General features: G+C 37.8%; 4 protein-coding genes across 6 annotated transcripts in view; all 4 read right to left on the bottom strand.

The window, feature by feature from the left end:
• Nucleotides 1-26,961: 26,961 nt before the first annotated feature.
• Nucleotides 26,962-37,521, bottom strand: cpz (carboxypeptidase Z). Of its 2 annotated transcripts, none has more exons than XM_079616444.1 (11): nt 37,337-37,521; nt 36,689-36,718; nt 35,747-36,121; nt 35,062-35,277; nt 34,568-34,803; nt 33,645-33,806; nt 33,371-33,532; nt 33,148-33,283; nt 32,754-32,893; nt 28,220-28,319; nt 26,962-28,095 (listed from the first exon to the last, which is right to left on the bottom strand). In XM_079616444.1, exons 1-11 carry the CDS (start codon nt 37,473-37,475, stop codon nt 27,749-27,751), a joined length of 2,043 nt encoding a protein of 680 aa, XP_079472570.1. In that variant the 5' UTR covers nt 37,476-37,521; the 3' UTR covers nt 26,962-27,748. The 2 variants fall into 2 exon arrangements, with proteins under 2 accessions (XP_079472570.1, XP_079472571.1); XM_079616445.1 differs by having other exon boundaries at nt 34,607-34,803.
• A 90-nt stretch (nt 37,522-37,611) lies between these two features.
• On the bottom strand, nt 37,612-41,204 carry gpr78a (G protein-coupled receptor 78a). The gene is made up of 4 exons (XM_079616486.1): nt 40,192-41,204; nt 39,992-40,105; nt 38,172-39,541; nt 37,612-38,126 (listed from the first exon to the last, which is right to left on the bottom strand). The coding sequence occupies exons 1-3, from the start codon at nt 40,860-40,862 to the stop codon at nt 39,283-39,285; spliced, it is 1,044 nt and encodes a 347-aa protein (XP_079472612.1). The 5' UTR covers nt 40,863-41,204; the 3' UTR covers nt 37,612-38,126; nt 38,172-39,282.
• A 17,218-nt stretch (nt 41,205-58,422) lies between these two features.
• Nucleotides 58,423-68,522, bottom strand: htra3a (HtrA serine peptidase 3a). 2 transcript variants are annotated; one of them, XM_079615123.1, is made up of 10 exons: nt 67,781-68,522; nt 64,355-64,454; nt 63,761-63,983; nt 61,446-61,640; nt 61,309-61,341; nt 61,098-61,212; nt 60,782-60,841; nt 59,816-59,873; nt 59,554-59,649; nt 58,423-59,253 (listed from the first exon to the last, which is right to left on the bottom strand). In XM_079615123.1, the coding sequence occupies exons 1-10, from the start codon at nt 68,193-68,195 to the stop codon at nt 59,085-59,087; spliced, it is 1,464 nt and encodes a 487-aa protein (XP_079471249.1). In that variant the 5' UTR covers nt 68,196-68,522; the 3' UTR covers nt 58,423-59,084. The 2 variants fall into 2 exon arrangements, with proteins under 2 accessions (XP_079471249.1, XP_079471250.1); XM_079615124.1 differs by lacking the exon at nt 60,782-60,841.
• A 1,986-nt stretch (nt 68,523-70,508) lies between these two features.
• The window catches only part of rab33bb (RAB33B, member RAS oncogene family b), a 2,664-nt gene continuing 1,083 nt past the window's right edge, over nt 70,509-72,089 (bottom strand). Inside the window, exon 2 of the mRNA XM_079614975.1 lies at nt 70,509-71,461. Coding sequence (XP_079471101.1) covers nt 70,991-71,461 — 471 coding nt within the window. The 3' untranslated portion in view covers nt 70,509-70,990. The remainder of the gene's footprint in view (nt 71,462-72,089) is intronic.

Below are 72,089 nucleotides of genomic sequence, written 5' to 3'. Positions count from 1 at the left end.
GATACTGTCTCAGTTAAGTTTGCTGGGACAATATTGTTGGGGGAAATAAAATATTAAACAACCACTAAGTAAAGTTTTACATTTTTAAAAATTATTTCATTCTCTTATGGTTCTCTCGGCAATGTTAATTAATTTAGTTAACAATAGAAAAATAAAAATTTCTAAAAATTTCATTTTTGTGTAATGGCACAGCTATATACATTTCCTCAGCTTTACTCGCACTCCACTTTCCCTTTAAATGATTAATTTAGTCACAGCAATATGAAACCAATGACACAAAGACTACAGCAAGAGAGAGTACATTAAAGCTAATGTATTACTGTCGAAGTGTGTCAGGATAGTCAGGTTTAGCTCAATGTAAAATGTGAAATTACACACATTGAGGAATAAAGATTAGTAAATATCTTAATGAAAATCTAAAAATCTAAAGTGAAAAAAAGTTTCTATGAGGGTTAAGTTTAGGGGATAGAAAATATATTTAGTTTAATATAAACATAATGTTAATGGAAAGTCCCCACTGTGATAGAAAACAAATGTGTTGCAAACACGTTGTGGAAAAAGTGAGAGAGGAAAAAAAAAGGTAAGGATGGAAAAAATATATATTACACATTGATGCAAGCAAGTCGATATACAGATGGTACTCAACCAGAATGAGACTTTTACCGCCGCCGTTCCCGCGGCGGTAAAATTGCGGGGGTGTATTTGCTGCCTTTGACCGCTAAGAGGCGCTACAATCGCAGACTTTGAAAAGTGTCAGTTTATTCTCTCTATTGCGTAATCTTCCGCCGCGCCGCGGCTCATTGAGAGTGATTGAAATGTGGTAAAACAGATCAATTCAAGTTAAACATGTAGTTAAATTAATTCATATAATCACAAGACTGAAATTAAATGTAGGCCTAATACATTTAATAAATAATGAAAACATTTCAACATTGCAATAGAAAAATATTAGGCTACATCAATGAGGCTTTGCAAGAGCAATATCTAATCAGCGGACCGACGATAGCCTAGTGGACAACGCAACAGCACGAGCTTCACGGAGCTTCTCGCGATGCGATATCGAATCTCAGTTTTGGCTGACAGCGTTAAATGTTTTACCATTCTTGATGCTTAGATAGGTAACTGTTTATTTGAAGTCAAGCGTTTTGTTTAATTATCAATGGCACATTACAACATACATTTGCTACTTTCCAGTAGAGCCGCTGCACAGACGACAACACTGATGAAGGAAGATTATCAGCCGATCGCGTCAGAAAATGAAAATGACGAAGCTAACTTTAATCTGCTAAATTATTGTTTTGTGAATCATCCATGACATTGAGATGACTGACAATTGATACCCGCCATAGCAAAGGAAGACATTTTTAAAAACAGATCCTGGACATTTCAAGGTTTAAATAAAGTGTCGGGGGCAGTTTATTTATTTAAAACAGGGTTGCATCGAGTTAGAGTTTATTAAGTAAGAAACATAATCTTATTCTTGCGACATTTTAAATCTGTATTGCCAAAGAAATTGCAGCTAAATAAACAATTAAAATAGTAGGCTAGTCTACAAAACGAAAATAGTTCAAAGCAACATAAATTAAGATTTTCTGCTTCTCTCTCGCGCTGGATCTCTTTTATTTTAGTTTATTTAGTCTCCCTGCACTGCGCGCGCCGGGTCTCTCTCGACATTAAACAAGATTTCAGGGTAAAACCCCATTATACAGCTGATAATACTGATGTCGCTGTGTGTCATCCATACAAATCACGAAAAAAAAACTGTAACAAATGATTGAGTCTTGCTTCAAACAGAATGCCTGGTTGAATTCACCGTACAATAAAACGAGGTGGATCGAGAATAAAAGAGCTCTGCATCTGCTGCTCACTTGCATTCGTTTAGTTGGCAAGAACGCGTTTCGTCGATAGTTCATGTTTAGATAATGCCAGATTGTTGACAAACACACTACTCAAACGTGTTAAAATTCTACAAAACCAGTTGAAACAAATGGATTGAACACTTCAACTGACAGTGTGTGTGAAACGAAACCTCTTTAAATACAATACATACTACAATATTTATAATTTAAGGGCCTACATTTGGACACATCGAGAGATTTATCTTTAAAAGTATTTTGCCTTTGCCTGGTCATCAGGCTCACTCTGCATATGAAAGACAGAACATTAACACCTCCTGAACCCCCAACCCCCCACAGGCGATCTGAGTTTGAGACCGACTTAAAACAAAGAGAAGTCGGAATTCACACTTAATTCTAGACGTAGCATTAGGCTAGTAAAGTGTTGATAATGAAATAATTAAATTATTTAGGCTACATGTAGGCTAATATTTCTGTCATAAAAGTTTATTAATAAACATTTAATTATTTCAATAATTGAAGAAATAAAACACTACCTCGGTTTGGGCCAGCTTTTTCCAAGCAAACCTAAATACAAACGCATGTTCATTTGTTCAAACGCATGTTCATTTGTTGTCATGAATACAATGGTCAACTCAATGTTAAATTCCACGGGGATCTTTGGATCCTTACAACCAGGGTGCGCGATTTGTGAATTAGCTATTATTATTATTTTATATATAAATCTCGAACCACAGTGCTTTGTGCTGCTGCTAAACTAAATAACATGTATATAATATTTATGAACTTAAATGAAACAATATCGCAACATTTCGACAAATAAATTATCTAATCTATTTTTACAATTTAATTCAGGGCGATTTAGCCTAGACTACATTTAATTATAGCGATATTTTCATCCTTGTCCGTTCATCATTGGGAAGCGCTCACAGCTTTTGCGTAGATCCTCTGCACCTCTCATTTTCATACGGATTACCTAATCAGATAACATTTATTAAATATTTAGACATTTAAAGGCTTAGACATGGCCAATTTCTAATCGTGACTGAGCGGAGGAAAGTGGCTTTCGGTTCATTTTTGTGACGCGCAGTTCCCGGAGACTAGAGACGACGATATATAAACTTTTGAATACAAGTTTGAATATGAATACAAGTTTACAGTTTTGAACGATGTAGGCTACTCTACTCTGATCTGTATGACTAAAAAAACTACAGAGTAGCCTATTAGGGCCTAAGTTATTTTAGATGTCTGTTATGAGAAAAATAAATCCAAATGAACGCGCAGCCGCATCTGCCGAACACTAATTCAACACAGTGGTGTAGTCTAGTTTTTTGTAGTGAGTATACCCAACCCAACCCGTCTCATCACCCCATAAGCACCACCACACTCACTAATGCATACAGTATGCAACGACATGTAATTGAGAGCATTATGAGACTAAGTGTTATCAACATGTCAATTTATTATAAGCAACACAAGACTTTAACAGCCAATGACATTTACAGCTGAGGAGACTGGACTGATTTTCTACATTTAGCCTTAGATGTTATATGAATATGGTCCCTGAAGCACAGGTTTTATCAGCTGACAATAAAAAAAAATAAAAATAAAACATTATAGGCACAAATACAAATGTACTTTTAGAAATGGTGCTTTTGAAAGAAAATTGTGTTATTGTTTTGGCAATTTTACTGTTTAAATTAAAACATGTATGGAAACTTGTGTGATATTCCTTTTTAAAATAAGTTTTAATAGATTTCATCATTATTATTATTTTACAGTACATTTTACTGTGCAATTTCTTTCATAATTTCTTTGAGTTTATACCGAACTTTTATTTTGACAGGTTGTCGTAAAGACATTACAGTTTCTGTGTGTGTATGATACGAATGAATGACGATAGTTTTATCAAATGAAATGGTGAAATTCTCATGAAGTGACTCTCATAGCAGCTTTGTGATGAAGTTCATGTGTCATGTGTAGCCTACATCATGTCCTCATAGCTACAGTGAAGCGCTGACACAAGCACGCGCTTGCTTCAGTGTGTGTGTGTAGTAGAGCACACATTGAGCGCTCATTCCCAGAGACGCGTTGAACAACTGCAGTCTCTTTGAGTTTTTAATATTCACGCGATTTGATCTGTGTCCATTGCAAACACAGACGCGGTGAATTTATGAATGAAAGTGTGAAAGTTCTGTCACAAAACGAAGTTGTTACGTATCCTCACGCTTTTTTTAGTGGGTATACGGAAATACTTGGCATTTTCTAGTGGGTATACGGCGTATACCTGCGTATCACGTAGACTACACCACTGATTCAACATGCCAGAATAAAACCCGACTTTAGAACAATGGATAGCGCCATTTGGGCGTGGTGTGCCAAAATACTTAATTATAAACTTCAATATTTCATTCAAAATAATTTAAAAATGCTTTGTGACATTTTGAAAGCCGTGCATGCATAAGGCACTGGAACCATGAACTGAAACTGGTTCTGATTTTATTGTTTGTCGTTTAAACGTGCCTGTTGCATATCTTTATTTTATATATTATAAATGGTCTATTGGTGAAGTAATTTATAGCATTGATTACTGTGGAGGGAGGGGGGGGTTAAAATAATTCAGCAGAAGCAGGGATGTTTAGACCAGAAGGAAATCCCCGTTCCCCCTGGCAAATCGCACCTTGCTTAAAACGTTTATTTTTAACGAGTTTTACAAACTCTAGCCTATATAGGAACCAAAAAAAAAGGCTATCCTGTATAAAAAAATGTTTTGTTTGTTTGATTGTCTGCATTAATAATAGGCCATGACATGCATTAATAGGCTAATATAAAATGTACAATAATCTTTGTTTGTACGGTATTCGAACCCGTGTCGTCTAAATGACCGATACGTAAGTTCTACCACTCGGCCATGAATTTACTCATTTGGAAATGCCCGGTTTATCCAATCTGTTCCAGAGAAGCGCTCATCATCCGTCTCATTCCTCAATAGAGTAGTAAACAAATAATCAGCTTCTTTGCACCTAATTTATTTTTGTTCGTTATTTTTGTTATTATTATTATTTTATCACGCTGCTCCCAACGGGCAATAGGCTTATGTCGCCCACCGACGTCTAGGCTACAATATGAAATAAAGGCTATATTGTTCTCGTCTCTATTTTTAAATTATGATTCTATTTTTCTGTCCTAAACAATGTTCTGTAGTAGCCTATTTCATCTGTTAATTGACATTAACCCCGCTTACATTTCAAAATACGGCAATAGCTGCTGTTTTGCACAATGTCCCTCTGCGCCACCTGGCGGTCATTTCGCGAATGACTTTGAAATGCGACTGGATTATTTTTACCGCGGTAGTTTTGCCGCGGTGCCTGTCGCGGCGGTAATAGGCATTCTGGTTGAGTACCATCTGTAATGAGAAGACAAAGCAATGGAAAGCATGAAGGTGATACAGCTGGAATGAGCAGAATATGAGCTGATGTGGTCAAACTCAGCAGATGCATTGTAATAAGAGTCAACAGCTTCATGTGTTTATTATGTGTAAATACAGTAATTACATTTTTTCTTTAAGACACTTTAAACATGGAGCTGTCTGTAAAAACCAGCAAATTAAAACAGAATATTCTCCAAATTTTCTGAAGAGACTGGATTGCTTTATAGCCTATATGACGAACAGATTGAATTTATCCACATATAAACATTGGTCAGAGAACTGTAAACATAAGCTCAACGTGCTTGCTTAGCAGCAAGAAAAAATCTTATTGGTTCTTTCAGAAGCTCAAACGTGCTGCGTAACATAAGAATAAATCTCATTGGTTCTTGCGGAAGCTCAAACGTGCTGCGTAACACACAAGAATGAACCTGATTGGTTCTTACAGAAGCTCAAACGTGCTGCATAACACACAAGAATGAATCTCATTGGTTCTTGCGGAAGCTCAAACGTGCTGCGTAACACGAGAATGAACCTCATTGGTTCAACATGGTTGAACTTCCTTTTACCATAACTGATGTGTGAGTTGATGAATGTCTATATAATAAAAGCCTAAATTAAATATGTGTATTATATAAAGTGATCATGTCTCTTCTTCAGTAATGTCTGGCTAAACCGCCCAATACACCATTTTACGACCTCTATGAACTTTTAAAAGCGTCAAATTGGTAGTTGCATGGACTTTCAAGTGAGGGTCAGAAATCTCTCAGATTTCTTTAAAATATCTTAATTTGTGTTTCAAACAAAAGTCTTACAGGTTTGGAGTAAAATACTTATTTTTTGGGGGTAAACTAACCCTTTAATACCAGTAACAGTATTTTTCTACATTAGTCAAATAGCCATTTTAAAAACAGCATGAAGTTATGCGTCTCTCCACCTCATTGTCTGTCTAGCTCTCTCGCCCCACAGAGACACATACAGCATTTCTAGCAGACACTTGGTGTGAGTTACGCCATGAATAAACTCACTAAATAAAAAATCATCCCAATCTGATCCACTTTCACTCACTAAACCTTTTCATCCAATCTGGGTTGCCATGGGGACGACCAATTGCATATCATATGCATGCCTGAGCTTGGGCAAGCTCGGAGCGCAACACAGAAATGTGTTCTACTTAAAGTGCTAATTTTACATATTTAATGCCAGACACAGCCATTTCCATATGAGAGGGACATGTAGAAATAGAGAAAGGGAGAATAAAAAAAAAAGATCATGTTTGAGCGGCAAAGTACTCGTTTCTTTATTCTATTGCCGCTCTTTGTGTCTTTTCTGGACACTTATGGCATTCTATTTTTAGCACGTCCAATTCCTAGAAAATGACAAAACTACATTTCTTTTGACTTGCATTATTTACGAAGCTATGAGAATTAAGGAGGGAAAAAAGCAATTCAGCCAAAATGGATCCTATCACATCCACTACTAAACCCCAAATGGCAACCTGAAATAAACAGACGAACAGAGAAATAACACATTTTAGTGAACTATACCTGCCACCCTTGCTTTCATGGTTGATTAGGGCGATTAGTGGATTTAACAATGTTATTTTAGGGGAGCTAAAGTGAGATTAGGGCTAAATGGGATGTGTGTAGTGAGGTAGAAGACGGAGGGGCCGGTCCCAGTTCTCACTGCAAGGAGTTTGGGTGGTACAGAGTGAGTTAATGTGTGCTATTATCTCTCTTCCAGCTGGGGCCTGGCTCTCGGTTTTCCTCTCTCTGCATCTGTGCCATGTTCATGCCATGTTCATACACACATTTGTTTAACAGTGACGTTGGAGAATTTCCATTGACTTCTACGTTTTTATACTGAGAAAATTATATTTTCTATTCTATCCTGAGTCAAAAAAAAGTTAAAACACACACACACACACACACACACACACACGCAATCTGCTGGGTTATTTAGGTCTTTCAGAACAGGTTATGTATGTGTCAATAGCTGAAAACATAAATGTGTGTTCAACCTAATGTAAAAAAGAAAAAAAACAGCATGTGTTTCTACAGTCTCCCTCTGCCATTATGGCTGTGTCCAGATGCACAGATGGCGCACTGCCTTATACCCCAGTGTGGTCATGCAGCCATGCGGCCATTTACTTGTTCCTAAAAGGATGCCAACTTCAGGCTCAGAGCCATACGGTTACACTAAATTGGGGGTCCCGTTACTGAAGCCTTCTGGGTTGTAGCAATTACCTTGTATATGTGGAGTGGAGTCTGATCGGCTGATTGTTGCGCTCTTTGGTTGGTATTTGTTGTTTGTATACATGGAAACTAAAATTCACATCTCTTTCCTGGAAGTATGTGCACCCAGGCTAATACAAAGCTGCTGACGGTAACAAAAGTAACAGGACATTTAAAGTACCAATCCTGAGTTAAGCATTCCCAAAACGTTCCCAGTGTTAACTCTCATAAGAGCATTGCATTTGTACTCTTTCTTAATCAAACCCCACCTAAATGGTTTGAATGGTTTAATGTGTATTTTTCACTCTCCTCACCTCTGCAAAGCTTTGCACTTGTTTAAATCTTTCCTTATTTTCTCCATTTCAAAGCTGAGCATGGTGACTTTACACCACATGAATTTCAACTTCAGTGTAATTAGCTCACTATGTGCTAGCTGAAGATCATCTGGAGATTTTCTGCTAGCTTACGGGTCACATGCAGGGGATTGGAGGGGTTAGAGTCTGAAAAGTTCTGCGAGTGATTTGGTACTTTTATTCTGTGTTTGTGTTAAAGGCAGTGAAGAGATGGTATGTATGTAACGCTCTGTGTCTGAAGTAAAATTACAGAACTGCATAAGCATTGTTAATACAAAAATCCTTATTTCACAGCACTTCCACTTGTGTAGCTTTTATTTTTGAAAGCCTCTAGGGGTGAGTGAATTTCCTTCCAATCTGATACCAATAATAAATAAGACAAGTATTGCTAATGTCAACGCTGATGCATCTATTAAGTAAAAAGTTGTTGTGATTACTAATTACATAATGTAACTAATTAATATGAAAAACAGAATTAACATTAAACAGTCCTAAACAAATGTATTTTTCAGCATTTTCAGTTGAGATAATGATAAATAGTTCCTATCTACTTTGAAGGTCATGATACATACATTTTTGTGCTAAATAAATTGAAAGAAAAACATTTAGGATTCATATTTTATGTGAGGATCAATATTCTCGATACAACATTAGTATGACATATTGATATTTCGATTTGCCCATATCTGAGACAAGCTAAATATTTATTTGTGACCCTGGACCACGTCTTATTTGTACATTTATATTTTTTTATGTATACATCATCTGAAAGCTGAATAAATAGGCTTTCCATTGATGTATGGTTTGTTAGGATAGGACAATATTTGGCCGAGAAACAACTATTTGAAAATCTGGAATCTGAGGGTGCAAAAAAAATCTAAATATTGAGAAAATCGCCTTTAAAGTTGTCCATTTATGTTGGCGATTGTGCTGCATCCACTCACAAAAATATATGTTTTATATAGTTACCGTAGGAAATTTACAAAATATCTTCATGGAACATGATCTTTACTTAATATCCTAATGATTTTTGGCATAAAAGAAAAATCTATAATTTTGACCCATACAATGTATTGTTGGCTATTGTCACAAATATACCTGTGCGATTTATGGCTGGTTTTGTGATCCAGGGTCACATTTCTATCAGCCAGTGTAAACATTATGAACCTCATAAAATGTGTAAAACTGCAAAAACATTTACCTTAAATTATAAAGATTAGAGATGCACAAATGTATTGGCCGCCGATATTTATCGGTCAAAATCTGTACAAAATACAGCAGGACTCGACAATGAGGAAAATCGTGAAAGACGGTCGTAACAACGGACCGAACTGCATCTTTACTAAAGTTTTAAGCCTTGCAATTTTAAATATTCAAGTGCAAGAAGACAAGAAAGAGAATTCCGTTCTACTCACTGTGTGAGAAGTTTTGCGTACTCACACATTCAACGCGCCGCCCAGAAAACGCATGTTTTAAACCGCTCGCAAATACTGAATTGAGTTCCTTATTCACTTTTTCTAAATCACACAAAATTATATAAAAACATAGTTGGTTATGTCTTAAATGAACGTAAACAGTTGAGAAATAAAATGCGTATCAGTATATTGGATCCGTGCAGCTCTTAAAGTGACAGCAGCCTAATATTCGAGCTGTGCTGCTGTCTGTGTTTTAATGTTAATCAAACAACAAAGGACAGCCTACAGTTGTTCGTTAGAATCAATATCAGTATTTGCCAAAAAATAGCTGGTGCATCCCTAATATTGTAGATGTTTTGAGATATATTTGAACAGAAATAACGACAGATCTTCGATTACATATTGCGACATATATATACATCCAAGTGTAACGGATTATTGAAAATAAAAATATATATAGAGTGGGGACTTGGTTCCAAACACCGGTTGTTGAATTTTGAAAAGTGAGCGCTGCACTTAAAAAATAGCTTGCAGTCAATTGATTGTGGAGGGAGTGAGACTGTGTAAAAAATCAAAATGGACAATTCTTGTTTTATGGAATATTACAGGTTTTATTATTAATGATTTATCCGTGCTCGTCTTTTTTTTTTTATTCATGTGCCCTTGTAAACTTTAATCAAATCACTCAAAATGACATCTCTTCTCGTGTTTACGGGCCTGATAGCGGGACAACCTTCATCACAACGATAGCCAACCACAATGATCCAACGATCCAATCAAATCCTGATGGACAAAATCAAGTCCTGTCCTACATGGTTTCTTGTTCGAGAAGCCGTTTCCCTCAGACATTATGTCAGTGGAGAAAAATCTGTCGCAACTTTCGTTTCATGGCGACTTTAAGAGGACTAAACAATTCCAGCATATGTCACCAGAGTGAAGTTAGTCATTTTCACTGGAAGTTTGAGTTATGACATGTTAACCCTCTGGTGTTCTTCTGACACTTTTGACTAAGATAACAAGTGTGACTCCCAATTGAGGAGCACCAGAGGGTTAAAATTACAAGGTCAGATTTAAATAATAAAAAAATGAACATGCATGGATGCATTGCTCATAATAAGATCTATAACAGGCATTTGCAAATTGGGTAGGTTTTGCCAACTTTAACATCCAACCGAGCAGCTTGAGGAAATACTTTACACTTTTCACCCAGAGAGAAGAGCAATCAGGCAGACAGATGTGTGACAGCTGAGTGTCTTGGAGCTCAGAGAGGCACTTGCTACATGCATGGCAGGACTCTGCTTCTAGAACTCAGACTGATGCACACAGACAGTGAACGGCAACAGAGGGAACATATCTCTGCTGCCTGTGCATTGCTCAGCTTGATTCATCAGTTAAATCATCTATATAACAGGAAGAGTGAGAGAGAGAAATGAGGAGCTTACAAACTGAAGAAGTGGAAGAATGGATACAGCAAAGCAGACTTTTTACATCATCACACTGCTTTCTATTCAGGGTTATGAAACCCTGCTCCGGAACATGGTTAACTAGCATCTAAATGTGATGGCAAATGTGTACAGTGTGAAGCTACAGCAAATGGTTTAGCAACAAACAACCAATCATAAACTGCCCCAGCGGTCACCTCATTAAATATTCATGAGGTTTGTACAGTCACAGAAACTACTTACTTCCGTCTGTCAACTGCTTTTCCAGTTTTCTATAAAGCTATAAAGCAAAAGGCTAGGACAAAAACATTAATATCTTAAACACAATAATAGATAACAAAAAAAAGTTTAAAAGAACGAGTTGATGAGGCTTTAGAGTAATATATGGCAGCAAAATGGCCTGTTTAAGTGTTATGACAATTTTGGAGCACACGAGTGGATAGGGGATATGAATCTTAGCAGAGTGAAAGATTGTCAGGGTTGGTTCAATTAAAGTGAACACATTCCTTGCCCTTTTAGGCTCACCCCTAGTTACTAACATGAAGTATTATATATATTTAAGGAAACAGAATCCTGCTGAAGACGTAGCTGAGAGTCTTCTCTAGTCTGACCTGAATGGAGACCATTGTGCAACACCAGAAAGAAACAATCGGATAACTGATTCGCTCTATCGTCCACTGATGCATAGATAATAGCCTCATGAAGAAACGTCAGTCTGTCGCTTCACTTTAATATCCTAAAACCATCTTATTTGTTGAAAAATAAATCATAATTCAATTTAATCACTAAATAGCCGGTAAGCCTCTCAATCAATAGTTCTTTTGACGGACTGGTTTGAGCATTAGACATGCGATGACAACTAAATCCAGAATCATAATCCTTGCTGACAGGAAAATATAAATCCCCCAACGTAACAATACTTTCAGGCAGCTATTTTACAAACACACTGCCTTCAACCATCTTTATTTGTTATTCTCTGGGCTGAAGCACTTAAAAAGTGAGTGTGCAGTAATGGACGGACTAGTTCCTGCGAGTTATGTAAGATAAATATGTGCGATGGAGAGACGCAGGAACACTACAGGCCTGAGGGCAGTATCTAATTGAATTGCATTTACTTCACTTGTCCAGGCCGTATGCCTGAGATACACAAGCACACACACACACACACACACACTCACTCACTCAGAAAAAAAATCCGAACTGTTTTAACCGAATGGTGCGGTTATATGAGGATGAAATGAATGCAATGGAGAAGGGGAGATAGAGAAAGAGAGAGAAAGACAAAGAGAGAAATTAATAGAAGCTTCACACAAATCCTGCAGCTTTATAAGGCCAATGACAGAGAAATGCCATAGAGGATGGAGTCCTGCTCCTGCAATGGCCTTTTGGGAAATAGCCTTGCTTCAGCTGTAAAGACTGAGGTCATTTGACATTTACACTCGGAGTCATTCAAACTGCACTTCTCATCGCCATCAAGCTGTCTTTAAAATCCCTATTTCTGTTTTGAAGCAAAGCACATAACACTGAATTATTCCAGATATCACCACATGGCTATAGTTGAAGCATAACATTTTATCAACATCAATATATATATAATAGTAATAGTTAGTTTTAGATGGAGTATAACATGTCACACAAGGCATTTCAACTGCTCAAAAGTATTTACCCTCATCTCAATTTATCATGACTCCAATAATGCCACAAAGAAAGACAACCGTTTTTGTCAAGGTTCTTTTTTTAACATTTACTTAGTAGTCTCTCAAACTAAGCTTACATGTTGTTGTCGTCTCAGCAGCTTGAGTTAGGTTTTACGTTTGTTTCACTGGGTTTCAGTGGCCTTCGGGCAACTAAACCATTAAGCTATTCAAAGGAGTTAATGCACCTAGAATGAGTCACTGCATTCCCTTACAAACTGTTCATCTGAGTTAACTTGACAAATGCACTTTGTGGTGGAGAACAAAGGATGATACTAGAACACAGCGCACTCGTTTAACTTAATAATATGGCAGTATGCTTTACAAGAAAATACCATTTTAGTTCAATCTGACTACATTTAATTCAAATTTAATTCTGTTGCCAAATTGTAACTATTTTAAGTTGTTGCGAATTAGTAGCTAAATCATATTTTTTGTATGATCTGCTTATGCTCCAGTGAAGGTTAGGTTTATGGGCGGGGTCAAGCGAGGACCTTCATGCTTACTATTTTCCTAAAATCACACATTTGCGTACGATTTACATTGTACGAATTCATACAAAATCGCCACCTTGTAAAATAGTTACATTTTCCTGTGAGAATGGGTTGTGCTTGCCGTTTCTTTGCAATTGTTGTGAAATTTACTAGCAATTTCAGAGTGAGAATTGTTTCTTAATGAACATGTATAACACCCACACTTTTAGACTTTGCCATAATTTTACAGTTACTTACCGCAAAAAAAGCCCAGTAAAATACCATTTATATTAATTACGGTTAACTACTGTAATATGTACTGCATTGTGGGTATTTTTATTAAATTTACAGTAACTTGCTGTATATGTGAATTTTCAGTACTTTACTGTTTACGCAAAAGCAGTAGTGCTACTGTAAATGAAGAAGACAGATTTATTGAAGTACACTGTTAGACTTTGCCGTAAGTTTACAGTTACTTACCGCAAAAAGTCCAGTAAAATACAATTTATATTATTTACGGTTAACTACTGTAATATGCACTGCATTGTTGGTATTTTTATTACATTTACAGTAACTTACTGTATATGGGACTTTACTGTTAACGCAAAAGCAGTAGTGCTACTGTAAATGAAGAAGACAGATTTCTTGAAGTACATAGTAAACTCACTAGTATTTATAATATAACCAGACAACCAGTTTACTATATTTCACAATGTGCCCATCTTCATTTTTAGGACATCCAGTAATCAGACACTTGGTCATGTGAGAACCTTTCAAAATATTACAATTTACAACATTTTACAAACAGAACATACAGTGTATGCTATTTAAAATGGTAATAACATCATACATTATTACTTCTTGGGAAAGGGTAAGGTAAAGTCAAGACAACTGCAATCAGTCAGACAATAAATCTTTAAGGCAGCTTACAACAGAATAATTCTGGATCTGGTTGACCTGAACATAAAAAGCTTCACTTGGGAAAAAATCACCGGAGCCTCAGTAAAGTAATCCCATGACAAAAGTAAGGAAGAAATTCCAGGAACTTCTTTTTTTCTCCTTAAACCAACCACATCTAGGGGACAACAGAGTGTTAAAAAGAAATCATAACAAATAGAGGAAAAGAAGGGGAAATGTAAACAAACACTGTTGGTTGAAACTACGACTATGAAAAGCCTTAAGCTGTCCAATTACTATAGGGGTCAGAGCTTTAACCACACATGCTTTGTGTTGGATGACCTGTGAGCGTCATGCCTCTACAGCCAAAATCAAATAAAACAATACCCACATTTCAGAGAAATCAGAGAAATTTCTCTAAGCACCGTTGATGGCCATTGTGATGTAAGGATGCGTAACCGCCAATGTGTTTTTGACTAAACTGACTTGCGTGCACACACACAAACACACCACCCAAAACCAGCACCAGCACCACTTACTGTCTTTTGTGTCGGAGACAGTAACATAACAAAGCCTTGGCATACCTCTAACCTAACTAAACCTGGCTCTGTTAAGCCTCAGGAGGTTTGGACAATAGTCTCTTACAAGACGGTGTGTGTGGTCAGATCTATTTCTATTTGTGGTCATTTCTAACCACACATCTGTGCAAGAGACCATTTTCATCTGCGGGTGATTGTCTCCATACTTAATCTATCAAAATAGGTCTGCGAATAATGTTATTATATATTGTTTTGATCTGTTTGCTTTTGCAATGGTTAAAATTTTTATAGTGAGATTTTTTCCTGTACTAAAACCAGCTGGGATCAGTTTGACTCACAAGCATAATCATTATGAATTGTAGGCCTGATAATACTACTGTACATGGAACCCACAACAATTAAAAACAAAAACATAATTGTAACTAAATGTATTGTCCCCACTTTTTAATTCATATGGTGCAAAAACAAAAATCTCCCTATAGGTCGTGAATCAGTATATCGTTTACATGAAATGAGAACCTTGGTTCACTATGCAATGGGACATTGATGGTGACATATCACTATGGTCTTTATGAACAACAGCAGAACTGATATTTTCCTGATATTTATTTTTCTAATGGTACATTGTGTCCATTATGGTACATTGGGATAAATACTTTTGATTGCTATACATATAGCTGCAACATTTAAGCCGCAAATTAATTGTAAATGTTAGATATAATATGTTCACCACCTGTTTATAGATGTGTGTATGCTGAAACATAATTAAATAACGGTTTGTTTTTCAAAACATCTATCGCGTGCCATTATGTGTGAGGAGTTGGCTCATGTGATTTATGTTTCACGCTTCAGAACCTGTGTTAACAGAATATTAGCTGCATCCGAAATCACACACTTCTTTATACGAAAAACAGCAATGTGACAAAAGAAGTATGTAGGCTATTTATAACTTTATAAACTATAATCACTGGCTTCCGGTAGCGGCCGTACACAAGTCCGGCAGAAGAGTGAATTCTTCCGCCGGAACTAGACTCGCGTACGGCCGTTATCGGAATCCAGTGATAATAGTTTATAATGTTAGAAATATGGATATGATTCTTACAAAAACGCATCATTTCGCTTCAGAAGGCCTTTATTCACCCCCAGGAGCCGTATGGATTACTCTTATGATGGATGGATGCGCTTTTTTGGAGCATCAAAAACTCAGGCTCTATTCACTCCCATTATAAAGCTTGGAAGAGCCAGGATATTTTTTTTATATAACTCAGATTGTATTTGGCTGAAATAACAAAGTTATATACACCTGGGATGGCTTGAGGAGGAGTAAATTATGATCATTTTCATTTGTGAGTGAACTAACCCCTTAAAGTATATCTAAATCCCAAACTTGTCAGTCCACTGTTAGCTCAGCACCAGTTGCTACTTCAGTCAATCTGAGACACATGTGCACTGCACATGTTTTGTGAAACTTCACCTGATCTCCAAACAGTGTATAATCATTTTTGTAATTTCTTTCCACCTTCATCATTTTCCATTGTCTTCTTCGATTAGTTCTTAAAAGCAACGGCCAATATATGAGTGTTGCCACCTAGTGGACCCACATATTAGTGCAAACAAATGCGCAGAATTCAGAGGGCTTTCGAATTTTACAGAGTAGGAGCCGATCGTACAGGAACAGAAAAGGGGATTTTAAAAATGCGTTGCATATGTGTACTTACCAACAATTAAAAAATAGTGCAGTGAATTTGTATTTGTGTGTTTTGCTGGACTGGACTGAGTAGGCCTATATTAGCATTAGCTCTGCATCAGAGCTCAGCTGGACTTTCACTGACGCTGAGAGAGGGAGACTGGGGACCCAGTAAGAGAGAGACAGAGAAGGCCCCTGTAATTACTGCCACTGAGCAGCAGGACTCAATTGAAGACGACACTGGACCTTTATTACAAAATCAAGTGCTGTTTTTGCAAATTATGCTGGTTTGGCTGAACACAATGAATCAGACCCATTGAGACTTAAATCATTCACAAAGTGCAAAGGGCTTGCCTTCTGCAAACTCTGACCTGAACAATGGCCACTTTTCTTTTCTTTTTCTCTTTTTACACAGGGTGGGGAGAGAGCTTTCGGGCGTTGAACAAATCGTGTCTGAGTGACTGGAGTTAGGAAAGCTATGATGTGAGGAATTCAGGGCTCAGATCCAGATTGTGCTTGTACAAAGAATAATGTTTTGATCAGGAAGATTGAAAAAGAAAACAATTGAGAGATAATAGTTTATAGACATATCGAAAACTTACACATAGTATATATTTAATTAACACATTTAATGATAACAAATTCAACAATATAAAAAAATTACAGTCATTTAGATTTTAATTTCTACATCTCTCTACAATCAAATCCAGTTTTTTGTGAGATATTGCTTAATTTTGATTATTAAAATAATAAAACATGCTTTATGTTCTGTTTTGGCTTAGTTTTGTGCTCCCAGTTCATGTGTTTATTTCCTGTCTTCCTTAGTTGACCAGAACTGTGTCCGAAATCGCCCCCTATAATTGTCTAATTGTTCTTAAAAATTAAAATTGTTCCGAGCGGGATCGTCTGCTCCTAAGTCTGTCCTGGCCTTCCTGTAGCTGCTAACTGACTGCACATCGCATCCACTGGAGGATGACCATGCTAAGGACTTTTCCAGGAACCAATTGTAGAGTTATTCCGCGCCAGTTGTTGCAATCAGCAATATTTCCCTTCTTTGGGAGCTTCATTATGCCGTTTTTCTCCAATCTTGCGGCACGACAGACTCATCCCAGCAGGTGTTAAGGAGAGTTGTCAACGGTTCGACAAAGGCTTGGTCACCATGTTTGAGCATTTTTGGGTGATATCTCGTCCAACATACAATATTTTGAAAGCCACGATCGCCGCCATGGTCTCCGCCACTGTAATTTGGCCGATGTCCACTGAGAGGTCTTCGGCTGGGGTCTTCAGGGAAAGTCAACATTGGCTCCAGTTGGTTCAGGGTTTCCCCAAAGTGTTCAATCCAGCGTTGTTCTTTTTCCTCGACTGTTAAGAGGAGACGGCCGTCATTGTTCTTGATTGGCGCACCTTGGCCGCTAAATTGATCTGCTTAGGGCGCGTACGATCCGATACAGCATATTTGTGTCATTTTGGTCGGCAGCTTCTTGTGCTTCTTGTCCTTTCCCCTCGATTTATTCGCGTTTGTCTCGCCAACAGCTTCATTTGACCATCCGATCAGCCGCCTGGTAGTTCTCTTCAGCAGCTTGAAGGGCAGGTTCAGTTGAGGCTTGATCCCAGACTTGTTTCAGTCGGCGCCGCGCAATGAGGTCCCATGTCCGATCCTTGATCCAGCGTTCTTTGTATATTTCATTTTGCTGGCCAATCGTGACCTCGGCACTTTCGACGACCGCAATCCAAAGACTACCGGTATGTTCCTCGATGTTCTCGCTGTCGTCAAACTAGGCGAGGGAGTCTAAATTATTTCTAAGCTCCAGCTGAAACTGACGGGCGATGGCTGGGTCCTTGGCAAAGTTGAACAATTGTGGTTGTTGTGGCTGGGCGAGGGGTCGCTTGAGGCGTAGACGACATTTGGCAAGCAGGAGATGATGGTCCTATCCAATATCCACTCATCGTCGACCATTAACATCGAGTAACAATGTACGCCATTGCTTATTGATGCACACAGAATAAAAATGTCGCTTTATGGATGCGTTTGTGTTCAAAGGTGTTGCCAGCACAAAGATTATAGATCCCAGCCACCATACCTCCGAAATCCCAAGGATATCAAGCCGGTAGTTGTAAAATCGCTGAAGCAGTTGGATAAGTTTGCCAGGCTGGTAAAGGGTTCCAACATTCCATGCCGCTATTCGAGTAATTGATTTCTCGCCGAAAAAGGGACCATACATCAGACGGCCACAGGGCTTTGGTCCAACATCGTCATCATCACATTAACTCGGCCTCTCTTGCCATGACCCATGAATTTAGATTATTGAGATTTGCTTGGTGTTACTGTGTTTTACGGGGTGGGGTTGCTATCCCCACCCTCAACCCTTCCCCTTTATCCGGACTTGGGACCGGCACTGTCTGAGTTTCCTCTTCCAGTGGCGGAGCTATACCATTAAATAGGGCACTATTTTAGGGGAAAGCCATTTGTAGTGGTGTCCAAAACCAAAGTGAATGTTATCGAGTGCACTCATTCAATCTCATCATAATGCACCGCAACAATATGTGTACAATTGATGTACACTTAACAGCTAGAGAATACCCATAATGCACTGTGAGGGCTGTGCCGAATGAATTGCTGTCTCGCCAGAAGATGGCACCAGCAGCTGAATCATCCATCCATTAATATTCCAAACCGCAAGTCTAATGTGGCCAATGTAGGGAATAGTGAATGAGGGTATAGGGAGCGATTTCGAACACAGCTCTAGTTTCTATAGTAACCTATCGTGCCCACCTGCCCCTTGTTAACTCACTCATTTAGTCCTGTGTACGTATACAACCCAGTGTATGTATATATATATATATATATATATATATATATATATATATATATATATATATATATATATACACAGGACTAAATGAGTGAGTCTAGGAAACTAGAGTTCAGTTCAGTTCTTCTGCTTGTTTTTTTATGATCTCCTGAGTATTTTGCTTTATTAAAAGACTAATTCTTTGATCGTCTCCTTCATTTGATGGAACCACACCATTACAGAACAACTGACCCTAATTATGAGCTCAACTGATTATTCAGCCTGCTCCGCCGAGGAATTATTATCAGAATCAGAATGTTTTACTTGAGCTTTTACTCACCATATCTCAAACTGGCCACTCACTGGAAGATTGCGTGGAGGATTTCCTGGATATCTTCCACCTGGTGTCCTGAAACGACACCAAGATATGCTTTTGGAGTGGGCTGGATAACCATCTATTTCGTCCGATGCCTTGGAGTGAGAGAAACATCTTGCACCCTGGCGCAGTACGCCGACTATGCACTGTTGCTGAGTTGCTCACCCTTTACAGTTGGAGAAGTAAAAGACAACAATGTCATTCAGTCGCAAACCTCACAGTCCACTCCTGTCTTATTGTTGCCATCGTGTGTCATCCCAGGAACCCCCATCTTAGAAATCCTCCTATCTCCATCACCACTCTTCATCATGCCAGTCACGGACTCAGACCCCATCCATCACCTTACCACTCTCACCGTGATCATGGACCCAGAGCCTGAGCCCTCCACAAAGCAAGCGCCAGAAACGTTAACCTAAGCCAAACTTTGCCATGAAGCCCGAGGCCAACAGTGTCTGTGAGCCGGCAACAACACCCTGTGGGAAGGGCATTTTAATAGAGTTTATGGGAAGGTCTTCACCTGGGACCATCGTGCTCACGGCATCATTGTCCCTCCGGTTACGCCTTGGTCAGTTGCTTACAACATGGATCTCCTGGCCTTTGGCTGTGCCTTGTCCCTCCACCCCTTCGGCTTCATCGGGCTCTGTGTTCCCCCCGGCTCTACCTTGGTCCTTGGTCCTCTGTCCCACCAGCTCCGCCTTGGTCCTCCGGCACCCTGGCTCCAACTCGGCCACTTGTCACCATCCTGGCCACCAGGACCTACGGTGTCACCCAGTCTCTTTGGGTCTTCAGCTCTGCCTGGGTCTCCAAGTCTCCTGGATCCACTGATGTCAGTCAGGTTCAAGTCTCCATCGTGGCTCCTTCCTCCACCGTGGGCCTTCGTCAGGATGGTGTGCTGCTAGATCATCATTTGGCTCCTCCCTCCATCATCTTCTTCGTGGTGGTTCTCTCTGTCAGGCCTACATGGATCACACCTCTCTCCAGCTCCACATCCCTCTCCAAAGACCCCACCCTCCCTCCCATGTTGGACTTGTTTTTGTTATGGCAAGAAGGAGGGGGTTTAATGTCAGGTTTACGTTCTGTTTTGGCTTAGTTTTGTGGACCAAGTTCCTATGTTCATTTCCTGTCTTTCCTGTCCTGAGCTATGTTCGAAATCGCCCCATACCCTAATTCACTATTCCCTACATTACTCCACTAATATAGTCCACTTGAAGGAGTGAATTTAAACAAGTGAGTGAATTCAGACACTGAGTGCGCCAGAAGGACTGCTGCTTAGGCGTAGTTTGTGCTCGCTGTTTAATAATCATTTAAAACTTAGCAAACTGGCAGCTCCAGGAGTCATGAAAGAGAATTTATCTTTGTCTGTCTAAAATAACATGTGTAAACCTTAATTAAACAATTTAATAATCAATTAAAAAGGATATTATGCTAGAGCCACATTGGACTAGTGGTTTGGTAAATGGGTGGATGGATGATTCAGCTGCGGGCGCCATCTTCAGGCGAGACGTGGGAATTTAACGCACAACGCTCACAGTGCATTATGGGTATTACTCTTGCCATTGAGTGTAAATCAGTTGTACACTTGTTACTGCGGTGCATTATGGGATTGAATGCATGCACTCGGTTTCGGAGACCACTACAAATGGCTGTCCCCTCAAATAATGTCCTATTTAAGGGTATAGGGGGCGATTTCGGACACAGCCCTGGTTTCCTAGTGTGTGCCTATTTGTTAACATGATAACCTAATGTGACCGCCTGCCACTTGTTAACTTACTCATTTAGTCCTGTCTATATACCCCGTTTAGTTCAGTCTCCTGTCGGTTCTTGTTGAGACTACGTGTGTTTTTTGTTCTTATGCCTGTTTGTATGATCTATTTTGGTTTATTATTTGATATTCTCCTTCATTTGATTGAACCACACTGTTACAATGGTTTATGTGTTAATGTTATTAATGTATGTCTGAAATATGCTTTGTTTTATGTTAATAGCACCTCATATACAAAACAGTGCTTTTTTTTAAGAGAAATTACTTTTTATACATGTAAGTGATTTCAAATAAATTATGCATATTGCATGACTGGCCTATAACTCAAAAGATCCACTGAGCTGTGGTGAGGTCTGACTTCCTACCTATGAGCAAACAGACATTAATTCAACATGGCAGCCGTGGGTTGGCCTCTGCAACTTTCTCAGCCTCCCCAAGTAATTGGTGACCCCTGAACTCTGGCTCACATGGGGGAGCAGCATGGTGTGTGTGTGTGTGTGTGTGTGTGTGTGTGTGTGTGTGTGTGTGTGTGTGTGTGTGTGTGTGTGTGTGTGTGTGTGTGTGTGTGTGTGTGTGTGTGTGTGTGTGTGTGTGTGTGTGTGTGTGAGAGAGAGAGAGAGAGAGAGAGAGAGAGAGAGAGAGAGAGAGAGCTCTCTGTTTAACAGTCAATCACAGCTTTTTTATTAGCAGACATAAGCAATCTATAACTTTACTTTGATATCAGTAAACAATCAAATTTCAACAAATGTGTTAAGCTGACAACCCGTTAAGACACTTTCATGAACAGGAAATAAAATATGGAATGAAACTGAAATACTAAATTTAGATTTATTTAATTTTAGAAAAATTAAATAAAAACAGATGTACTTGAAAATACTGTTTAAAAACTTAAACGATGGTGTTACATAACTCACTTTCCCTCAGTATTTAACATTAGCTCGCCTCACTGTAAGATACCAATAACTAACTTACGTTAAAGAGGCAGCGTAACATAGAAAAGTTTTCATATAAAATAGAAATAAACCTTCTTGTTGAGTTACCGGGTGCACATTTATTTCTCTTTTACGACCACCAAACAGTTAGAAAAAAAAATCTTCCTTGCCATTGGTCAGTTTTTCGCAAGTTCATACTGTAAATAAATTTACGAAAATAATTACAGTAGTGACCTTTTTCCCACAGTCCTTTGCTGCTTACAGTCATATACTGTATACACATTTTATGTACAGTATCTTATTGTAAATATTACAGTAAAATACTATTCAAATGACAAAAACGGTTACAGTGTATTGCAATGTACAGTGATTTGCCTTCAGAAAATTATGACAACCCCAGGAGGGGGTTATAAATATAGAAATATATAAAATATGACATAGATATGCCATTTTATTTTCTCTTTACTTTATGTGAGGTTTGCAATTTTAGAGGTTGGCAAAATTTGGAAAATGTTTAAATATAGTTCAATCAATAAACATAGCTTTAGCTTGAAAGTTTTGTGTATGAAACTTTACATCATGGAGTAAATCTAAATATTCATATAAAGGCCTACTGTATGTCCGTGCTGCAGTTTAGGGAGAGAGAAAATTGACAATTATATTTGACTCAAAGGAAACCAAAAATCCAAAGAAACCTGTAAAAGCTCTGTGATCTTTATCAAAAAGGCAGGGTTTTTTCTCAGACAGTGAAACAGCATGGCTTCATTCTTGTGATAAAGTAATAAACACATTTACTGTTATGATTTGAAATCAAATTGTAAATGTATCTGATGTTAACACAAGCACTATATTTAGCTGTGACTAAAGTCCACTGTGACGCCACTCTAAAGTAGAATAAAGTTGTCAAAGTTTGGTATTTCAACTAAAACTAGAAAAAAAAGACAAGAATGTTGATCAATTTCAAATTTAATATTTAACTATAAAAAAAAACGTACTATTAAACAGAGCTAAGGATATTATTTTTATTATGTTTTACCAGTCTTGCACAATTGTTTAGGAATTATTTAATGGCATTTGCTATATATCTGACAAACTCTTTTTTTCTCTGAGAAAATAATCTGTTGCATGGAATGTTATATGCAGACATGAAAACTTGGGTCTGGATATTGTCTTACTTCGTCATGCAATAATACAATCATGCGCACAGGGCTTGGTAACTTTCTTAAAGCAAACAACAGTTCATATCACATACTGTACATCTGACTGATTTCAGAGCTCCACAGTTGTTTTCTCTTAGGTGCACCAACTATTGAGTTCAACAGAGAGTGAATGACAGGAACAGTGCCATTGTCTGTCAGACTTTAGCATAAGCAAGTTAGTGCTGATCTGTCTGAGCTGCTTATAGTGCACTACACTCTCACTGTCGCTTTATGCTGTACAAATCAATTTGTCTCCACTGATGGAAAATAATTGCAAAGCAAACAAATTATCTCTGCCACATTGAGCACACCTCACCGCCGGGAGAGAGAGAGAGAGAAAGAAGAAAGAAGGCTACCAAGAGAGCTCTTTTACATGGATGCATAGGCCTAAACCACGGATTCACGCTGACATATTCCAACTGAAGCTGCATTGTTTATGTACTGTGCCTCCAATTATACAGTGGGGAAAAGAATCTGGGAAAGAGGTTGAGCTGCACGTCAAACGGATGGGGGAAAAAAAAAACGAGAAAGGAGAAAGAGGTTCATCTTAAATTGGAGACAGCAGAAAACATGAAAGATTTTCACGAAATCCTCATTATACAGTATGCTAAAGATGATATATTAAAAAAAATCTTGTGCGATTATTCTACGGAAAGCCAGCGGGGGGTGGGGGAGGGGGGAGGGGGGACTAGTATTTTATTCTATACAAACTTCTCATGAACAAGCATGTGACAAGCTGCCAGTAAGTGTGAATGACCCATTTAGCTTGAGGTTAAATGTGCAACCATTTCATTCATTCGTTTTTCTTCATTGGATGCACTATATAGTGACAGCTCTTTCAAAAATTATTTGTAAAATTATGTTCTAGCCTATTTCAAAAGCCACTGTAAGGATGACTTGTGGTTAGAAAACAAAGTGCTTGCAGAGTGGTCCATCATCATTATTATTCATTATAAACCAAAATGTTTAATATTAAGTTAAACTTTCATTAAAAAAATTATATTTTAAATTACATAAATATAGTATTTTTGTATTTTATAGAACATTTTGTGTTTTCTCTTGTATAAACTCATTGAGCATGACTGAATAAAACCATATTGAGCTGTTAATTTGTCATTTGTTCCTATAGATTTTCAGAAAGCTTCAGTTAGCAATGTAAATTATATAACTTATTGGAAACAAGAGCTAACAGAAAACAGAGTACTAAAAACTTTTTAAAGTCACTTGTTGTAATTTTGCTATCACAAAAGGAAGTACAGTACTCCACAGCTTTGATCTTGTGCATGTTTATACATTTCTCATTGAGTAAAACTTGAGTTGCAAATGTGAAGAATCAAAACAAAAATTTTTTTTTATCAAAATCCTTTCACTAAATCTTTTTTTTTTTTTTTTCTAGGACAAGGGTTTATGTGAGGGGAAAGTCATATGATGATTTTTTTTAAAGCCCAATTTAACCAAAAATATTTAAAACCATAAGAATTAGTAAAAGGTAAGAAGTATATAAAATCAAGACCTGCCAAAGCAACAAAGATGTGTAAATATATGTACCAAATATTAAAGTTCTAAGGCCAACTGTGCAAAGTGTTGCAAAAATATGCAGAATAAAATCTTACACTGAAAGTTGCTGGGTGTTTTTTCTTTTCTTTCTAGTTTCTAAGAAAGTTGTGATTGTGCCTTTGTTTTGGTTGTGGCCTTTGTTGAGGTAAAGTACACAGGCTGTGTAATTAGTCCTGAGGGTTTGTTAGCAGACTATAACCAAAAACCACTGAAGTTGTACTGGCTGCAAGAAAGACATGCAGAGCTATAGTGCAGAACTTGACAAGGCCGTGTGAAAAGGCACTTACAGCGGCGCCTTTGCTGCGATACTTTGACCCCACTCTGCTTATTCTTCAGGCTAATGTGTCAAAATGATTTGCTGCAATAAAGACAGCCCGTGTGATATGCATCCGGGGCACTTACAGAAGCGAGTTATGATGTTTGCTGCATGTAAATTCCATCAGCATGTGTTTGGAGCTCGTGAATGCAGTCGTATTACAGGCCATTAGAGACTTTCTTTACAAAGCCACTGGGACATACACCTGCTCAACTGTAAAGAATACTGCTGCAGCTGCCGTGTTATGACATCAATTGTGATTTATGATAGGCTATGCTGACAGCAAATTCTATTGCCTTATTTAGTGCTCTCAACATGTCTTATTTGGTGTTCAGAATATAGGTGTAATATTCTGCAATGGCACTGAGATAATATACTGTATAGCCATTCAAACAGAGTATTTTTCATGCATTTCTATGACATCTTTAAATTGAATGTGACACTGGATTAACCCCTGCCACCAGTTCATTTAAGGGTCAGTTGTAAAGTGGTTTGAAGGCAAATGGAGAGATGTTGTGCTAAATCTGAGCTAACATTGCTGAGACGGAGACAGGACTGATGCACAATTACCATTTCCTCGGATTTCCTCTGGGATTTTACACAACAACCCGGTTCGAGAGCAAACTCAAAACAGAAATTGAAGTAACATAAATAAATATCCTCTCAGTAATATTACAGTAACACTATCTATCTATCTATCTATCTATCTATCTATCTATCTATCTATCTACTATATTAAATTATATATATATATATATATATATATATATATATATATATATATATATATATATATATGTGTGTGTGTGTGTGTGTGTGTGTGTGTGTGTGTGTGTGTATACTCTGAATACTCTGAATACTCTGTTCTGTAGGCTAGATTTCCTATCAATCAAGCCCCAGGACCAAAATCCTAATATATTTATTATATATTTTCGCATTTATATAAAAACGCATTTTACAGTAACCAAAATTAATTTAAATCAAAACAAGTATGTAGCTAAAGTTAGTTAGATCGTCATTATATAGACTTTGTTGCCATCTAGTGGTTCAAGAAAGCACTGTAGCCTCCTAACTAAAGCATTTGTACCAATATTTTGCATATTACTAAACCTTTATAAAACTAAAGGTTGACAATGGGGAAAAATAATAATATAACAGAATAACATTTTGCTGTATATACCCTACATTGTATGAACTACTACATCAAGGTTTTAATGGTATTCCTTGACTTGCACAATTTAAAATGAATAGTTTACTCAAAATGAAAATGTACTCACCACAATGACATGAATTTAAATGTTTAGTAAGACTATGCCTTTAAGGAACTCTCTTTTTATCAGCTTATTGTGGTCCATTAGAAATCCTCATTTAAATATTTAAGATAATCCAACTCTAATGTACATCGAATTGTAGAATGAAAAAAAAAAAATCAGAAATTGCACAGAAGTTTGTTTTTATTTATCTTGCACACCTGATGTTCAGTCCCTGTCCATAGTTTTTTTATTTTTTATGGCTAATTAAAACAGTACTTTTAGCACTTCAATGACAGCCTCAAAAATCATACACTGAACATCCTTAATGTGCTAGAAAAAGATGAATATACAATATATGCCCTGGTAACAGATAACACACTGCAAAAGCCACAGCGATGCTATCATTTACTATATGCAATGCTATCCATCCCATGTCTAGCTGCCAAACTTCATCAGAATAAGCTGTTTATATCTGCATTTAGGGAATTTGATCTAGTGCTGAACAAAAAATCTAAGAAAAAATCTAAGCAAAATAATACTTCCTCTTAATTTTACAGGTGAACTCTGTTACTATGACGCCAGTCTGATATACACTACCGGTCAAGAGTTTGGAATAATTCAGATATTTTTGTTATGGTTTTGAAAGAAGTTCTCTTATGCTCACCAAGGCTGTGTTTATGTGATCAAAAATTCTGTAAAACTGTCATATTGTGAAATGTTATAACAAATTAAAATAACAATTTTAATATGTGTTTAAATGTAATTTAATCCAGTCTTTACTCCACGTGAACCTTCATGAATCGTTCTAATATATTTATTTAGTTCTCAATAAACATTTCTTATTATTATCAATGTTAAAAACAGTTTTTGATGCATTAAGTTTAATGGAAATTGTTATACACTACCATTCAAAAGTTTGGGGAAGGTAAGAAAAAAAAGTACTTTTATTCAGCAAGGATGCATTGACCTTGTCAAAAGTATAACAGAAAAGACATTTAAAATATTACAAAAGATTTATATTTCAAATAAATGCTGTTCTTCTTAACTTTTATTAATCAAAGAATCCTGAAAATTTATCGCGGTTTCCACAAAAATATTAAACAGCAATTTTTTTTTACAACATTGATAATAATAATAAGAACCATTATTAATAACTAAGACACCAATAACAAATCAGCAAATTAGAATAATTTCTAAGAATTATGTGACATTAGTAAAAAATATTAAATATAAAACTATTGTTTAAGATTGTAATAATTTCACAGTATTACTGGTTTAACTATTCTTAACTTATTTATTTTTGATCAAATAAATGCAGCCTCAGTGAGCATAAAATATTTATTTCAAAAACATTTAAAAAGAAAATCATAATTATTCCAAAGTTTGACTTTTTAATAAGATAGGCAATTTACCAAAGAAGTAATGCTTCACTATTCCCAGTGGTTAGCTGCACATCTATAGCATGTGGTTAATGCCACCATCGTGATGGCTTGGGTGCAAAAAGTTAGGGATCAGTTTGCTCTCCAAGGGTGTCCTGAGGGTCCCTAGTAGTTCCGCAGGAGCCAGGTAGGCGCAGATATGCCTAACTGGCTGAAATAAGCCCACCACCAGGGCTTCTCAGTTCTCTCCTCCCCGTTCTCTCCCAGCTCCCGCTGGCTGTACTGCTCAAACTGATTAAAGGGGTCAAAGCGCTCATAATTGTCCAGCTCAGGGATGTTGAAGTAGTCAAGAGAGGGATCTCGTGGGGCCTTCTTCAGCACAAAGTCCACTCTGCCCACCTGCATGTTCTTTGGCAGGTTAATCCGCTTAGATACTTTAGAGTAGCCAGTGGCAGCTGCAGTCACAATGTGAACACCTGGATTCAACAATCTCCAGTAATCACCATCCTCAGCTGTAGAGAGAGACAGAGGCAACATCAACACTCATTTACAACTGCATTATTCATTTCATGGTCAGTGCAAAGAATTGTAAAAGTGTGTTGAAGGTCGCATTATGACTTTACTATAATTTGTTACCTGTAGTGATATCATGTCGCATCCCCCTAACAGATATTGTTGCTCCTTTGATGCCATTTCCATGTTCATCCTTTACAATGCCCTTTATACCTCTGTGGACCTGCAAGTAACAGCTCAGAATGATGAAGTTGCTATTTACCTCATCTGGTGCCATATAGCCATTTAAAATAATCCTTTCTCTCAAACATAGATACTAGTGTAGTTAGAAGAGATCATGGGCCTATAGCCCCATATATTTCATCGTTTTTCTAAGTGTTTCAGGCATTGTTCTTTCTTTTATGTGTGCACTGCAACAATTAAGAAGAAATCTAAATAAAACAATTTTTTAAAGTACCAAAACCATCCTCTCTTATGAGATTGGACTAGTCCAGTGTGTTGCTGCCTTTTGGGGCAATGTTCATTAATTTAATTTGTTAGATACTGTAAAAATGTTTGAGAAAGTTGAGGAATATGAAAACGTACGAAGGATAAATTATACAATATAAACATTTCCTTACATTGATTTAACAAATTACATAAAGGAATAACGTGAAAGAAATAAACAAAATATGACCATACTTCTAATTGATAGCATTAAGAATTACAAAAAAAAAAATTGTATTAGAAGATTTCAGAAAAGTTATGTTTAAAGGGATAGTTCACCCAAAAATGAAAATTAGCCCATGATTTACTCCGAATCCATCCTAGGAAGCAATGCATTCGTGTAAGAAAAATATCCATATTTAAAACTTTATCGACTAAAATAACTAGCTTCCGGCAGACGGCCGTACTCGAGTCACGCCAAAAGAGTAACACTTGAACTTGACGCACAGTGTAATGGAGAACGCGGTTGCCCAGCCCTGTTTGAACTGCGAGAAGAGTCAAAGCTTACGCTACTCCTACGTCATACATCGTCAAGTGTTACTCTTTTGGCGTAGGTCGACTTGCGTTCGGCCGTCTGCCGGAAGCTAGTTATTTTAGTCGATAAAATTTTACATGTGGATATCTTTCACCACACGCATCGCTTCAGAAGGCCTTTATTAACCCCCCAGAGCCGTTTTGAGCACTTTTATCACGGATGGATAGGGTTTGATGGACTTCGAAAAAAATAAACCCATTGACTCCCATTATAAGGCTTGGAAGAGCCAGGACATTTTTTTATATCACTCTGTATTCGTCTGAAAGAAGAATGTCATATACACCTAGGATGGCTTCAGGGTGAGTAAATCATGGGCTAATTTAAATTTTTGGGTGAACTATCCCTTTAAAGCTACACTTATGTAACTTCATGCATTTTGCGGAAGAACATTGTATTGGTTGTGCTTCGGCTCTGCGTGACTGTGCGGATGAATATGGTTATCTTTCTGCTCATAAAACATTCACTACTAGGCTTAAAGTGTAACTTCACAGATTTTCAATCTGCTTTGTATTGTTACAATGTGGGTAGTAAATGAAAAATGTTTACTCGTTCTCTGTTTTACCTGGACCGAGAAATTCACGTTTATTTGTCTGCAAAAGTCCACTGGATGATGCAAAACGAGGGCTGGGATGGGGTTGGGCGGAACTAACAGAACGGCAGTTTCTTTGTTTTCCCCTTCATTTGGCCTAAAACACTGTTCCCTATCCCTAGTCGGTCCGACATACGCCAAGAGTGACGACTAATAGGAATCTCATAGAGGGGCCAATCCACTTCGAGTGTAACTACAACGAGTCAATGCAATCATTTGCAGCAGATGCTCTGCCACGCAGCGCGGGTATATAATGAGCAGCAGGTGTGATTGCACTTCAGCTTTTCGCTTTCGGAGCCGAGCGTTTCGAATGCTGTGTCTACAGAGAGTGTTGACGTTTCAACGTGTGCGGAGTTGGTGATACGGCGTGGCAGCGGGGTCGATAATCTCCTCTCTCTTCTCTTTTCTTTCAATTTCTTTGCCTTTTCATTGAGCAAACAAAGGTTGTTCTCATAGCTGGTATAGCTCGTACGGTGCGCTGTTTGAACGCTGAAAGGTCGTTTTTACGGCTGGTAAGAGATCGCCATGAAAAAGAGAGAGAGTCAGCACACGACAGGCCACCATCCCTGTCTGTGCTGCTGAGACCGTTCCCCTGTTTGCTTCAGCCCCAAGGAGAGCAGTTCCCTGAAAGAACTCTCACAAGTAGAGCTGCATCTTTTTAAAGATATCACTCAACTTGTTTGTTTCTGGATGCGTGCCGCAAAGGACCTCACACTTTGAGCGTTAAAGGTGACCGCGCGTCGGTGGGTCGTGCAATGTCCACGATGGTGGTCCAGGAACGCCATCTCTGGCGGACATGAGAGAGACAAACAAAATCAGGTTCCTTAACTAGGCCTCTTCGGCGACGCGGACGAGAACTTCACCCAGCAGTTCTCGGCTGTACAGAAGCAGACTGAGGCCATCAAACACATCCTGCCTCAGCGGTCAACTGCTGCTTCCATCCATCCATCCGCCGCCCGTATCAACTCAGTCTGCTCGTCGCCGAAGGCGTCCTCCTGCATCAGCCCTTGCTCCCGCGCCACAGCAGCAACCTCCACCTAAGTGGCGTCGGGGACCAGCCACAGGCAGGCCGCCCAGCCCTTCCAGGCCCCCGGCAAAAAGGCAAGAGGCCCTAGGACGGGCGACCCGGAGTATTTCATATGCAGCACAACCTACGGGTTAGTCCATATGTACATCTCCACATAACTCCTTTGGGGAAGAATGTGGCTTCGGCAGCGTTCTCCGTCATATGGAAAGGGCATGCTTTCCCAGTGTTATCCAATAGTCTCACTGTATGGGATACCACGGAACAACAGTAACAGATAATCTCTGTGTAAGCCCTCTCCTATCGTCCTCCCAGGCAAGAAGGGGCAGGAGGCTTGCACAGGGCACTGGAAGGGGGCAGCAGCTGTAGCGCTTTGGTATGGATTCCTATTAGTCGGTCCGACGTACGTCGAGAGTTACATAGATAGGGAACGTCTCGGTTACATATGGTGACCCTCGGTCCACGAAGGAGCGAACGGAGATGTATGCCCCCTCGCCACATCTCCTGTACCCCGCTGCGTGGCCGGGTCAACTGCTTGGCTCCTCAGCGAAAAACTGAAGTGCAATCACACCTGCTGCTCGTTATATACCCGCGCTGCGTGGCAGAGCAGCTGCTGCAAATGATTGCATGCCAATGTGCATTGGCTCGTTATAGTTACACTCGAAGTGGATTGGTCTCTCTAGCGAGATTCCTACTAGTCGGTCCGACGTAAGTCTCTATTCCCTCCTACAAGGAACGAGGGTTACAATATGTAACCGAGACCATTTTCGTGGTCATCCAGTATGAAATGTTGACTACAAAAACTGATTTTTTCAGATTTTCTGTTCCGGTTTTCTCTCCATATTTACGATTCTTTGCAGCCTTTATCCTTCACAGTTTACTTTATCCAGTATAGATCCTTCACTGGAAACCGAAAGTAACTCACTCCTGCTAAGTGTTCAATTTTTGAATTCTTGCATCTGGGAACAATACAAGTCGACACCATTATGACTAAAAGTTTGCTAGAAAGTATTTCCTAAAGCCATGTCGCATTTACAATAACTATTAGATTTACAGAAACTTGTAAATAGCTGAAGACTTTACCGTAGCTATACCCATTAACAGACACGGTACTTCCTTGAAAATAAATTCCAGCACAGCGCTGTAACAACCATAATGAAATGACCCTTCACAATAGATAATGCTTTACAATGAACTCTGTTAGAGAGCTACATATGGCAATTTATCTGTTCAATAAAACACCTTACTCATCTGTGGCACGCCATCTCCACATTTCAAATCCCTCATTTCTCCCATCTCCGCACAGCCAAGCCAATGTTGATTCTGGTTTTATCACAAGCTCTGTCGCGTTCTCTTTTGCCAGCAGATTCTCCCCTGTTCTGCGCTTTTTTTTAAGACAGATGATTCCCCGGAGGTTGGAGATTTAGCTGCTCCATGTCAACCTTTCTCACTCGTTGTGACAACTACTGTAACCTATGCCACTCCCAAACCATACACGCATCAAAGTAGCTGGAGCAACTTTTCTCTATTTACGGATATGACAAGACGTGAAAGGTGAAATATGTACACGATTTCCCACGAAAACCACCCCGTCAGGTCTAAAATATAAACCCTTATAATAGGCTTACCATAGTCAGTCATGTTTTGGAAGGAGTCTACCTTTAAATATGCAAACAAGGCATTATGAGATCAAACATGCACTTATTTGCAGACATTTCAAGAACAGAAATCTGAACATTGGATAAAGCCAGGTTCAGAATTCTTGTTTCATTTTGTTGAAATATTAGTGTCAAAGGTTTTTACAGAGGGGATTTTGAATATCTATTTTTATGATTCCATAAATCATAAAATACTGTCAACAGCCAGAATTAAAAATGAAAAAGAAATTTAAATCAATCACATTATGTAGCATGTGAGGAAACAAACAAACAAACAAAAAAACAAAAACAAAGATAAGAGTCCAGGCAGCTGCAACTTTGAAATCTATGCTTAGCTCGATGACCCCAAAGAAGAGTGAACTCACAGACTCCATGAAGCTGAGCAGTGCCTCCTTATTCCTGAGCCACTCAGGGTAGAGCTCCACCTCAGAGGGGAATTTATCACAGCCCAACTCCACTGTGATCTCATAACAGTTACTGTGCAGGTAGTTAAAATCTGACATCCCTGAAACAATAACACATAAACAGACATGTGTGGACAACATGTGGACACTGACAAAACACACACTGGATGGCAAAATGTCCTCATTTTGGGGGGATTTTTGGGGGGAATGTCTCACAAACTGTACAGCTAGATGGAGATTTTACACAAAATAAATGGCTTGCTCATTTTGCTCATGGATAGGTAGGGCTACATATTTAACTGAATTTAATTAAGCCTCAAAAACACATTGATTCTTCTTTAAGGAAAGCATTTACCTCCAGCAAAGCTATACCACAGTGCTCCATTGGTTATCCCTCCTTTACTGGCAAATGAGGCTCCACATCTCTCTGTGTCATTGTTGGACATAGTGGCATGGGAATCTGCATATATCCGAGCCAACTGCCTAAAGATCTACACACAGGAAATGACTTTGTTACGCAAAATAAGTGCGTGCAGGAGCTTCGTCTGCAACAGTTGGAGGAACATACATTTACTCACTTGTTCATCTGGTGTGGGTGAGAGTATCCTTTCTTCTTGGGGGTGTCTAGAGAAGTCAAAGGGGTATGAGATGACCAGTTCTCCTCCATGCAGACTGGCAGATATAACAAAAGGATAGGATCTAATCCACTTCATTATAGCATAAGTCTCTGGTGCAACTACCTAAAAGTAAATCAATAAAAAGAAATGAACACAAGACGTCCAAAATTTCAGTTTCTCCATGCTCACAACTAAACCATATTCTGTGATTGCATGGGAATGCATTCACTTCTACCTTATTTAACCAGTAGGATTCAGGGATGGGGATGTGGTCACTACGGAAATGTCTGAAGCGACGCCGATTGTAGAAGATGGAGGTGAGGTCAGGGAAGTTGCGGTTGAGATCGAGATTCTGTGCGTTGGCCCGACCGCTGGTCCATCCATTGTACTCATGACCCTAAATGTTACAAATACAGTCATCAAAAAATCACGGGCAAATTTTTTACAGGGTTTCAAAGAGAGTCACTAAATACGTAAGAACATTTGTAATACTCTTTTTCAATTTACATGCAAGACATTTGCTACACATGACCAATTAAGGAGTTAAACAATTTAACACATTGGATGGATCGGAAAGCCAAAATGAAAGTCAGGCATTAAGGAAGAGGTGAAGGGTTAAAGACTGTAGACAGTGAATGAAAATTTATAAAAAAGACAGAAAATATCAGAACCAGGCAAAGATACGTCTGTTAGTGTTAAATGAATAGACCAACATGGTTTTATCCTCTTATTTAAGATTCAATTCATCGTCCTACAATTGTTTCCAACACAACACATTATATTCTTCAACATCCCCCGTGGTTCAGTAAAGAGATTTATGAATCTACTATTAGTTTAACAAGCTATTGTTAAAATACTGCTGTGTTATATGACAAAGAAAATGCGGGCAATTGTCTATTAGAGTGGTTAGTCATGCCTCCCTTTACCAGTTGTCCTTTTCAGTTCATAGCTGAATCACTAGGCCAATTTTTGCTATGGTTTTTATTTCCTAAGCAGTGATAAACTGTGCCAACTTTAAAACACAATTATTCCACAATAGCATGGACTTCCTCCGAGGCCTGACCTGTTCTGGAGGACACTCTCTGGTGCAGGGAGCTTGGCATGGTCAGTCAGCCGACAAACAGACAGGCAGACAGACTCAGACAACAAAATATTTACTTCCTGGTAGATGTTTTCGGGGTCGTTCCTATCGGCTACCTCAGAAGCGGCAATCTCGTAGCCGTCAGGATTCATGGAGGGCAGGATATGGATGCGCGTGGTGTTGATGAGGGTCTGAATTCGCTCATTGCCCAGCAGATACTCCGAGCACAGATACTGAGCCAGGTATATCAGCAGCTGTCGGCCGAGAACCTCGTTTCCATGCATGTTCCCAATCAATTTGATCTCAGGCTCCACTAGAGGGCAGTGAAGAGACAAATGAACAGGAATTTAATCAAAGCTAAATTCAGAATAGTAGCTATTGTATTGTATTGGCCGTGCCTGCCCTGATGACCCTGATGACATAACTTTGTATTTCTTTGAAATAAAAATCTTTTGTAATATTATAAATGTTTTTACTGTCACTTTAGAGGCATTTAATGCATCCTTGCAGAATACAAGTATACGTTTCTTTGATTTAAAAAAAATGTAACTGTTGTGTACCTCATACTCACATAGGTCATGTTGTCCAGGGTTATTAGAGAATTCAATAACCAGCAAGTCTTTTCCTTCCACACTGCGTCCAATGCTGTACGTATTCGAGATATGTGGGCATTTAGCTGCCGTCTTCTTCAGGATGCTGAACATCTGAGAGTTGGAGTGGTAAGTGAACTGAAGGATAGTGGAAAGACCACCATCAGATATGTTGGCAAAGGCCACATCCTGCTTTTCTGAGGGGAGAAAGTATGTTTTTTTTTAATACATATAAATACTTTTTAAAGAGATAGTTCACCCAAAAATTAACATTCAGTCACCCTTTTCTCACCCTCAAGTTGTTCCAAACCTGTATGAATTCCTTTCCTCTGCTGAACACAAAAGAAGATCTTCTGAAGAATGTCAGTAACCAAAAAGTTGATGGGCCCCATAGACTTCCACAGTATTTTGTTTCCATATACTATGGAAGTCAATGGGGTCCATCAACTGTTTGGTTACTGACATTCTTCAAAATATCTTCTTTTGTGTTCAGCAGAGGAAATAAATTCATACAGGTTTGGAACAACTTGAGGGTGAGTAAAGGATGACATAATTGTCATTTTAGGGTGAACAACCCTTTTAATACTTTTTAATTAATCATATAAGCATATTAATGAATATTTTTTATGAACTTATATTTTACTTGAATCACTCCACAATGCTTACCTCTTAGGTCTGACAATGGGTCATGACAACCCTCCTCACTGCTAACAAAGAATCGGTCGCAGTCCAGAAAGTAAGGCCATGCCATTTGGATGGCCTCAAAGGCATGGACACAGCTTTTTTTCACCATCTCACACGAGCTACGGCACGGCTTCATAAGTCTGTCGTCTTGACAACGTGGAGCCAACACTGAGCAGCCCAGCAGACGGATGTCTGGAGAACACTCTCCTTTCAGCAGCCCGTGGATCACGCTCAAGAGAAGGTACTCTGCACCCATCTCTAATTCCTGTCGTGAACGGTGGCCCACAATGTTGGGGAATGTGGTGTGGCTGTAGGGCACGTCCTGACAGTAACCAAGCACCATCTCTATGCACTGCGCTAGAGACAGGATTTTAATTTAGAATCAGTTTGAGGTGCATAGATGAAGAATGCATTTCATTTAATATGGAAACATCGCTCCAAGTTCTTGAAATGGAACAGTTTGTAGAATGTCATCTGCAGTGGAATGTTTTTAATACCAGATTTTGAAGGGAGGGCCTAATAAATCAAATATATGGAATGTTTGAAAGTTTCGAGAAAGAGATTCATGGATGCTTCGCTTATTCAGCCTATTATAAATACCTTCTTACAATGACAGTATGTGACACCCAGCATGATTAGTATCAGATTAATTATTCTTATTTAAGCAAATTGCACCTTATAAGATGACTTTTACTAAATCACCCTAAGGCCTTTAAAGACATATCATGGACAAGCCCCATCTTGCAGTGATGTTTGGTATTCAGAGTACCTTTTCCCCCCATACCTTACAGGCTTGAGCTGTGAAACAAAAACGTTTTTGCACTCTATTTCAGAAGACCATGCAACATGATATAACAAATATAACAATATATACATGCAGCAACCTGACTCATTTCCACAATGGAATAAAGGGAGTATACTTACGCCTCTCTTCTGCAGGTGTTCGGCATCTTCCTAAAAAATAATAATTCACAGAGGATGTTACAGCTGCTGAAGTCAGTGCAAAGCTAGTCTCTGAAGGCTAGATGGCAGTAGAGTACACAGTGGAAAGAAAGGCATCTTTCTGCAGGAATATTGCATGACAATCAAGCCTTCGCACACTTGGTGCTTGCATTTGTAAATGCAAAAAGTTATTTGACCTCTGAGCATTTATACTGCCAGTCAAAAGTTTGTTCACACCCTCTCATTCTTTATTATAGCTATTTACACATTTTAAACGTATAGTACATTTTAACTAACATTTTATACTAATGCTTTTGCTTTTTACACTAATATTTAGCTTTTTTTTTCTTCTTTACTAATAAAACAAACTATTTAAAAACGTTAATTAAAAACAATGATTTATTAACAATAGTGTTATACACATTACAATTATACTTGTATACAAAAAATTGTCACAAAAATAAAAATAAATAAATAAGTAAAATTAAGACCATGATAAACTAATTCAAAAGAGCATTCAGACTAGTATAGTGTTATATTGCCAACACGTTTCCAGTTTCCCCTCATAAAATTGCAGTTAACTGTAGCCTACTAAAATGGGTGCAACACTGAATGAATGTATACGGTTACCTATTGCTGCTTCTTCCGGTTCACATCGTGGGACGCTCAAGCATGTCGCCAGTGCGCTTATAAGAATTAAAACCGTGAGCATTTTGTTGTCCATAAACTGAGTGATGTGGCATTCGCAACGACGTACAAAGTTGATCATCTTCCGAAAAGTCCCGCTACCCCCATCGCTTAAGGGAGAGCCTGCACGAGCACCGCTGCCAAATGATCAAATTACAGCAAAAAAAAAAAAAAAAAAAAAAAAAAAAAGTTTCTCCCGCGGTAGGCGGCCGCTCTTCTGCTGTCTGGGACCCACTGTAATTACAGTTCTTCCAGAAAGCCCGACTTCACATTTACCCTTTTTGTGGTATAGACTTGTTTCAAAATCAATGCCGTGTTAAAGAAAAGAAAGGGGAACAAATCATTTTCTTTTCATTTTCTTGACTGTATGGCTATTCCCTGTGTGTGGTAAAATCACTTGCCTGGATAGGATTCAGAAAGGCGGGTCCACATGGCTAAATAAAGAACCACACTTATTTGTTTAGACAGTTTATGAATAAAGGAACTCAAGACCTGCAAAAAGCAGTAGCCTATGTCGTATACGAGTAAGAAAAATTGTTATTCACTAATCTAGCAACCCGATCACACTAAATGCGTCTAGCACGCTGTGTGTTTATCGTGTAATTTATACGCGAAAATAAGTTTTTACGTGCATATACGCATGGGTTGGTTAGGGTAGGTTTAGTAGTGGTGTGGGGTGCGTGTGTAGCTATTATACTTTGGGTAGAATTAGTGGTGTGGGGTGCGTGTGTAGCTATTATACTTTGGGTAGAATTAGTGGTGTGGGGTGCGTGTGTACACACGCAATGAAGTGCGTATCAAATGCACGCGCAACTGCGTATATGCACGTAAAAACTCATTTTCGCGTATAAATTGCACGATAAACACACTGCGTGCTATAGAGACGCTTTTACCTTTGGAAGTAAAAAAAAATAGTGTAGAATGGTAGGCCGATACAAGTAGGCTACCACGAAAGTTATATCTTTTGTTTTAAATTGCACATATTTTCTTGCTTGTTGTTATGTCATAGGTCAAAGGAAAGGACACAAGGGTCAAAGGGCAATGCATATGGTGGATGTATGGGAATGTATAGTCTACACACCTGCACAGTTCTTTATGATTTTAACTTGAATTTCTGAACATGTAAAACTCGAACTTAATGTGTTGAATTCCATTGTGTTTTACATTTTTATTTGTTTACCAATACAGTAATTTTAAATTGTGCAATCTCCTTATAGAAATAACTCATTGTAAGCTGTGCATTTCAGTATGTCTTGTTATGATTGATGTTTCAAAATGTTTCTTTTTCATGTGACTTGTCAACTAATTTACTTCTAAAAGACACATAACTTCTACCAGAAAAGTAACAGTGGCAACCATGGCAGTTCGATGAGGCAACAAAATAATTATTAGAATATTAAATCAAATAGAAACATACATTTTAAACAAATTTTCACCTTTCAAGACACTTTTTAATAGCCTTGTGGCCCTGCCAGAGACTGCACTTAGCAGAAAAAGGTTGTAAATATTTAATTACATGAGAGATTTAAGTTTGTATTCGTGCTAGGAGTTACACGTTGAGTTACATGCCGTGTAGGCATATTATGAGGTATGTGTTGATGGATGGCGAAAAGTTTATCCAAATAAATATGTCATGCTATGGCAACATATATACAATTCTTAAAACTCTTCTATACTATAATTATTTTTATTTCAGAATGTACATCATAATTCACATTATAGGACTATGTTGTGAATAAAGAGTCAAAGATGAGTGTGCAAAAATAAAATAAAATCCAGTGATTGGCAAAGTTTATGGGCTCCCAAGGTTTCAAAAGACTAAGAAATGATACAGTATAAGCCATTACTTCAGAAATTATAGGCAGTTTGGTTTGGAATTTTCACCTGCTCTAGTGACAGTTTTCCTTCAACTTGTTAACCCTTTGTGAGCAGCATTCATTTTCCATGTCTGAGGGGCTGCTGTGACCAGACAGTGTGTATGAGTCCCGTCCCAAAATCCTGTTAAACAATTCAAAAAGGGCCTTCTTATATTGTTGGCGTAAGAGGGAGTAGACGAAAGGGTCAGAGGCCGCTTTGCTGTACACCAAGCACTTACTTATGATCCCCCAATAACGGTCGATTTTTACCGAAGGAGTCAGTTCAGTCAGTCTATGAGAAAAGAAGGATATTAGGCTATTATAGAAACATTCAATATGGCATGGTATTCAGGAAATTGATGTATGACTATACTGGAAATAATGTTCAATAAACTAGTGTTCTTAGTATTTACTAGTCTGCTCTGTAGTGTTTAACTTGTAGTTAGAGGTTGACTTAATCATATTACATAATAGGGCCCACATGCAAAAAATAATATCCTTTTTGTTGAGAAATAAAGGTGTAAATGTTCAATACATTATAGAAAGACATTAAGATATACAATATTAACTTTCACAAATAAACCTACGATTAACTGGAGTTAATATTGTGACAACTAGCCCCGGTCTCCCCTTACTGTTATAGGCCTGTATAAGTATTGCCATTGAAATAATAGTCAATATTTTACGGTTATCATTTTTTATAACCTCCATTCAACTAAAATGTATTATCATAAAGCAATACCGTGTTATGACATAGGGGGCGAAGCACAGGACGAACGACCCAATGAATATGCAGATTTTCTTTGTGGCCCTCCGTCTCCTTTTCTTCTGCTCCAGTAAGCACCGTTGTTTCACACTAAGAAGTTTAAAAAAAAAAAATACGTCACGAATAGGCGATACATGCTTAGTAACAGTAACTGTTGTATAATGTTTTAAATGTACCTTGGGTGAATGTCGACAAGTAGCATGAGTGTCTGCACCGTTATAACGTCTATCCTCTTACAATGGAAGCGAGCAACTAGTAGTACTTTCAGGTAGGTAAAGCATAGGATGAAGAGAGAGAGGGCGAAAGTACATGCGTGGAACACTGTGGTGAACACTATGAAGTGCCCACGGCTGCCATCATCGTCTCCCAGGTGCACAGTGCACGATGCGTACGCGGGACTATAGTCGAGCCACGACAGCAGGACAGCAGCCAGCGAGAATGCGAGCGAGTGAAGCCAGGCATAACTGACCATCAGCGCGGCGTTCTTGAGTCTCATTTTGCTGGAATAAGTCAAAGGAAAAACCACGGCTATCCAGCGGTCTATGCTGAGAGCTGCCATGCTCAACATTGTGTTGGTAGTCAGAAAAGTATCCATAAAACTCACCGTTTGGCAAAAGTGATCGCCAAACGGCTTTTGCCGTTTTACGACCCCAAATAGTGTAGAAGGCATGTTGAGAACGGTGATGAGGATGTTGCAGAATGAGAGGTTCATGATAAATATCCCTGGTACCTGTGCACGAACTTGTGCGCTGCAGGTGAAACATACTAACACTAGCAAGTTCGCCACGAGTGACACAACTGCAATTACAACGATGAGTAACTCTAGAAATATTTCCAATAAGTTCATGTCTCTTTCTAAAGTAAATAACTGCTGATTTGTTGCGGTGATTTGTCCGTGATTTCCCCGTGGGTCCTCGTTGGCTCATCTTTGCTGCTTTCCATTCTGCTTTGGTAAAAATGAACGGTCACTGGCGATGAGTGCTGTCCAGTGTGCTGAAGTAGCCTAATCTCTGAATGACTTGATTGCCATCACATCCTTTAATTAAGCTCAATCCTGTCGTCCACATTGACTAGGTTAAAATTATCATATTTGTATGAATTTATATTAGGCACCGCAAAACAACACGTTCGAAGGTGAATTGAGAGCGCGCAGTCGGAGCGCGTGCTCATGCGCATTGGAGTCTTCTCTGAGCGCTCCGGCTCACGTGCAGCCAGTTTATTGCATGTGACGATTGCTTGATAAACATGCAGTTTGGCCAGCGGGAAAGATGGAAGAGATGGATTATTTTAAGCCTACGGAAGCTGCAAAACTCTGTTCAAATATAAAATAGGCTAATTCATGTTATGCAGTAGCCTAAGTTTTGAGGTATTGTAACATAAAAAAAATTATTTATCAGAGAAATCAGAAGCTTGATTATAGGTGGAAAGTAACGAATTACATTTACTCGCGAATTATAGGCTATATTCACAGCAGCACAATTGTGATGATTCTTAACAGTCTGGAACCTAATAAAATGGAAATAAAGAATTAACACAATGGAATGAGAAGTTAGCCATTGATCAGTGAATAATTTAAAGATCATTTCTATATTCCATAACATATAGTGCTTGACTCACTTCAATTGTACAAAAGTGCACAACATTTTCCATTTTCTTCTACATTTCTTTCTTTCTTGGGAGAACAAATGTGAAACGTGTTTCTTTCACACGCACATGCAAATACAAAATTGCTCAGCAGGTAAAGCCAGGGCTATTTTTCATCATCACTATGGCAACTTGTAAAGCATGTGATCTTTTTCCATCTTTTGAGGGTTTTCTTTTTTTCTTTAAACACTGAGGACAATATGAAACATGTTTGTCAGGGTAGTATTTTGAGGCGGCTGATCTGCATAATGGGACTAAAGACCTCTTAAGGATTTTCTTTCTGTTTGAAAATTTATGATCGAAAAGTTATTTATTGAATACTGAGAAAACCAATGCCCAACTTAACTAAATTCCAAATAAATAAATAAAAATACTGGCAGTGCTATCTTTACAAATGGCTCTTAATACACAAAAGGCTATCTGAATAATAGCCTACTTCATTTTCCCTGTCAGTTTGGTTAAACTACCTGTATTATAAGATAAATTCAACCTCTGTCTATTATTTAAGATGAAGAGTCCTGTCCTATCGCCTGGTTCAGTCTCAGAGCCAGGCGATGAAGATGATGAGCATGCAGTGCAGGTTAAATAAAGACTGTGTATAAAAACTGCAAAGCATCACCAACAGAATGTGTTCATAACCTCATTTACAAATAGCTTTGGTAACACAATGGTGTCATCATACTGCATTGCATTATATTGTAGTGAATCAGAATGCAAATGAAAATGTCTCTGCTGTGATTCAATTTGCAGATTCGCAAGTCTCTGACAGCGCCTCAACAGTTTACTATCATGCATTGAGATATTCTCTCATCGTGTTTAGCTATTAGCTCTGCTCATGGTCATTTTAGATGTCTTGCCGTAAAACCTCTTTAGAGTGCTGAGGAAGTGTCCCGTGGTAAAGAAGGAAACCTCTTTGTGTTCACATGTTCAGACCCTGAGAGGATGTTACGCAAGAAAGTGCTGATGAGAGAACCACTTAAGATGTCAACAGTCAGGGTATACCTCTCTTTCCTTCCCTCGTTCACTCTCTTCATTCTGTATATAGAGAGAGAGATTACATAATAGTATGTCTAGAGGTCAGGATGAATTTTTGCTGTGCATATGGAGGTGTACTGTACTCATATCCACACCTCCATTTTTTGTCCATAAAATAGGCTACAACTACATACACATTTCTTAAACGCACACGTTTGATTTCCTATCATAGTGGGCAATTTACATTGACTTCTATTGTTTTTATACTGACACAATGATATATTCTATTCCCTACCCCTCGTAGAAAAATCGTTGAATTTACTTTAAGAAATGTATTGTTTAATGAGGCGTTTGGCAAATGGTACTTGGTACCTACAACCCATAAAGTTTTGGGCCTGCAGTCGCAAAAGCGTGATCGTCTCATTGTTTAAGTCTAGATCTAGGTACAATGAGTAGACAGTGATCACTAGATCTCAGAGTTTTAGAAGGAGTGTACGGACAGAGTAGATCGGTCAGGTACTGAGGGGCCAATTTTTTGAGGGCTTTATGAACAAATAATACAATTTTAAAATCAATTCTAAATTTGACAGGTAGCCGGTGCAGTGTGGATAAAATAGGGGTGATAGACTCATACTTGCGGGATCCAGTGAGGAGTCTAGCAGCTGCGTTTTGCACTAGCTGTAGACGGGAGAGGGAAGACTGAGAGACACCAAAATAAAGTGAATTGCAATAGTCTAGACGAGTTGTTACGAAAGCATGAATCACTGTTTGGAAGTGACTCTGGGTTAAAAAAGGTTTCACTTTAGAGAGTTGGCTCAGATGAAAAAAGTATGATTTTACAACAGTACTGATCTGTTCATCAAATTTTAGGTTGTGATCAAACAGACAGCCCAGATTTCTAGCGCATTGAGGTTCATATGGGGCAAGAAAACCACGGTCAACATAAAGCACACAGTTTTCCTTGGGCCAAAATATAATTATTTCAGTTTTATTTTTGTTTAAATTTAGAAAATTACTTGAAAGCCAAAGCTTAAGTTAATTTAAACAGGCCAACAGGAGTTGTAACCCATTTTTATCGTTAAGTTTTAAAGGAAAATAGATCTGAGTATCGTCAGTGTATAGATGAAAGGATACTCCGTATTTATTAAAAATGGAAATCAGAGATAGCATGTACAGGGTAAACAATACCGGCCCGAGGATTGATCCTTGTGGCACTCCACAGTTTAAAGGGTACACTAGAGGAGAACTGATGACCAATTCGAACACTAAAACATCTGTTGGTCAGATAAGAATGGAACCACTGTAAGACTATGCCACGAAAGCCCACAGATATCTCCAGATGTCTCAACAGGACCTCATAGTCGACTAAATCAAATGCAGCAACCAGATCTAATAAAACTAAAGCCATGGATTTACCAGAATCAGTTTCTGTGAAAATATCGCTTGAAACTCTTAAAAGGGCAGATTTACTCTGTAAAGCTCAAAGTCTCAAGGATCTCTCAAGGATCTTCAAAATAAAACGTAGATTAGAAATAGGACGGCCATGCAAAAATGACATTATACGTGGCGTTTCATGCCATTTTAGCTTGCTTCTAAAAGTCTTATATTGTGACTCGTACCCGAGCGCTCCACATAGTAAGTGCAATACTGTACCAGGTGATGCAATCTCAGAAAAGCCACACATATGAAGCTGGTTATGTGATGCACAATTTTATTTTTATTAATCAATCATCTGTAATCATAATTCTGTGTAAAAATGAACACATTTGTTGCAGTTTCACTGGCTCTAGTGTTCATTTCAGCTGGAAACCGCAGTGATTTGTATTGGGTGCTTGTTTTGAGTTTTGCAAAATGTTTTTCCAATGAACATGTGTTGCGACTTCAGGATTTACTATTTCCGTATGGCATAGATTAAAAAACCTGACTCACACACACCAAATTGTTATATATATTGTGTCAACATAGGGGTGTAACGATACCTTCATTTCACGATTCGATATATATCACGATACTGAACTAACGATACGATATTATTGCGATACTCCCAAGACATATGATAAAAGGTTAACAAAAAATGTACTGTTGATTAAAATGCTAACTTTGAAATTATATTGTGGGTTTAAATGAACAGGTTTGGACTTGGTGCTTGTAATTCAAGGACAATGGTGACACCAGAATAAAAATATTCATGATTCTGAAGCTGACCATTGCATTATTATACATTATAATCAACATTATATAGTAGTTTAATGTAGTACTGACACTAAAACTCTGAAAACATGATTTTTTTCTTATACAGTAATTTCTATTTTGGGTGAACTATCCACGATACATATTGTCACTATCCACGATACGTATTGTTGCATTTTTGTATTGCGATATATTGTGGCACGATATATTGTTACACCCCTAGTCAACAACATTTACGAACCTACATTTGACCCGATTCAGGATCACATCTGCCACTATATTTAAGTCTTTATCAAATTAAGCAGCCTACAGCGTCATACAATCAACAGACTGTTTGCAGAATAGTTCATCTAACCAAAGTAAACAATGACTTCCAGTATTACACCCATAGATTTAACAAAGGCATGATAGGGGACAGTATTATCAACAAGGTTTAATTTTCTTTATGCAGTAAAAGCAAGTAATGCAAATATACATGAAAACACATATAAGAGAAGAACATGAGTATAAGAGGAAGAGAAGAAGCCACTGGTGGTTCTGCTATTGCTCCGGTTATATTAATATGATAAGACAGGTTGACCCTCCACTGCCTTCAGCTTCCCTGCACCACAGGCGCGCACACACACACACACACACACACACACACACACACACACACACACACACAGCAGGCTGGCTAGCATTTGAAATAGATCAAAATCTTTCCATCCCCATAGATGTGCTTTCAGTTGTGATCAACCACTGCCGTAACATTTATGTTTCTGCACGACAAACAAATGAAATTGCGTATGGTGGACTAATTAGTTAATTAATTCTGTAAATGCCTCTAGTTTAAATAAATAATTTAAAATGGACATTGCGATGCAAACAGTGTAAATTTGCAAACATATGAATATCATGTGAAATGACCTACAGCCCAACCGTTTATACTAGAGTGGACATAAAAAGTTTACACGTCCCTGTTAAAACACCTTTTCTTTATTCAAATTTCAGTTGCATTGTAATTTCTACATTAAATGTGCAAAAGTTCTGATGTAATTTATCTTTGTTAAATTTTCACAAAATTATCACAAAGAAATAGCTATTTTAACAGGGGTGTGTATTTTTATATATAGCCTATTATATGTTGGATTTAAAATAGGCCTACTAAAAAAACCCTAAAAAAAAACAGACCTGTCCTTTAGGTACACAAGCCACTTAAATACAACAAGCTCTTTCCTCCGCACTGCAGGCTTTAGTAAATAATTCACTAACAACTCCTGTCTAAAACTGGCCTCATTGCCTGCAGTTCTTGCGGTTCTTCTGTGCTATCTCACGTAGACATGTTTCCTCGATCGTTTCAATGTGTAATTGTGTTTCAAAGATTAAATATTAATGTTAAGTATTAGTTTAAATCAACACCATGATTTGAGGTTGGGAAACAGTTTCCTCCGCTCCTCTAAAGGGCTGAACCTGTATTGTTTATCACGTGTCATGTTTCCAGGACACTTTACGGAGCATCTTTCTTTCCCACAGCTCGAAATGACCTCAACAGACATGACATATCTCGCAACAGTCAGGTAATAATATCAGCTCATAAAATGCAAAGACATAGGCAATAAAGCATTCCATAAATTATTCAAGTTCAGTATGAGAGTATATCTGTAGGCTGTCTCCTGTCACTAACTGATAGTGTAAGCATATATGTCGCATTATATGTTTTTCTCAGGAAAACTGTCTTGTTTTGCATTTCTTATCTGCTTACTATCTGCTAATTATGTTGTGGGTGCTGATTAACATCTTGTGCTTTGTGTGACTATAGTGGCTAACAACAACATGCAGATGGTAGGTACACGGGAGGTGGATGGGTATCGTCTCGGAGCTCGTGAGAATAAAGTTGATAAAATAACACTGAAAAAAGATTTGATCACATTGAGTGAAAGTGGACCCAGGGCCAGGCTAGTTTGGAGTGAACCCAAACGCTGTTGTGAAATACGCTACTCCTCCACAAAAATCCCATTAATTTCCGAGCCTCACAAGCGCTCTGGGGTTCGAAGGAGTTCACTGCTGTGGGTAATAGTTCCTGTTTAATTCCTTTGTTAATGGAGCAACACTGAAAACATGAATTTCAGTTTTGCAATGAACTTGTTTTCCCTTTCAGTTTAATGGGCTCTCCACTTGTGTGAGTGTTCTGTTGGAAGTGTATGGGGTTGTGTTCACTCAAGATCCAACTCATTATGACTTATGAGTAGACTATATCACAGTAAACATCCCAAAGAATTTCATCTATTGACATCATAAGACATTATCAGCAAACGTATTATTTGTCAAGATTGCAGCACATAATGATGATATCTAATAGAAATGTTCCTTTTATCCAGCAGAAAAGGTACTTTTTCATTTCTTAATTTTCCCACACTTGCAGTTAGCATGCACCAGTATATATAACAGCAGGCTGCATTGCATTTTTATGTACTTTAATCCGTGCGACTAAGCCATTCGTACCCTGCTGTAAACACTAACATCTCTCCTTTTGTTTTTACAAGCCACTTAGCTTCAATCTGCCTTGTTTATGAGATTGCACAAGCCCCCCAGTAATGTATTCAGCACCTCTGTAATCAGTGCTGTCTCCACAGGCTTATCACAGTCCTCCATATCCCCAATACATACAGTCCACACACACAATAAGATGGAATGTATTGGACACAACTCACTGGGGGGGGAAATAGTTCACGCTAAATTGAAACAGGAAAATACATTTTAAATAAAAAACTGTTTGTGATTGTTACTTTTATGGTGCTTTTTTGTCCTTTTTAACGCTTCAAAGTAGTCCTTGTTAACTGTGCGTATACTATATCAAATCTTTAAAAACCATATGATAGTTTTGTTAGAAAGACGCCGAGAACCAGATCAGTCCAGATTAGATCTGTGGTAGATCAGTCCTCCAAAAAGTGATCGTATGGTTTCACAAGACATGAAATGTAGTACATGTCATATGGACCACTTTTATGATATACTTTGCATCCTTTTTTTAAAAGACTCCATATTAAGGTTGAATATTGTTTTTAGAGAATTTATTTACAATTTGCAATAAGGTTTGATAAGTCAACATTAGTTGACATGAACTAATGATAAACAACACATCTACAGCATTTATTCATCTTAGTTAACAGTAAATTGTTACATTACATTTAACATTACATTTTTATACAATCAATGCATTTTTATATAATTAATGTGAACTAACATTAGCAGACAATGAACAGTTGTATTTTTATGAAAAAAAGTTAATAAGTCAGTTCAACATACTGGACACACTGCACTAATACAATGATCTATCTGCTATCCCCAAATCCAATGCACATCTATACTGCATTATGTGCACTTGTGTGTATTTTTAAGTCTATTTTATGAATAATCTGTACTATATTGTGTGCTGTTATCTATATGTTTAATTGTATACTATATAGTGTAATGCATATTGTTATCTGTAAGTATGTTAGATTGTATTCTGCACCGTCTTCACTCACCACGGCACAAGTGCTGTTAGTAATGTGACAATAAAAGTATTTGTTATGATTTTGAATGCTGTAAAAATATATTGATCACGGTTAGTTCATGATAAGTATTTTATTAAAGGAGTAGTTCATTTTAAAATGAAAATTAGCCCATGATTTACTCACCCTCAAGCCATCCTATATATGACTTTCTTCTTTCAGACGAATACAATCGGAGTAATATTAATAAACACCCTGACGTGTTTATTAACCCGAGCTTTATAATGGCACTGGATTGCAACCATCAGATTGAAGCTCAAAAAAGTGCATCCATCCATCAGAAAAGTGCTCCACACGGCTCAGAGGGGTTAATAAAGGCCTTCTGAAGCAAAGCGATGAGTTTGTGTAAGAAAAATATTCATATTTAACACGTTACAAAGGAAAATTCTAGCTTCCGTCTGAAAGAAGAAAGTCATACACCCAGGATGGCTCGAGGGTGAGTAAATCATGGGCAAATTTTCATTTTAAAGTGAACTACTCCTTTAACTACTGTTCACTTTTAACTACTGTTCACAACTACTAATGAGACCTTATTGTGAAGTGTGATTTTATTTCATTTGAATTAATTAAACTGAAAATAAATTGAATGAAACTGAATTAAGTCGTTAATTTAACACATTTTTTAAATTATGTTTTTTATTTGCTTTCATTTTTCTTTACACATGAATTACTCATTAGATGAGCACACCCACACACACATACACTGCAGTGGTCTGACTATATTTAGCACTTCACAGCAGTCTGAATGTGACAGGTGAGAGTGCAGAACCAGTTGACAGGTACTTCTTATCATCCACAAGCACCTGCTGCTCGAGAGACGGCGGGTCTGTTACCGCTGGAGTGACATAAATAAACAACAAAGCAAATGTTCTCTTCCTCTTCACAACCTCGGGCAGATAGGGTCAAATTAATTGAATGAATGTGAAGAATGTGGTTGGAAAAACATTCTTGGAGAGGAGATCATGAAGAAGTAGAAAGACAGACAAAAGTACATCAATAAAGAGCATTAGAGATAAAGTATATGGAAAAAGAAAAAAAAAGTGTAATAAGCTTTCTGGAAGGCCTTTAATCTTGGCGAGTGCTATTAGAGAAAATGTGTCTGGATTCTTCAAACACTGCCAATTTTTAGCCGGGAAAACAAAACACTCCCTATTTGCTCGGTCTCATCGTCTCCATCACCTTTGCCATTTCATTCCTCGCAGTGGTTTTATATATAATGTGTCCAGATTCGCTTCAAAGGTGATTTACCATGGCTTAGATGCTCCATTTGTAATGGTGCTTTAGTGTGCGTGTCTGTGGAGCTTGAATTCGGTAAGTAATTGGCAGACTACAATGTGCAAAAGCACTCTCAGCTTGTTCCTTCTCCCCTATCAGTCTGTGTGCAAACTCTCAACATGTGCTTACTTCAGCCTCCAGGAATAGATCTCTGAAGGAGTGAGTGATTAAAAGTCTGTTCCTCGCGGTTATGAGAAAAATCCAACAGTCCCATTTTTGCATGTAAAATATGCATAGAAATTGTATATACCTGTATGCATATCATTTTTCATATATTTTGTCAACACAGAAATCATTATTCATCAAGTTCACACTAAAATGTACTGTACATTTAAACTGAAACCACATGTGCACAAAAATCACATGTATACCCAGTGTGTTATGTCTGTTTCTGGGTTTGAGTTATGTTTGTGTACATCTTGCTCCCTAGTTCAGTAGTCAGGGCACTGTTCAGGGAGTCGGCCTTTTTAAGGGCTGTCTGAAACACAAAATCCTTCCAGTGCGCTGAAACATTCACTCTCTAACGAGTCCACTGGGAAAATCAGAGCACATCGATGCTCACTATACTATACTATACTATACTCATTTAACAGAATTTCTGAAGCGCGAAACAAATCATGTGAGTCAACACATGTAATGTGTCCACACATACACGCGATAAATGTTTTTGTTAAATGAGGACGTCATGTAGCCGGAAATTGAGTCATCAGTGTCCCAATGTGTAGTGAGCCAGGGTCCTTCCTTACCAGTAGGGCTGTAAACGATTAATCGCGATTAATCGTTTACAGCCCTACTTACCAGTGCCCGAATTCATGTTCACAATATATTAAATCAAAACCTGAAAGCTGGGGAGCTGATTGAGACACACTCTTTGAGTTGTTAGCCTGTTAGTTTTGCACTGTTCCAAGTTCAGTTTCCTATGTCTCATTGTCATAGTGTTTGATCAGCCCCCATTTCTAACCTGTCTAGTTAATTATCTAGACCAAGGCGTGCGCATGCCCTGAGACGCCCCTCGAAGGACATTCCACAAGTACGTTAAGTCGATTTTACTACTACCCCATATCCAACGGTGAGAGTGAGGAGGATCATAACCTGCTAGCGATCGCATCACACATTGCACCATCAGCCAGGGCCGGACCTCATGACGAGCCCACCACAGACCACAAACCCACCACTATACAAAAGCCAAATCCCAAGCAGGAGCTGAAGCAAGTGCCCACCGGAGACCCAGTGCTAAAGATAACAATCTAACCAGGTGTGGGAACCGGCCATCATTTCCACTAGACTCTAGAGCATACCCCCGAAGGCCAAGTTTGTCCCAGGGCCTGAGCCAGAAGAGGAGTCTGACCAGGAGTGTGAGCCAGTCCCTGTGTCCGTTTCTGTGGGGGTTCTTATAGAGTACGAGTGTATGGAGTGGAGCCCGGCCCAAAGTAAGGGTGATGTGAGTGTGCTAATGTTGAGCCCCATTATTGAGGAGTAAGTAAGGATCAGCATAATGTTTCATTGCCAAGCACCATGTCAGTGTGGATGATGATGCTCCAACCCTGCCTCCCACCTCCTCTGTCTGTCTGAAAATCACATTTATAAAAGTTATTTTAAATTGTAATATTGTGCAATATTGTTTTTTACTGTATTTTTGATCAAATAAATGCAGCCTTATAAGAGACTTCTTTAAAGAAAAAAAAAGAAAAATTACTCACCCCAGACTTTTGAATTGTGGCATATATTATCAGAAATAGAATAGAGGAGTAACTATACAAAAGTGTAACTGTTTTATGTATAACAATAAATAAAATTACAATGTAGCCTGTATGAATGGCTGGCAAAATTAGAGGTTCAAACCACTATTGTGTGCTGTGCATATAAAAAACGTTTATACTGTGTTTTAACTGGTTTTGGGAATTGCTTTGCTCAAAGATATTTGTGTATGAGTATGAGTACTACATGAAAGAGAGAGCATGAACGAGTAGGAGAGAGAGAGAGGGGTTAAGTTATACCAAAAGCACTCAGACATGGTTTGTGTTTTTTATGCAAATGACTAGCTCCCTCTATTAGAAGTTCAGAATCCTCAACATTACAATGAGCATAAGAACAAATACACAGTATGTAGCGTACACACCAACCAGTGAATGAGACCCAGTGTCTAAAATGTAATCACAACACCACTGGGTGGCCTCACATGTTAAAAACAAATAACATCTGGAAATAATGGGTAATATTGACTAAAAGGAAAAAAACAAACAAAAACCTGCAGGCATCAGCTGTAAAAAGAATAAGCCAAAGATTAAGAGAGATATTATCAGTTTAGATCAGGGGTCTCAAACATTTGATGTGCATGATCCTTACATCCCACAAGTCCTTAAATCCGGCCCTCAAATCAGTTTTCACTTCCTGCATTTTGGTTTGTCCTTTAATGTTAATGTTAAACAGTAGCCCAACATATCATTTTCTACATGGTTTATTACAGGCCTAAAATACTGTAAATTACAGTGCTTAGCATATAAGTGAACACACATGCTAAAGTTGACTAAATAAAAGAATACAAAATCATCTTTTGGAAATTTATCTTAATGCCTTAATTAAAAACAATTAGGAAAACTCCAACCTTTAAGGACACCAATTTTCTTTGTGAATTAATAATGTATCGTAAATATATAAATGTTCTTCCTTAAAATATAGGGTGCATAAGTCAGGACACCCTATGTTAAATTCCCAAAGAGGCAGGCAGATTTTTATTTTTAAAGGCCAGTTATTTCATGGATCCAAGATACTATGCATCCTGATAAAGTTGCGAATTAAAATAGCCCCACATCATCACTTCACCATACCTAGAGATTGGCATGGTTTTATTTCAGTTAGCCTAATAGCTGGTTTGATTTGCATTGAGAGATGGAAAGTACCCCATGCCAATCTCTTAATTCCAAAGGCAAGGGAACTTTATCAGGATGCATAGTATCCTGAATCCATGAAATAACTGGCCTTTAAAAATAAAAATCTGCCTGCCTCTATGGGAATTTAACATAGGGGTGTCCTGACTTATGCACCCTGTATTTTAAGGAAGAACCTTTATATATTTACGATATGTTATTCATTCACAAAGAAAATTGGTGTCCTTAAAGGTTGGAGGTTTCCTCATTTTTTTAAATTAAGGCATTAAGATAAATGATTTTTTATTCCTCTTTTTAGTCAACTTTAGCATGGGTGTGTTCACTTAAAGCACTGTATTTGCAGCCAACAAGCCTGCATCAGTCAAAAATGTTTTTGTGTGTGCTAAATTGTCATATATAAATGTCTCTTTTAAAACTGAAAGAAGCATGTTAATGTTAAAAATTAAAAATTTACGTTAAATCTAGAAACTAAAATGAGCAGATCTAACTCGAAATCATACATTAGTTGTCGTTTGTAACCAGTGTTGTCTCTACTACAACTGCAAATGACAATCTAGGCCTAAAAGAAGCATTAGTCAGCAGTCCTACATATTTAGTATATGAGTTCATAGACACAAACTCATGTACACATACAGCTCAGCCCATGCAGTATAATTAGAGATACAACCAGTTAATAAAACCATTAAATTAGCATAGTTAATCTTCCCATTCTGATGCTGCTTAGCAACAGCTGTAACTATAATCGCTCAACTCTAAATGCCAGAGATTAGGATCATTATTTGTTCTGGTTTGTAGATTATCTCAGATTTCTGTTTAGGTTTGACCCAATAAGATCCCGTATTATCTCCCTGTGTGACCTTTTCCACATTCTGACTGTATGACTGGAACACATTACAAATAGCAAGTTTCAGATGAATCAAGTATACTGGACAACAACATGCCATCGCTGCCTCTGTGGCTCATGGGATTTTTGGGGGGAGACCAGGTCAACTCAAAACAGCAGATATATAGTTGCTATGTGGGTGACTTTATGACAGATGGGTCATTTACATATCAGTCTTGAACCAGACAGATCGGCCAATAGATTCAGTGTTGATTTTACCATGAAGTTTTAATAAGAATAACTGACTAATCACAAAGTCACAAGTTTCAAGTCACGTCAAGCTTGCAAACAAACATTTACTTTTAAACAGAATGTTGATCTTTTTTGTTTCACATCAAGACAAAACATTCCCAAGATAATTGCTTCCATTAAATAAACACTGGCAAGTCATCAACTGAAATAGCACACACACACACACACACACACACATCTCCAAATGCTACAGTATACAGTAAATGAGCTAGATGTAATGAAATATGTATGCTGGCTGGCTCTCAAAAAGGGCATTGACTCATATTGAGACCCAGAGGTTCAAAGGATGACATACAGTATGTAGGCTATGTGCATTTGAGGTTGGAGGTTTTGAGTGCATGCAACATCATTACCTGTAATAAAATTGTATATTTTGCTATGAGTTCAACTACGTTTAATTATTATCCAAAAATGTCATATCCAGATGTCATAACATGAGAATTAGCACAGCGTGTGCAGGAAACAGATAATCTGTACAGGCGCAGAGACAGTGGAGCAGATGCCAGTTTGTCTGTGACCCGTGTTTAACTGCTTTTGTCTACTGTGTGTTCCAGAGGTATGAATCCCCACTGCTCTTTTACCATTTGCAGAAAAAAATCCATGCTAAAGAGTCTCTATGCAGGAGGGCCCCAATGTGTAATTGTGAGTTTCTTTGAATGATGTCCAATGGTGCAATTTCAGAAATAGAGGAAGAAAAAAGATCAAAAGAGACCTAAATCACTGGATTTAAATAAAGAAAATGACAGGAACATGAAGGTGATTATGGCTTGAATTCCTATTATAATGCTCTGTTATGCCATTAGTGTGACAGAGAAAGGTCATTATGAAAAATGGACAAATATTTAAAGGAGATCTGGCATGCAGTGTTAATATTTACAATACTGTATATCCCCATGCATATTTTATCATAGATATTTTGTAAACAAAATCTTATTAGGGCCAGAGCACTGATGGAATTGCTGGTTGTTTACTTTATAATTTAACAAAAATATAGATTTTTTTCATAATAATTTTTTGTCTTGTTTTCCACTAAATAATTCTAAACAAGTTTAGTGAGGTGAGGTAAAACACTAAAAATAGACAAAAACTATTGATTAAGAAAACGACTTTTGCAGGGTGCAAGCAAACCTCTGATGGTAGAGCAACTAAGAGCCTGAGAAAGACAAGTACACTAGAATAAACACAAGAAAGTAGATGCAGGACTGTGCCACGTCTCTCAAAGAACAAGACTTGCGCCCGATGTCTAAACAAACAGCATCATCTAGTGGTCGGTTAAAAACTGACTGCGGTACTGACTTCAAAAACTAAGAAAACAACAAGTGGACGTGAAAATATGTATAGGTAGGTATTGGCATGAGTAGATCAGTCACAGCTGTAACCGAGCAGTGTTTAAAGCAGAAATGAAACGTTGACCTAAAATATAAACATTGCTGAAATCTCTCAAAGAATTACATCAAACAAGTGTACTCAAGCATGATATACAGTGCAGTTACAAAAGACACATATACTGAATATAAATAGCCTATATGTATGAATTAGCACTCAATGTGATAGGATCAATAAGGGTCAAAACATCTACAATGTTCTCCTCAGTAAATACAAGTGCATGAGGCATGAGCTGTTGTTTTTTTTGTTTTTTTTATTCTGATGGTCTGTTCCTCCAGATGGTGCTCACAACTGCTCTATACAGAAAATTAAATATGACTCTGCCTGCCTTCGTCACAGTAAGCTTTATCCAAGATGGGAAACTGTAGGAAATGTCAAACGAACTAATTATAACTTTTGCCAAGAAAGGTTTATACCTTTTATTAAAGAATGATGACAGGAAAGAGTAGGAGGAGGGGGGTGTGGGATTGGGAAATGATGCGGTTTGGCCTCAGACTTGTGTTTTCACTGAAGCACTAAAAACCTTATGCGTCATAAACACGTGTGCTATACTGCTGTGCTATGGCTCTGGTATTAACCTCAGGAGGTCAAACTCAGTCCACTATTTTAGATACAGCATACAATAACCACTCCTAAAATCGTATTAATATAATGACCATTCTTCCAAATCCTCAATAATGTCTCAATCCCACAGCTCTACCACAACATGAACCAAAATAAAAGTTTGCTGAAGTTCAGAATCAGATCAAGTCTACAGTGAAGGTCTTGAGGTTTCAGACTGCTTTGTCACAGCTTTGGTTTGACTTTCTCCTAAATAAACTAGGACACGTACATGAGAAAGTGTGTTGGCAGTCAAAAAGAATACTGCATCATCCTTCTAACTATTCAGGTTTTGACTTTACTCAACTCTCTTTCTCACTTCTCCACTTTTACAACATTTAAAATCCCTCAGTTGTCGCCATTCTCCGAAAAGCCAATCCAATGTTAATTCTGGTTTTATTACGAGCTCTGTGCGCAATTTCCCATGAAAATCATCCAGTCATGTCTAAAATATAAACACTTATAGGCTTACCATAGTGAATTAGGGTAAGACAAAAACACATTTTGGGAGAAGGATTGATGATGTATTGACGCATTTATTTAATTTAGCTAATTTTGAACAAAAACAGTTACATATAGGAGGGTATTTAAATCGTGTAATTGGAAAAACATTAAAAAAAACTAAATTATTAGGTGACGCCAAATAGAATATTTGTAAACGTTCAGCCTTGCCACTTCCTGAGGTTCAGAGACTTTTAGTCATGTCTTCTTATTTATAAGCCATTTGCAACATCATCTTAGCAGTTCTAAATTAAATTATTGCTGTGACAGCCAAAGTCATAAGTGCAATGTGTCCAATTTACTCTAAAAACATAACCATAAAGGTATGCAATAAAGTATACAAATATTTGTCTCTATTTTCTATCTAGTAAACAGCATATTGACCAAGATACACAAACACTTCACTTCTAAACCGCCTCAAAACAGAGTAGAGGAACTGACATGTGAGTCAGAGTTTGGACACGTGTTCAAAAGTGACCTCCTTCCAGAAAAAGGTTGCCTGTGGACTTGAACTTACATATGAATTATCTAGTCAAGACAGTATGCATCCTGCCAGATAATGAAAAATGTTACAAATACAGAGAGTTTGACATTTGTCCACTTTTGAGGGTTAAAACAAATTCATTTTTAAATGATTCTTATTACACAGCCACAATGTGTAACTCTATGCACTAACATTGTTGTTGTTTTTACAACCACTAATAATATGTCAAATGCGTTACATTTTGTTTGCACTTTTTGTGTAGATGAGATGCATTGATTTACACAGACATGTCACATTCCACCACTGTGCCAATCACACCTACCTGTCTTCAGGACAGTGATGGAGTCACAGGCTTTGGATTGTGCCTTGATGAAATTAGAGTGCGGAACTGCTGTTGACTGCCTGAGATCACCTTAAAAGGAAAGTAGGTTACAATGTTTGTTGAGAACATCTTATCCAGCAACATTCTTGAAAAAAATATTTGGGGAAACTATAAACTGTGAATTATTGGAAACAGAGGAAGTGCTGGATAGCACACTGCTATTTCATAATATCTGTCTGTGACGATTTAGGATGGTGACGTGACCAGAGAGAAACACAGGAAATGGAGTAGGCTATCCACTCATCCTCAACCTTAAGATATAAACTCAGAATTGTTATATAAAGTCACAATTGCTAAATAAACTCAGATATAGCCTTAACTCAGCATTGATGTTAACTGGCAGTTCTTAGAAGAAAAATCCGGATTTTGAGATACAAACAAAGTCACAATTAACTTTTTTTATTCTAAAAAAATAAATAATAATAATAATAACGTAGGCTATTAGAATTCAGAAGGGAAAATGTTAACTAAAAATTCGTCGAAAACAAACTTCTAGCCGAATCCACACACAACGCATCTTTGTATAAAAGCCACGAATTGAGAAGTTCAATTCAAAGTCTCGTATTTTTACCTTTTAAATTATGTACTTTTTAGAACGCAGTGTCATACGCGAGATTCGAGAGCACGCATATTTAGCCTACCATAGATATTTACACAGCAAAACAATGAAAAAGGATCGCAGTGGAATCCAAAAACGTTCTAGGCCTCACATGGAGCTCTTCTGCGTGTGTAGGCTTATTTTCTTAAACTACTGAGTTTCTGCGGTTGCTAGTTTAAACGAGGTGTTCAAGATCATTAAGATTAAAATGTTATCTGTGTTTGGCTTTTATAGCTGTTCAATAAACAAGTTCAAATCGAATAACTTACGTTTTAGACATATTATGGTCTCGTTCGTTAACCGTTGTGACACTGACCAAATACACAATGGTCTTTTGTTCCTTCCTTCATGATTCAGTGTTTTTGAACACATCGAGTAAATGATTCAATGAAGAGATTCATTGTTTTTAACTTATGTGAATGATTCAAATTAGTCACTCAGACTTTCACTTGTCGTTAACTACTGACGAAATTATCTGGATGAGAGTCAATCCACACCAGACTGACCATCGACTTCAACGCGCCAACCCAAACAAACACAATAAAAATATAATAAGTACATATAAAAACATACATTTATCTCTTTTTATTATTCCTCTATGCGAGTAGGTATATTAGATGGTATAGGGGTGCCCATTCATATATAAAAATGGGATATTAATGTATACTGTAATTTACAGTTGTCATACTCTGACATCAACTCATCCATCTTTTTGTTTACTGTACTACTAGCTACTCTCACAAAGTTCATTCTGCCTTTCCAGCTACAGGAGACCTGGATACACAGTGTGTGATACAAATGATTGAGTGAAATGACTGATATAATTCAATTTATTAGATGACATTCCAAAAGTCATTGTAAATGTTAAAACAGTGTTAGACACTTTAAATCAGCTTTGAAAAATAATAGTTATTTAATAGTATCCAATAGTAATTTATCAAAATGCATATTCATTGTGCAAATATTTTGCATTTAAAAACTAATAAACAATATCAGCATTTGCATTTACAAAATCTGTGTGCAAAGACTACTCGGACTGGTGTTTTCCTGTAAGCAATGATATCAAATCAAAATGAAAATGATACACTTCATCAGGTGCCAAAAGCATTCAGTAGCGTAAATATAAAGTGTATAATTGGCAAAATGCCTCTTGTTTTTATTTCTAAATTATAATTGATCTTTATTGTGAAGACCAAGACAATCCATACAGAAAGACACTGTATTACTTTGAAAATAGAATGACATTAATACAAATGTATTTATTCATTAAAATGATCTGAAGATACAGTGCGCATACTAGGCAATTGTTTTTACTGCATTTGTCCTTTGAAGCCCAGATGCAATGTTAATTGTGCTTTACTTTCTTCACATTTTCATCCAGCTGTAGAAACTCAAGAACACGTCAGTCTCTACCAATCCGCTCCACTTGATCTTGTTCTTCAGATCACTCCTCTGGTTCCACATCTCTGCCATTGTCACTGCATAAGGATATGAGGTTCAATGTTAAATAGTAGATCATCATTACCACGCCGAACTTCCAGAAGGAGGGGCATGTCTTCCTGAATCGCCTCCTGTAGTTCTCCAGTGTTGACCAATGGATAGCCATTTAGCTTCACTATAATATCACCTGTTTCAAGCCCACCCCTGTGAAGAGGAACCAAAGGAGAACGTCACGTGATTAGTTTGGGATAAATAAAAATGCAGTTGATCGATGTTGCGACAATGTATACTGTATGTAACAGCATGCTTAATATAATTATGCGCAAAAGCATTTTGAAAAGAATCTGGGGTGAAAATAAATATATAGTTTGGCTTCAGGCCAATTCACACTGCACCGACAGATGCAGACCAACGCCGACAGTCACCAGATTACAGCACATCACAAAAACCGACGAAGTGTCTGTTGCCGTCTGTTGGCGTGTGTGAATTGGCCTTTAGACGTACTTCTGAGCTGGGGAATCCGGGACAACTGCATGGACAAGAATTCCATTGCCGATATCTGGAAAGTCTGGATTGTGCCATTTTAACCCCTGGACAATGCTGAGGGAAAAAAAAGAAATACAAGAAAAAATATGAGATCTGAAGGAAAAGGGATGCAGAAAAAGATTTCTCCAATAAGAAAGCTTACTGATTATACATGACACTAATAAATGTGAAGGATTTTTTTTTTTTTTTTAAAGCAATGTTGTTCATTTACATAACATACTTTTCTGTTAAAGTGACCATTTTGATTCCAATAAACCTTTTCTTGGGGCCTTTTATATCTGAAAGAGAAAGTATTAGTTTTAGATATTTGTACAATTTCAAAGTGAATTCAAGTCATGCCTGAAATATAGTTTTTACGAGTTAAAAGCACATGAATTGCACCTCAAAGTAAATATGATTGGGAAATTCAGGATTTTCTTAGAGCCCTGAGTTTCTGAGTTGGGGGCATGTCAGTGAGAAAACAGGGTGAATGCCAGGGATGCAGGGTCTCGTATTGACAGTAAATTTGTGGAAATTATTTAAATGTTTTTTTTACATTATAAAACTATAATTGCATGTACAAAATACGACATTGTACTATTACAATACAATATATAACAATTCCGTTTACAGCACCTTCAATAATTCAATTGCAACATAAGAAAGCAACAACAAAAAAGAAAAACCTGATGCACATTCTTTGTTTATCAAAATCTTGTAGATTTTTTTGTAGCATTGGTACACATTCCCAACTCATAAATACAAACTTCCCAGGAGGACTTGAAAGCACTATTAGATAACTGTAGTACCCCATACTGAGTGTTATTCACAAATATGAGTTTAGCACTACACAAACTAAACTGAACAAAATAATGACTGCCTATTTGTTTGGTAGCGATTTTCGTTAAACACAAAAGCACAGGGTTATATTGACTTGCAGTTAGCTAGTAGCAGGTTACTGGGACAAATTCATGCATAGCAGTTTTACAGTGTAACAGGATAAACAGTTAACAACCTAATTCAGCATTGTGGCCTAAACATCAATGCTGCACCTTTACTTTACCTCCTCTCACAAACTAATTTAATAGTATGATGGACCAGTTAAATTTCAGTTGATTCTGTTATAGCTTGCATGTTTGATGTCGTCAGGCCGGCAAGATGACTAGCAGCTAGCTAGCAAAGTGACATTTGTTAGCAATTACCTCACCTGAGGCAGTCTTCACAGCTTGAGACTGCGTGAAGTTTGTCCTGACTACCCTTTGTTTGACTGAAATCAAAGTAAATGACACCAAGGATGTAATGGACAGGCTGTTTCATGCCGTGTATTCATGTTTTGTAGCCATTTTGTTACAGTTAGCAGAACATAATTTAATAGGTGGGACACACAAACACCTAATCCCACAGAATTGAATAAAAGTAAACATCCATTTGTAATTCAGATTTCTCTGGGCTAAAATTTCTGTTGATTAATCAATTTTTTGAATTACCGAACTAATTGCATTACCTCTGTGCATGATGCTTACCTTTCTGCTGTTTATCATTGGATTCATCAAGGAACTTATTGATTCGGTCGGATGGAATGGCAAAAGAAATCCCTGCAGTAACTTTTAGTGTGTTTATTCCGATCACCTCACCATCCTAACATGACATAATTATTATGTCAAAAGCTAGCAATATTAAATGTATCTAACCAGTGTCCTCTTAATCTAGATGTAAAACTCCATTCCCACTCACCAGATTGACAAGTGGACCTCCTGAGTTTCCATACTTCCCATTGATGATGAAAGCGAGAGAAATAGACAATCAAATTCAGGTTAAACATCTATCCAACAGTTGTTGTAGCCTGAAAACACCATTCTTGTTCGTCTTACATTGATGATAGCATCGGTCTGGATGTAGTCCATGTCAGAGTCGTGGATGCCGAGCTCTTTTCCATCTCTCTGTGTTGTGCTGACGATGCCTGTTGTGACTGTGTTCTGAAGAGCGAATGGACTGCCAATGGCAACCACAAACTCACCAGGCCTCAGGTCAGCAGACTGACCCAGTGATAACACTGGTAATTTTTTCTGGAGATAAACAGAACAATTCATGCAAATTAAATCAACTGAAATGTGATTCAGTCCATATGTTTTCTGTTTGTTCAAAAACACAGCTTCACTCAGGAATGAAACACCACATTGGTCAGTATTAACTTCTTTTTATTGCATTATTGTATACCACACTTGTAATCATCCTGTCAGTCTAAAAAGCAGCACGGCTGTGATAAAGTGCAGCCTCGTGCCTATGGCCGAATCACAGCTATCCCGGCCAGCATGCGATTGACATTCAATGTTGAAATAAATGTTATTTCCTCAAGTAAAGATGTGCTACTTACATTTTTTTACAACACTTATTTTACACACTTACCGGTACTCATTTTATACACTTACTCAGAACACCGGCTGGGATGGATATGAACAACAACGCTAATGCTCATGTAATATTGCCTAATTGATAACACTACCTGAACAAAGTGGTCTGATTTCAGTCCTTGCAAAAACATTTGAACAGTCTGTTCTTAAGACCAAATTTAAAAAACAAATCAGAAATTGTGTGGAAAAAGCCTAAGGCTGCAAAGCAAGAGATGGAGAAATGACATCAACTACTATAAACAGAAACAGAAACAGAATATCTGCAAGCATTCCAGAGTCTCTGACATGGGAACAATCTTAATTTTGTTTTGTTTCCAAAGCCATGCTGAATAGTTTCTCTTTGATAGTCTAATTCAGAAATGGGCTACAGAAATATTGCACTAGACGGTTTACACATCTCCATAATCAGATCCATATGCATCGGGAAACAAAACACCTCTTACAACACAACACAACACAACACCTAAATTCCCACACACAAATGTAGGTCCGCATGTGCTTAAAATAAGGCTACAGTTAACATGTCCAAGTGTGTCTAGATGAGGTGGAATGTGTGATATAAACCATCTGCCTCTAGAGTCATAAACATGGGATTTAAGAGTCAAAAGGTGTTGCCATTTTTGGATGATTTGTGCTGAGTTTTTATACTTTGAATGTTTATGAAAGATGAACTCTGGACTACTGGCTAATAGGCTTTGTGTCGGGAAACTCCACTGTAAAGAAAAATGTGGTGACACTGACAGCAAGTAAGGTTGAGGATTCAACTTTTTCAGCCTCAAGGCCTTGTTCCACATTTACAAAAGGAAATAATGGAGACAAGGGAAACATACTATAAAATATTAATGAAATATTAATTAGTTGCTCCCAATGCGGGACTGAAAGCTCTCGGATTTAATCAAAAATATCTTAATTTGTGTTCAGAAGATGAACGAAGGTCTAACGGGTTTGGAACCCCGTGAGGGGGAGTGATTAATGATGAAATTAACCCTTTAAAATACATTTTGTTAAAGGGTTAGTTCACCCAAAAATGAAAATTCTGTCAGTAATTACTCATGTTGTTCCAACCCCGTAAGACTTTCGTTCATCTTCGGAACACAGATTAAGATATTTTTGATAAAATCTGAGAACTGTCTCACTCCTTCATAGGCTGCTAGGTAATTGGATCTGATTCTGCAGGCCCAGAAAAAACATTGTTAAAATAGTCCAAGTGACTACAGTGGCTCAACCTTAAGTTTATCAAGCGACGAGAATACTTTTTGTGGGCAAAAACCCCCCCAAATAACGACTTTATTCAACAACTAATTTTCTTCTTTGTGCGCCACGACGCATGCTCAAGAAATGAGAAGATGTTCACAATCATTTGATGGGAAAGCGTAAAAGGTAAGCCATTCATTTTGCGACATTGGTAAGGCACTCTCGTTGGTTTCTATTTTAACAATGTCTTTACTAACTTTGCTAGGCCTGCAGATGCATGTTGGAACAACATGAGTGTGAGTAATTACTGACAGAATTTTAATTTTTGGGTGAACTATCCCTTTAAATGAAACATGACACCTCCCACTAGGGGGAGGAGCCCGCTCAAGGATTTTAAAGTACCGTATCCATGGTAAATCACTGTCCGTTTTCACAGGATGATTTTTTTGTTTAAGCTTTGCTTTCAAATGATACCTATTATATAATTATTACTAAAATGTGAGATAGGAAAACAAGGCAATAAAAAAAAGAGTGGTAAACTGACAGTTATGGGTCATTGATGCTTGTGAAACGATTCTCACCTTTGCATTGATTTTGATAGTGGCAATGTCAGACTTCTTGTCGATGTCTCTGATGGAGGCGTCATACGTCTGGCCATCGTGTAGCTGCACTCGTAGATGCTGGCGGCCCGTTACTGTTGCACTACTAGCTACCACATGAGCATTGGTCACAATCAGACCATTATGAGTCATTATGAATCCAGAACCGCTTGACAAAGGTACATGGCGGCCAAAGAGCGGATGGCTGGACACAAACATTCAAAACAGTGGTTATCGCATGACTGAAAGGGTGAAAATAAAAGTTAATATAACAATACAACTTGCTAAATGCATAATAATTTCATGTAAACTGACAGTAATATTGCCCTTGCACTGACATTACATGACTATATGATTACAACAGAATTTAACAAAATGATACCAAAGCAACTGTTGACTATCAGTGAGTTGAAATGAGTAGATTACTGCAGTATTGAATTAGCTATATAAAAACTCCTTCTCTTGAGAGTCTTCAATCGAGTGCAAAAATGACAAACAAATATAGCTATCACTAGTAAAAACATTACCAAAACATCATCTTTTACAGTTAGAGGTATAAAGAAGAGTGGAACTTACTTGAGGAAGAGCTCGACGTGTACCACAGCAGGGGCAATCTTCTCCACAACATCAGCGATGAAGTTAAACTTATACCTTGGGCTGTTCAGATGTGCAGGACCTATACTAGCAGGAAGAATCATTCACGTCAATGACATGATATGCCAGATATGAAGACTAATGACTAATATAAGCAATACTTAACCGTTTGTTTTTTGGTAAATAGCATAGGTCAAGGATGGGCAAGTTTGGTCCTATGTCTTCAGGATCACTAAGGCTTCGGGCTTTACCTTGCTTTTTTTTCAGGGTTAGTGCTAAATCTGCAGGACAGCGGCTCTCAACTGGCCTATACCCCTGACCTAGGTATACAAGTCTAAATGTGCACTAAATTAATATTTAAAGCTGCAGTCCGTCGTTTTTCCTCTTTGTCGCCATCTCTGTTAGAAATCTGCAATTGCAGTTATTCGCGGAATTATTAACTGTGCGTGGGTAGTAAATCGGCATGAAACAGCGCGGATGAACACAATGTATTGAGGCTGCCGCGTCGCTGTGGATACTGTAACGTTAATGTCATCAGCAATCTCAGAGTATACTTTTTGAAAGTGTCAACATTAGAATTTTCATCGGAAAATGTCATCTGAACAAGTAAGTAACATTCACTTTTGTTCTGACCAAATTCGGGGGGTGGGGGGAAGCATTGCAGTAGCTATATCATTAAATCTAACGATTGCTTATATCACGTCAAAACGTGAAATATATATATTTTTTGAGTCTTTGGGTTTTACAACTGGTGAATCTCCAGTTGTCACTGGTGATTGTCGCTTTAAACTTTCGGGATCCGCCATACCAAGTGCTAAGCTAAACCTCCACCTCCATCATCCACACACGCTAGCCGGGGACTCCTTCTCTATGTGTACAGAAGTGACGTAATGACGCAAAGACATGCTCGAAATTCCCGCGGAAATCCACCAGTACCACTGGAATTAAAATCATTATTACAAGCTTACCGTTTTGAATCGAGGTAAGGCAAACAGATCGTTTTGAACACTGGCTGGTTACGTTTTTTTTTCAAAAATGTCTTTTTTGATATTTTTAAACCCAAAAAGTGCCGGACTGCAGCTTTAAGCAAATCTTTCTCACAGAATTTATATTGTATTAGCAGAATAAGTGGCAACCAAATTTTAGGGTGTAATACACTACCGATCAAAAGTATGTTTTTCAAAGAAGTCTCTTATGCTCACCAAATGTGCATTTATTTGATCAAAAATACAATAAAAACAGTAATATTGTGAAATATTAATTCATTTATAACTGTTTTCTATATTGTAAAATGTTATTTATTCCGGTGATGGTAAAGCTGAATGTTCAGCAGCCATTACTACAGTCTTCATTGTTACACAATCAAATTCACTGATTTGGTGCTCAATTCAGTTATTATTGGTTCTCAATTATTAATAATGGTTCCTATTATTATTCGTGTTGAAAAGAGTTTTTGATGCTTAATATTTTTGTGGAAACTGAAAAAAAAAATATCAGGAAAATATTATACATTTTTTTAATAAGTTCAAAAGAACAGCATTTCATGGAAATATAAATGTATTTACTGTCATTTTTTTATTAATTTAATGCATCCTTGCTGGAAAAAAGTATTATTAATTTTTTTAAATCTTATTTAGCCCAAACTTTTGAATATTAATAAAATTTTCCACAAAATAATAAGGGCATAACTTTTTTACTAATTAAAACGAATAATAATAATAATATAAAGTTTTTTTTCCACTGTATTTTAATAATACTGTTTTTAGTAATAGTATAATACTGTTTTACTCGATTTTTAATAGAGTTTAAAAACATTACAATTATTATAACTTAATTATTCCAAACTTTTGACCGGTAGTGATTTTAAGTGAGCAATCACTGACAGAGGAATGTCCTCTGAATATATGCCCAGATCTATGAAATGCAAACATATTTAGGCTTCATTAACTTAATCTCCCAATATCAGCAGCCTCCAATGTGCTTCTTAGAACTAAATCTTAGTTGAACCTGCTTTCACCAAGTACAACTTGTTCCTGGATCAACTTCTTTGTTGATCCTGGAACAACATTCCAAACAACTAATCAGATTTGAGGGACAATTTTATGTCAAGTTTAGACTTACAACCAGGGTTAGGTGCTTCTACATTGTAATTCTTGTATTATTTCCCTCTGGTTTAAGGAATAGGTTATGGGTAAGGCTAGGTTTAGGGATAAGGATAGGATTAGGACACATTTTTTAGACAGAATATGTTGATCCAGGAACATGTCTTGGCAAAATCACAGTGACCAAATGTCCTATTAGATATGTCTCATATAACAGATACAGGACATCCATTGTAACAATTTGGATCACTGCTCATCTGTGACTAGGTGTGTCACGTTTAACTTCCCTCGCATTCTGTGGGCTGGACTGGTTTTTGGCCGAGATTGTGTCCTCTTCTCCAAAGCTTTAGAATAAAAATAGTTGCATGTTTTGATTCGCGCTTCAGTATCAAAGGGTAAAAAGCTGCATTTAGATGGTGTTTATGTTCACTGGCTCTTAGTGAAATAACTACAGACCACACTGGAATAGTAAGAGGAAGGAACTAAGCTGTTGACTCTACATCTCACTAAACATCCAAACTCACACTGGTGTTTCTACTTAGTAGGCATTCCAAGACGTCTCAATCAGACAAAATCAGACATCACACAGGAAGACAAAATTAGTGGAGATATAGCAACAGTCCTACAGCTGACTTTGCTTCACACACACACAAACACTTACACTGTCATTATTATTATCCCCCCCCCCCCCCCCCCCCCCCCCCCCCCCCCGTCAATACAACAGTGGTCTTATGGATGAAGCAGTCAACATTTTTCAGTTACTGACACCATTGTGAAAATATTTGCTGGAGCATTTGTTATTTGTTACATTGTTGTATATTACACTACATTAAAAAAAAGGTCCAATAACAAGGGTGTTTCTACTCTTTAGAAATGATGGTAGACAAGAGGTAGCTATTCAGGTCGTCATCTCAACATGGCAACCACCATAATACCCTAATGTATGCCACTGGAGTCCTCCTTTACTGTGAGTGTACATTACACATATTTGCCAAACCTTTGTAAACTATTGCAATGGTAAGAGGAAAAACTGTCAAATGCAATGCATTTATGAAATTCAAGCAGCCGTTTAACTAACAATTTCATACAAATAGACCTAGGCCTATATAGACATAGGCTATAGAGAAAGTGTCATGCGCAAAGCCAATAGCGCTGATAGTCAACAAAATAGTAGTAAACATAATTACTAGTTACTATTCCAGACACACTGACCAGAACCAATTTTGATAGTATAGGCTATAACTGAACAGAAACAGAAAAATCAAGACGAAAAAGTAGTAGTTGAACTTATCAGACAGTGACTGACCTGAGCTTGATGCGCATGAACCCTTGTGCGTTTGGGTAATCACGGAGAGCCCTCGCTGTTGCGCTTTACGCGCGGCTGCCCTCATCTTGCACACATTACCGTAGGTCTTTCCGTCACTGCCACACACTCTGTGAGTCGTCTTACACTGGCAAACGCCTTTGGAAAGTCGCTTACCGGCTGGAAATTTACATTCTAGCCCGTCGCCACACGGAGCATCATCCTTCCGACCGCACGAAGTGCCCTCGCCCAGGCTGCACACAAGACAGCAGTTGCAGTGGTCGGGCACATACCCGCTCGGACAGCTCGGGCTCGGACATTTACTCACATCACACCTGGATGAACATTTTCTCCTCGGCTCGGCCACGGCGAGGTCCTGCGCAAAGAGCATTGTTGCTGCAAACAGAATGACCAGCATTCCCTTTTCAGTTTTCAGGCACACTTGGAGAGAAATCCAGTCAGTTTAGTCTGTTCAGTTAGCTATTTTAATTATTTGTGATATTCATTCGTGGCATATGATGTCCAAAATACAGCAAAGAGCTCCTCTGACTTTTCCCGAGAACGTCACACGGTGGCGTTTATCATGAAATTTACAGTTTCATTCCCCAGATTAAAAATTCAGTCTCAGATGCTCGTTCTTATGTTCCTTGTGCTATGCCGTCAAAAAATACAGTGCTGGATAAATCTCTCAGATTTCCCGTACATGTGGCCACACTCACTCCCTCCACTTCACTGCTTTCAGTGTGAAGTATGATGAATAGGCAGGACAGTGTCATTAATAAACAATGCACATTAAAGAGAGAATTTATTATCACATTCTGTGGAAATATCTACATTTCAAGAAGTGGATGTAAAATGATTTCAAGCTAGGCTATATTATTAAAAAGGATCAGGCTAGAAAATATCATGATATAAACAATAAAAATGAACAGAAACTCTACATCGTAATAGAAAAACAAACGTATGGAGAGAAAGAAAAAAATGCCTTTAGCCCTATACTTTTCTGTAATATTTCACAGTTTTACAACATGTCCGAGAGCTTCTCTCAGCTCACGCTTTCTTCTTTACTGCTATCATGCCGCCTCGTGGCGTATGCAGAAAAATGCTAAACGTTTTGCATACTTAACCAATGACCAGTGTTGGGGAAACTTAGTTTTAAAAGTAATAAATTACAATATTGCATTACTCCCAAAAAACAACTAATTGCGTCACTTGGTTGAAAAGCAATGCGTTATGTTACTTTTGCATAACTTTTTCTCACCTGGGCTGGGATTGCTTGTTAGCTTTTTAATAACAAATAATTAAAAAAGTTATTTTTATGTAAAGGTTCTTTCACACCAAAAGTAAAAAGAATAAGCCTCAAGCTGAAGGAAATGCAAAGTCACGCCCACAGAAGAGGACACAGCTCAGACAAACCTTTAAACCATGCTTTAAACTCTGCTGCCATTTTGGATTGAATAATCTGATGCAGTAGGCTATAGAAGAAAGTTCAACAAAATGTAACACAAATTGGATGTTTCTCTAAACTTATTTTAAATTAGATTAAATACATATAGTATATTTGTGTAATTTAATAGCCTACTTAATTTTTGCAGGTTTATGTAATATTAAGAGTTTGCATTTTACAGTTTTTCGTTCATTTTAAGGAATAGCCTACTGAATTGTTTTTGTGCAAGTGAGATTGGTTCGTTCACATTTAGTGTAGAACTAACCATCAATACAAACGAACTTGCAGTTACTTATTTGAAAAAGTAACTCGGATATTTTGCTGTAAATTTAAAAGTAATCCGCTACTTTACTAGTTACTTGAAAAAAATAATCGGAATAACTCCCATTACTCCCAACACTGATTATGACATGGTGATCTCGATTTTGATATATGATTTGTTATAGTGGGCAGATTTATGCGTAGGCCTATTGTGTGCTCTGAAGTGTTTACCAGAATGACTTCAATTAAGACAAAGTATTAGAACAGTTTGATATTATAGAAATAATTTTTTTTTAATGTACAAGCACCATTTAGAGAGAGAATGATATCATTGATGACCTAATCTTATTGTTGAAATAGCAAATAAATAAAGTTTTGGTTTATACTGGTTGAGACATGGTGCTCTTTTCTTGTCACCACGTCTGATGCCATGATCTTAAACGTAAACATTTAGATAGTAGGCCTATGTCTAAACAACAACTAAAAATAAATGCACAACAAGGTTTGAAGTAAAAAACAAAAAATAAAAATTAGAATGTAAAATCAGCTATTTCTTAGAGCGTTTCACTAGTCTAGTCCCAGACAAAAATGCATGTTTGAGCTGTTTTTACTGAAAGCAACTTGCACCGACATATATATTTTTTAAAAACTACTTAAATGTCCCAATTAAACTAAGGTCTGATCCTGGCTTAATCTAAACCGTCTGTGAAACCAGGCCATGAACAACCTACAAACATTGTGTGTGATCTACACAGTGTACAATGATTAAGTGACCAATTGACAGCTGTAGCAAAACTAGTAATGTCCATATTCCGATAATAATCTGTGATAGCCAAAAAAGTTAACTAAATCTTTTTCTTTTTTTGAATTCATGCAACCCTTCAGTTGCGTTTCCTCTAACAGGCACATGAGGGCGTCAATGAATCTTGTGTTCCTGCTTCAATTCCAGATGTTAAAGGATCCAAGTAGGAAATGTAAACTTTTAAAATGCTGAAAAAATGATGAGACAATTGTATTTTTCTTACCGTTTATTGAATCATAAAAACAACTTTGCTGTTTAATATATTTAAATTGTGTAATGTACGATTACATGCAGTAAGTCAGTTAGCCTTAGACACACATGTGTGGGACAGCACAAAGAGCAGCAAGAACAAGCAAGCAAAGATTCAGTTGTCAGACAGAGACCACACAAACTTTTATACAGACAAAGGCTCTCTTTTTTAACCACAACTAGTCCTTTTAGCTCCATTAAGCAGTTTTGAAAGTCATTTAGTCTAGCAGTGTTACACTTGTCTGTAGAAGGTTCCATGCCGGAGGAATTCCTTCATGAATCCTCCTTTGCATAATGGCCAACATAATTCATGACAAGTTGCAATGATGCAAAAGTTTAAAGATTTTTCTCTTTCTGACCATTGACTTGTGATTCTCAAAGGGTACACCTGCTATTTACTTTTTGTCAGTGGAAATACTGAAATAGTCACGCCACTCTTGTGTTCATCTATCAGTTAGCAGATACAGCCCCATTTGTTCTTGGTCTCCTGTGCTATTGAGACTTTTGCTGGGATTTTGAAGCTCTCAGATCTGCACCTTAACACACATTCGTTCACACTCTGGCTTCTCTGGCTCTTCAGACTCTTTGCCAATGTCACAAAGATGCTGTCCACCAGGTCCCCTTTGTGACCTTTGGCTGAAGTAAGATAAAAAGACATCCCATGGACTTCGGCCAAATGACGAGCCTGCTCGATTACCACAGATGTATTCGGAGTGACCAGATCGGCCTTGTTGCAAACAAGGGCCCGGGGAATATCTGGACCAAGAGAGTGCTGACGGCACTCGTCCATCCACAGAGGCAGATTGCGGAAACTAATGGGGTTAGTGACATCAAAAACGAAGACAATCCCGTGCACATTGCGGTAGTAGTGCTGCACCATGCTTTTACGAAAACGTTCCTGACCAGCAGTGTCCCACAGCTGCACCTGAAGCGAGATGGAAAAGGACAAGATTTATATATTTTATAAAAACATTATGCATTTTTACTCATGACTTAACCTTGGCATTGCTGCTGCAATGCATGACAAAACTGAGCTATACAGAAACATTGAAAATTGATTCTCCATTGGGTTATATCTGCCTGACCTGATGGTATTTATGAAGTTCATTAGTTTTTTTTTTTTTTTTAACAGCCTACACACAGTGCTTGAATTTGACAAAAATAAATAATCCCCATCTATTGAATTGGCTCTATCACTCTCTCTCCACTATATCTGGTGTGTTGTGAGCGTACTGGCGACGTTGTATCATCCAAGTGAATGCTGCACACTGTGGTGGTTGAGGAGAGACCCCCTGATATGATTGTAAAGTGATTTGGGTGTACAGTACATATGAAAGCGCTATATAAATACTGCATTCATTCAAAAATAGTTGAAATCAGGGTAGTATTGTAGTAGCCTAGTGTAAATGTTCACCTTTAAAGCAATTGTTATTTAATGTGTGTGGTGTAGGACTAAAGCTTCTCTTCTCAAAAGTGAAGTCCAATTCCTCATTTCTAATTAAGATCTCAACAACACTGTAAAATGTAGCGTTCCGCTGTTCCTCCATGGAAAG

The sequence above is a fragment of the Phoxinus phoxinus genome, assembly GCF_949152265.1.
Source record: "Phoxinus phoxinus genome assembly, chromosome: 6".
Classification (NCBI taxonomy): Eukaryota; Metazoa; Chordata; class Actinopteri; order Cypriniformes; family Leuciscidae; genus Phoxinus; species Phoxinus phoxinus.
The sequence above is the reverse complement of the archived record's forward strand: the minus strand, read 5'-3'. Positions and strand labels throughout refer to the sequence as shown.

Coding starts and splice junctions, on each gene's coding strand:
- cpz (XM_079616444.1), bottom strand. CDS start 37,475: ATGATCAACTTTGTACGTCGTTGCGAATGCCACATCACTCAGTTTATG. Junction 34,804..35,061: donor CCCTGGACAACATGACCTAT/GTGAGTATGAGG, acceptor ACTGCCCTCTAG/TGGAGCCTGAGATCAAATTG. Junction 33,284..33,370: donor CACCCACACCAGATGAACAA/GTGAGTAAATGT, acceptor TCCTGTGTGTAG/ATCTTTAGGCAGTTGGCTCG.
- gpr78a (XM_079616486.1), bottom strand. CDS start 40,862: ATGAACTTATTGGAAATATTTCTAGAGTTACTCATCGTTGTAATTGCA. Junction 40,106..40,191: donor CTTGTCGACATTCACCCAAG/GTACATTTAAAA, acceptor TAAACTTCTTAG/TGTGAAACAACGGTGCTTAC. Junction 39,542..39,991: donor GCCCCCTATGTCATAACACG/GTATTGCTTTAT, acceptor CTTTTCTCATAG/ACTGACTGAACTGACTCCTT.
- htra3a (XM_079615123.1), bottom strand. CDS start 68,195: ATGCTGGTCATTCTGTTTGCAGCAACAATGCTCTTTGCGCAGGACCTC. Junction 60,842..61,097: donor CAATGATAAACAGCAGAAAG/GTAAGCATCATG, acceptor CTTTGATTTCAG/TCAAACAAAGGGTAGTCAGG. Junction 59,254..59,553: donor CCGGATTCCCCAGCTCAGAA/GTACGTCTAAAG, acceptor TCCTCTTCACAG/GGGTGGGCTTGAAACAGGTG.